The sequence below is a fragment of the Passer domesticus genome, chromosome 1, assembly GCF_036417665.1.
Source record: "Passer domesticus isolate bPasDom1 chromosome 1, bPasDom1.hap1, whole genome shotgun sequence".
NCBI classification, from domain to species: domain Eukaryota; kingdom Metazoa; phylum Chordata; class Aves; order Passeriformes; family Passeridae; genus Passer; species Passer domesticus.
The window spans coordinates 143,803,892-143,875,980 of NC_087474.1; the positions used below are offsets into that span (position 1 = coordinate 143,803,892).

Here is a 72,089-nt window from a genome sequence, read left to right on the forward strand (position 1 = left end):
TAGAAAACAGATTTAAGTAGATAAAAGATCACACTTAACCTAGAGATCTCTTTTGGTCAAGGTATAAAACAAGTTCTTGAAATCATGTGTCAAAATTATTATCATTGTCTGAAGAGCTGGAGTGATGGAGAAGGAAGACTTGCTCACCATATGATGATCGACAAGTCTCGTCTTTATTCCCGAATCACCGATTATTATACACCTTTTAATTAGCTCATGCATAGTGCAAAATCCCAGCTCACCATTGGCTAACTAGCTATCAGCTAACTACATGCTGTTTTTGGTATAACTATTATCATTTTCCCAGGCTGTCCCGCTCTACCACCTGCTCGGTGCATTACTTCATCCTTGGGCCAAGGACACAGTTTAATTGGAATGGCAACTCCCTCATTTTCTATCTTGGTCAAATTAATCTCACTGTGAGCTTTAGCTCGGAGCTAGCTTGTTACAAAGCTCTCAACACTGGAGGAAGTTTGGAGGCTGCAAAACCAATAGATGAATTTAACTAGTCATGCAAGACATGCTTGAGGCCTTAATAGCATCCCTTTTCCTTGTGACCGGGTACCTAAACAGGCTCATATTCTGCTAACAGAGCAAAGACCTCTTTTTCCTTGAAGAATTCTAAATTACTATAAGACAGGGAGAAAGCAAAATATGCTCAGAAATTATTGGGTAGTTTGGTGCACTAATGCAGTGAAAGTTCAAAGCATGCCTAAGAGAGAGGAATTAATCGAGCTGAAAGTTTGAATAGGTATGAAAAGTTCTCCTGCTGGTGGGTTTTTTTGGATGAATCTTTTTAATTGTGCTTTTAAATTCTTGTCAATGGCATTTAGAGCACTCACAGGATATCCTACAGCATGGATTTTTAAAATGGGAATAAGTAAACACTACCTTATTTGATGGATCAAAGTGATTTTTCAGTAAATGTGAAAAAGCAATGTAAGTAATCTCACAAAATGTCATGCTGACCTCTTATGCTAAGACCAGAAAAAATGTCCTGCAGAATATCCTTCTTAACTATTACCATCTTCTAATAGATGATAAATCCCAAATGAAAAAACAATCCATTTTTACCCAAAACATGGCAAAATCCTTGAGGACAGCATGTGATGTTGAGGTCAGCCAGAAGCCAGGTGTGAAGGTCTCCTTACATTATCAGTGTTGCAAAAGACTGGGAAAAGTCTTTTTGGAGAAGATGCCAAGAGCACGTTTAATTGGTGCAGAGGAATGTCCTTCCACGGATCTGCATGGCTTAGAGAAGCCCTGTGTGCTTCCAGGAAAAGAGAGAAGCCAGTGGATCTTTTGCAGTGGTGATCCAAAATCTGTGGCTTTGAAAACCCCACTGGGGCTTAACTGATGGCACAGAAGTTCACCCAGGGCAAAGTTAGACTTTGTTGACTGGAGACACCCCAATTGGGCAGATATGAGATGATGGGAGAAGGGGAGAATGGAGAAAGGGGAGAAGGAAGCAATCCATGTGATTGCTGAAGGGATCAATATGATGTAGATAGGAATGGTCTTTTCACCCTCACTGAGACCCTCATACTTTCCTCATTTCTGTTTGCATTTGACTTTAGGCCTGTGTCTGATATCAGTCCTGCTTTGCTTTTCTATTCCTCTAAATAAATAAATAACTAAATGTGAATGCGTATTTTAATGTTATTTGGTTGTTCCAATGCCACTACCAATTCAGATGCAGTACATCGGCTTTTGTAATTTTTATGCAATGCTATTGATGTGTGGATTTCTGGTTGTAATTTAATTAGTATAATGAAGGCAAATCAGGATAGAAAACCCAAACAAATGACTAACAGAAAATTCTAACGTCTGCATTGATATAAATTCAAATTATTTCACTGCAGCCATTGAGTTATATGCCTCTGTTTGTTAAATAACCAATGATTGAATGACATTTTGATTTTCATCTGCTTGTCCTCATCCTCATTAAGCCTTTATAATGCCATTTATGCTTATAACATGTAAGAGAATGTTATTCCACTGAAGAAGATATGTCATTACTACCGTTTAGTATTGCAATGGGTGGAGTTTTTCCAGTCCAGAAAATTTCATCTGACATTTTTTCAGGTAGCAAATTAATCAGATTTGAAGATAGAATGGAATTTTAAAAAACCCAAACCCAAACATCTGCTACTGTTGTTATTGCCAGCTTCTAATTCAGCATTGACAAGTGTATGTTTTTCACAGGGGAAGATTTTATTTTTCAGTTACTGGATGCTCTGAATGAGCTCAGAATGAAAACCTGAACGTGCATTGTTGACTTCCATTCTGAGCAATAGAAATGTTAAAATAGTGGTACTTCTACGCCTCTAATCCCCAAATCCACCCCATTGCCTGAACATTGCTCCACTGATAAGCTTGCTGATGCAAAGTGTATTCTTCCTCTCAGTCACAGGGTGACCTGCATTTGAAGTTTTTTAAGGATGTTGTCTGTGGTGTGAAGCAATCCCAAGGCATCACAGGAAAATAAGAGGTTGCTTTGACAAAGTGAAGAGGTTATTTGGTCGACCTGCGCATTTTTCAATTTCTGAAACACATTTGAGAATTAATAGCCTCCTCTAAAGCTTGCAGGGGTTTTTTTTCCACGGGAATTCTGAAAATGGGCTCTGTTCCTAAGACCTCTGTACAGTGACATCATAGACTGACTTTCTTCTAATGGTTTGAGGATCCCGAGCACACACAGGCTCAGGTTCTGTCTCTAAGCCTTTCCTGCCTGCCTGCAGGTACCTCCTCATTTTCAGATTCAATAAGTACTGGTGTTTTGGTAGGGTTTCAGCTGCCTTCATCTGGTCTGCACTGTCCCTGTTGTGCCTGGTGGCCCCCACTCTGTGTGCTTTAGCTTCTGCCAGGAGCACCCCGTGCTGTGCGCTGGGGAAGGGCTGCAGCACATGCAGCTGTACAGAGGAGCTGTGGTGCTGAGCAGGGACAATCTGAAGTGGAAAGGAAAGCCACAATATTGTTCAAGTTTATAAGGAGCACAAAATAATAGAACAGATGGAGATATAGGGCATTCTAGGTGACAGCAGCATTTTGAACACAATTATTTCTGCCCTTTTGAGTATGCTCATGCAAGCCTCAGAAGGGACATTGTTAAGAAATTCACTTACACTGGAGTGAGGTGATGCTATGGCGCTCCCGCACAGTGTCCCATGTAATCTTCACACCACTGTTCTGCAGGGACAGGGCTGCAGCAGCATCTGGTGTCCAGGGACTCAGTGCCAACTCTAGAGTAAGCAGCAAGTAAGGAAGCATCACCATTTATAGAAAGGTTTTTCTCTACAGACATTTGAGAGATACACACAGCATGTTGGACAGTACCAGCACATTTAGGCCTGAAGTTAATGTGTGCTGTCATGGCTCAACATCCCTGAAAAGCAGCAGGTTGAGTAAGCTACAGATGGGCTTTGGTACTAGCTGGTTTAAAAAAGCTGGCCTTGTTTGAAATAGCCTTTGTTACTTACTTGAGTGTTCAGGCAATGAAAATAATGGGAAATGCAGCAAATAAAGATAAATACTGAAAATACTACATGTATGAGTTAATATATTAAGTAAAAATAATAATCAGTTAGCATATTAATTAGCTAAAATTTACATTTCTTACTAACTACTATGTATTTTTTGTGTTTATTCTAGACAATACTAAATACCAGTCCTTCCACTGCCAAAGCAGTGAGCAGGCAAACCTAGGCAGGACTGTGCTTGGAATGGCAGTGGGAAGGTGGGGCTGCACAGTCCAAGAAGCCTCTGTGAGGAGAGCAGGATCCTGCACAGTACCATCCCAGGACTGTATCTGCAGGGAAGGACTTTCCCACCCTTTGTGTCCGGGAATCAGTCACTCCCAGCATCATCTCCTTAAATCACTGCTCCTCCTGCAGGCTGTGCCAACCCCAGCGTGCCATCAGGAGCCAGCCCTGTCCCACCATGGCAAACCTGCTCCCAGGGCTGGAGGAGTTCTCTCATCCCCAGCCCATCTCAAGGAACTCTGCCATTTCAAATTATTTGAAGCAGATGACAACCAGATGAAAACCAAGGGTGGGAGGCTTTTAACATTGCATGCTAAAATTGTGCAGTGACTTGTGTGAGCCAGTGCCTGGCCAAAGCCCCCACTGGCACTGCCTGGGGCTGGCAAGGGGCTGCAGAGACCTCCACAGTGGCCAGGGACCAGCACCAACTGCAGTGACATGGCTTCAGGGGTCAATGTCCAGGCTAAAATGGTAATACAGAACTATTTGGAAAAGTTCAATAAGAAGCATTGCCTGCTTCATGTGTTTAATCCATGAAGAAACTATCTGTGATTTATTTAAGATTTTGGTCTCCTTTTAATTATGTTTCAATTAGTTTGCTTCATGAGTACTTATAAATAGATTTTCCCTGAAAAATGTAATGACTTCAAGTGAGTAATAGGCAATTCACTGGAAAAAAATTAATGGTGCCTTAAAAGAATAAACTGGTAATTAAATTCTTTTATTAAAATCAGATATGAGGCATGATTTATTTGTATTGCCACCAATGCCAAAAGAATATGCTTTTCCTCTCTCCTGAACACCTTCAGACTTCTGACATGGTGTCCAAATGCAAACTTTACAGTTATTGCAAAAGGGAATTGATGGTAGTTCCAGATTTTTTGTTCTTTCCAGATAAAAATCTTCTTTTTCTTAAAAAAAAGGACTATACAGAATCATAGAATAGTTTGATAGTTTGAATTGGAAGGGGCTTTTAAAAGTCATCTAATTCTAACCCCCTGCAATGAAATCAAGATCTTAGTATAATCAGCTGAAATTATACAAATATATGTATATGTTTCCTTCAAGCAAAATCTACAGCTAAGTTAAAGATTTTTTGGGATGAGAAACATTTTTATCATAGAAAATTGTGAAATAACACTTGTGTTTTTGTAAAAAAAAGGCAGACAAAATTGTCACAGCTAACGATTAATTTCTGTAGCTAAGTTGTTTATTCATTTCTAAGTGACAACCTTGATGGTTGTCACTTAGATGGTTTTAGATTCTTCAGAGAACCTACCTGGTACTTAAACTCTCTCTTAAGGTAAATTTTTAACACTTTTTTTCATCGAGGTTCATACCTTCCAGCAACCAGAGATAGACATAAATAGGCAAGTCAAAAACCAAAACAACATCCAGCAATTGATAAAAGTTTACTAATTGCCTAAGTTACACAGATATTGAGTGACTGAGTTAACTGAGCACCACTGAAGTTAAAAACATAGTTCAGCTGAGGAGTTTATTGACAAGATCTCTCTGTGCTGCCAAAAACCTTGGAAGTCCTGGAATTGGTTGAATTGCATAAGGTACAGAGCACGTCTTAGCAGCAGCTTTTACTTTCAAAACCAATTGAGCAGGGGATACCAAGAGGCTTGTATTGGCCTTCAAATTATCTACTTGTCTTATTCAAACTCATTTCACATGCTGATTTTCTGGCATGGGCATGCTTAGACCCATCTGCTAGAGTGCCTTTGTGATTCTTCACATCATAAACTAATGCAGCAGTTGCAGATGAGCAAAGCACCAAGCCCACTTCAATGTATGTTCCGGGATAAATGTGCAAAACATACATATACAATCCTGTTAGGAACAGTGAGCTGCAAATTTCGTCTATGTGCTTCCTGAAAAAGGCCACAGCAGGAGCATTTGGCCTCATACCATTAGCAAACACTTTTATCCTTAGCTGCCGTAGGTGCACTTTTCTGGTTTGGGGTTTGCACAGAAAAGCAGCAGTTCTCTGAATGCACACAGTTATTTGGGAGCTCAGCCCTCTGCACAGCCACTCTCTGTGACAACTAGAAATAACTGAATTTTCAATGCTGTTTTCAATACAGTCTTTCTTTGTCACTCTGCAGGATCACTTAGAATAGCAAAGTTTTGACGTTTTTTGTCAAAATCAGAAAATATGACTATCACATGTTTAGGATGACTCATGCCCAAATCCATGACTTCCAGTCCCAGCTACAGCAGAAACTTCCTCCTTCTTTATTCTCTTTGTCCTGTCCTCCTAGAAGGAAGACAAATAGTACTATTCTTCCTGTCTTCCTCTCCATCTACCCAATATAAATTATTGTTTCACAAATGGAGCACATCTGCACCTGATCAATCTTTCACCAACACAAAAATAGGACTTCAAGAATTCTGAATAAACTAGCATAAAGACAAATGAATAAACAAATAAAACTAATTATCCTGAAATGCTCCATGCAAAAAATGAAAAAATAGGGAGATGGAAATATAATTCAAATGGCAAGGAGAAATGTCTATCTGCTAACCAGTTCAGAGGTTATTTCATCAAACTCCAAACCTGTATGGGAAAACTCATTCTGAAGCAGCTCTTAAGATGGACATTCAAGTATTGAAAAGGCTCTTTAGCCCCTTCAAGGCAAAGTACTTTCTATCTGATTCTAAAGGCAAAGATTGGCATCAGGGCCTGTCAATATGTACCCAGGATGACAGGTAAAAATGTGTGGGAAAAACCTTGTGACAGAAAGGAAGGCAGTGGATGGATCAGGGAAAGATGTTGATGTGTTTTTGCATCTAAAATCCCACTTTTGCTAACTAAAACAGTATAAAAGGGATAGAAAATGTGATCAGGCTCCAAATTTGTTTTCTGTGAGGGCTAGAGGGAATGATTCTGATAAGAGGGGAAAATATAAAGAATGTTTTTCTGAAGCATTTTTTATATTGAAATATGCACAGAAAAAAAACTAGTCCTAAAGAAATAAAGGGATTTTTTAAAATTTATTTCAGCATATTTCACCATCTGACTAAATTCATCAAACTTTCCAAAATACTCTTTCAGACCCATATAATTGGCAGTGGGGTTGCTTCAGATGTACCAATTGAAAGACAGTGAAGTTCAACATCTTCATTAGGAATCATTTGTCTACATAAAAAAAGAAAAGGGACATGGTATTTCACTTCATTTGCCTCTAAGAGAGATGGTCTGAGCCATGTACTGTAGTTTGGGCCCTGACATTGTTCACTGTCCATGCCTGTTCCAGTTGGAGTCCCAATGGCACAACAGACCAATTACTGTCATGTTAGTGGAAAAAGAGGTGAAGGCAGCACAGAATATAGGATTCAATCACCTTTGTGCTTGTGATGTGTGAATACAGTTCATTTCTTGCAGAAGTCATGCAGTGTTGTTCCAATGGCTGCCACATTCACTTTAAAGCACCAGCTCTTTCTAAGGCACGATGATTAGCGAAGGCTCATTAACTGAAGATATATCAATGTATTAATAGGTATTAATGACCACAGAAGAAGCTGTTGCTGTCTCAGGTTTTAGCCTGGGATGTGCCCCATTGGATTCTGACCTCTTTAGCTGAAATGAGCCATTTTGGGTGCTCAGGCTGGTTGGCATGCCTAAGCAGGAGGATGAAGGCCCACAATGAGAGATTAATAAACCCAGCATGGAGCATGAGGCCAGTGCTCTTCTCCTCCTGATCCCATCACCACATCCATGACCCAGCTCAAGGAGTACAACCTTTATGTAGTATGTGGAACTTGTAGTTGAAGTGACAACAGCCTCCAAAGCTGGACAATTAGAAAAGTTGCACGTGACAAGGCAGAAAAGTGCCCAGGCTTCTCATAAATTCTGCCAATTGCACAGACTGTCTGTCTAAGGAAGACTTTGAAATCCATACTAGGTTTTCATCCTGAGCAGAACAATACTTCTTTGCAGCATGTTCTGGCTCTGGGGCAAAATACATTTATATTTACTGAGCACTAAGAAGCATTCAGCTAGCTTAAATGATATGAAAGAGAAAGATGTATTTATGCCTCAAGGTTTTACTTCTCTAAATGTAAGACTTGTATTAAAAACACCCTCCACATTTAGAAACCTGACAGTTGCCTGCATTTTGGCCCAGGGATTCACAGCTTGGGGGTCTGTAATGAGCTGGGGAACAGGAGAAGATATGCAGCAAATCATGCCTTTCTTTCCTGATGATCAGCACTTGCACAGAGAGCAAGGAAGGCAGTTGTTTTGGGATTTTTTTTCCAAAAATTTTGTCTCCTTGCAATTTCCCAAGGCCCATAAAAATAATGATGAATAGATCAGCATTCCAATGGACTTAGGGGTTTTTTTTTCCAGTAAGGGAGCCTCTGGCCCTTTGTATTTTACAAAATAGAAGAGCAAAAATATTAAAAAGGCACAGTTAAAAATTAAAAGATGCAAAACAAAATAGAGTTTGTCATTTAACCCCTGGGGTTTATTATACTTAGTGTGATCTTGAACATATATCTTTTCTTCTCCCATGGCTCTCACTAGTATCCACATAATGGAGAGAAAAAAATAAATTATTCCTGCAACTTTAAAAGTGCCTCAAATTTGCATTGACTTTTGCAAAAATGAGGAGATTAATAACCATCAAACACATTAGCCCCATTTGTCTACTACTTCTGAAGAAGCTGTGCAGCAGGTGGTAACTTCAGCTAGTCTTTGTTAAGCTTGCTTTATTTATATCTAAATTAACGGTTTCTTTTCTTCTGTATTATTTTTTTACCATCTCTCCTCATATTTGGCAAGTGGAGAAATAAAAATGATGTTGCACTACAGATATTGCTACCATATAATGAAGCCTGCTGTGAACTCCACCTTCTTATTCCAGATCAGACATGGAAAAGTTAATTAATTATATCTTTTCCCTGTTCCCTGTAAGAGCGCTTGTCTATCTGTGAAGGATGATGCCTGCTCAGATATTTTAGTGGAACACCTGAAATCAAGAACAAAAATGATTTTAAGATAAAATATTAAGCAAAGATAATGGTGTAAAAAACATTTTCTGTTTAGAGAGACTGAGCCTGTCACTTCTGAATGTGAAAATGTTATCTTGCTCTGGCAATTTGTGCCCTTTTTTTTGGACTGATGCATGGGCCACATACTTATTCAGAGGTCTCTCTACAATGAAGTAAGATCAACTGCTGAGCTGATATCAAAACCTGAACTAATAAGGCACACAATGCGTCTAACAATCCTGTACCGTTACTTGGGGTTTGGTACCCTTAAAATGCCCCAGGAAGATTAAAAAAAAAAAAAAAAAAAAGGCAACAGAGTAGAAAAATTCTTCCTACCATGTACAGTAATGTCCAGAAAGTTTCATTCCCTCTGCCTAGGCCAGGTCATCTCTGGTATGGATTTGTCTTATGACTAAAGGGTTGTTACCATTATGTTGTCCCAAGGATTGTTCCCAGTTTGGGATTTCAGTGTCTTCGTGGGTCAGATATGACTGGGGATGTGCACCTTCTGTATTTGTATCAAGGCTACATCTTTTGCCTCTCTGCACCTCTCTGAATGTTTTGCCCTCTTTCCTTCTCTGCCATCTATTCCGATTGAAATTTTTAGGACAGCAGCTCTCATTTGAATATGCATAGATGAAATCCACAAAAAGGTTCTTTTTAGCAATAGAACACAAATGCATAAAAATGCTCCAGCATGAGATTACTGTTGTTTCATTTCTCACATTCCCACTGAGCCCTCTAACAATTTCTCGGAACAACCATTTGTTTTAACAGCTTCCTTATTGATGTCTTAACATTTTCACCTCTAATATTTGAGTATTAGAAATTCTCTCACAATTGTAGTTGATCATGGTTTTTTGAGCTCTCTCTCATCTTGCTGTTTTATCTGTTAATTATAGATATATATTGAAATTATAGGTTTCCATGTCAACAAGGTTTCTCTCTTTCCATCCAGCAAGTGAGCTTTTCTTGAAAGCTGGCCAGCTGGCTTTGAGATTTTTACCTTGGCCTGAGTTTGTGGTGAAAGTAGAAGGTTTGTGTTCCTTTTTAACTGTTTGTGTGAAGGTTGGCTGCATTGTGATAAGTGTAGGCATATTACTTTATATTAAATATTAGGACAAATATTCAAGGACAATAATCAAGGACAAAGGCAGCATTTTTCAGCCTTGGCTGTCCTTGGCTTCAAGTGTGTATTTTGCGTACCACTGTAGTAGAGAAAAGAGGAGCAATCTCACACTCAGGAGTGTGTGTGGGGAGCTGTAACTATGACTAGGTTCCTCATAAAAAGTGAGATGCATATAGAGAGAAGGTTCAACAAATCTGTCCTCCCTGGTTTATGTAATTCTAAAATTTTTTGAACCATCTGTCCCATAAGAAATGTTCTCCATTTCAGAGACAAATCTTTAAAAATACCAACAGAGTGGTGGAATAAAAAGAAAAATACACTTGGAAACAAAAAATACACTCAGAAACATTTCTTAGGCTATTTTCCTGAGTTTGGCAGCTCTTGAAAGGAACCTGTTTCCAGTCAGTGTCAGATCAGGGATTTCCAATCAGAACAGTGTTTGTTCTATTTGCACCCAAATGGTTTAAGATAGAAAGGTGGCTGGCAAGTTGGAGACCAAGGCTGAGGCCAGTCAGAGCTGGTGCCAAGGAAGTTTGGTGGTGCAGCAGATCATGCTGGGGATCCTCTTTGGCACCAGAGGTCATCTCCAGCTCCCACTGACCATGAAGTAGGAGGAGCACCTGGACACCGGAACCCAGAGGGAAGGGCAGTGGCCTAAGAGGGAAAGTGTGGGGGCAATGTGAAGGGTGACACTCAAAAAAAACCCAAAAAACCAAACAAACTTTTAATCATTCTGCAGTCTTCTTATTTGATTAATTTTGTTATATTTATAAAATGAAGTTTCTGTGTCTCACACTGCCTGTATGTATGTAGTTCTTGATACAGGTTTTTCCAAGTATCCAAGTGAAAGGCAATGAAAGTGTGGGGCTTTCAAAAGTATGCCTCCTTCTCTGGAGCATGCTCAGGGACAAATGTTTTCATTCCTGCCTAAAGGAATAAAGAGAGTTAATAGATTAGCACTCATAAATGCAGGATGAAGCCTATGAATAAACTCTATGCCAATGCATTTGTATGAACAACTAAGGTAGTTGAAAGCAAAATACATCACAAATTAGAAGTGCAGGGCTTACAAGGATATTTATTCATAAATGTAAATAGCTGTAGAAAAAAACTGAAATCTTTCAGAAACACAACTGAGGAAATGAAAAGATACAAGTAATTCAAACAAGCATCAAAGGCCTGAATTTCTGAGGAGTTGGTGCTAATGAAAAAACAATTGTCTTCACAGAGCAGCCATGCTAATGAACTGTGCTTTACAGATGATAATGAAGTATTTTTTATGAATGCCTAATAAAGACAAAACTGGTGAGACAATAAATAATTATGAAAACTGAAAATCTCTTAGAAATTAAAGGAATTGTGAACAACTACGCTTATGCTGTACTGAGAACAATATTAACTTATGTTCTCTTTGCATTTTCAAAAGCAAGAAATATAAAGTCCTAATTCTCTACAGTATTTAAAAATAAATTTAAAGCAGAGCAGCAGATTAAATTTGGGTGTTAGCAGGAAGAATGGCTTGGTATCCATGGAGAGTAACATATATCCATAGATAATCCAATGCAAGGTCTGATATGAATAAGCATGATGTATGGTTGCTATACTGGATTCCGTGGGAAGCCAGTGGGTAAATACAGTGTGCTGTATGGCTGGCACTGGGCAGGTCTGCCCCAGAAGATTGGTAATCACAACTGCTGCAGAGAGATGCTGCAGGCAAGGGTAGGAAATGGTTTGAAAACTCCCAAAATACAACATGGTGTTTCCAGTCAAGAGGTCTACAGCATTAAAATACCATGCCCTGAACACAGGAAGAATCATAGAAATTCCTGCTCACAGATTATAGATTTTATGGTCAAAAGCTCTGGGTTTAGGAAATATTAAAACTGCATAGGTGATATTTTAAAATTTTGTTAAATTAAAGTCTTTTGCAGTGCATTTAAAGATATTTTGTCATCATGTGTAAGCATGGGAGCTGTTACCTGGCATTTTTTTTTCCCAGAGTGACATTCAGCTGTATACTTAATCTCCTTGCACTGTTAAGGCTTCCGACTTTCAAAAATGTTGTTCCTTACATCAATGTTGGTTCCAAGCACTCCTCAAAAATAAAATAAAGCTCATCAAATCAAAAACCTCACAGAACATAAGGCTAGAGACTTGCTGAGCTACCGCCAGGTGTCAGAGTCTGCCAGTGATGGTTTCACAACAGCTGCCACAGCTGGAAATAAGGTGTGGGGGGAAAAGGGGAGGGAAGTGGGAGTGGTGGAGAGTTCAGGGGTGGAGGGAGCTGATGCATGAGAGGGGGCTTGTTTGCAGCCTTTTCTGTAAACCTAGTGTTTTCTAGACACAAGATTAGCATGTATACTGAGGCATTCAATATTCTTTCTTAAACACTGAGACCTCTTACATGGGCATAACCTTATATTAATTATTATGGCTACCAAGGTAAAAACAAAAATGTGTTTACCAGGTAAATGTAAAATAATATCTCATGTTAATGTAGAATTTAAAATGTCTTTACTGGGAAGCCATTAAGCTTTTTTCTCTTGGTGGTCAATCATAATCTTTTTTTCTAAAAATCTCTAAATCTCTGTTAGTTTCTGTATTTTTTTCCTCCTGTCATCTTGCAATATGGTTTGGAAAGTTTATTTGCTCACAGATTTTTACTCATCTATTGATATGTTTAAAAAATTTAAAGAATCTTCTACCTCTTCATCCTATGAACACCTTTTCTGCAGAGGAGAGCAGAAAATGGGCTCACTCTTTGGGCCTATTTATATTTTCTCCAGCACAGTATTTCTCCTGTGCTGAGGAACGTAAGACTCAGACTGTGAGCAGAGCTGTTGCAGCAGCAGGGTCCTCGGGCCTCAAGAGGAGATGTAGGTACTTCTGCTGGTTTAGAAGGAGAAATGTGTTCCACCCAGAGGATGTCATGCTCACCTTGCAAGAGAAGGATGAGGCACTAAAAGAGCACTTCTTTCCAGAACACCTGGAAAGCAACACCTGTTGACAGCATATCGACTGTTACTCTAAAATCACTTTTGTCACATCACTGAAATATTTGCTTATCCTATATGTTGCTCTCAGCTGTTTATGCTTTAAATTTGTCTTAAAAAAAAAAAAAAAGTGAATATCATTCTGAGCGTCTTCTCAGCCTTCCAGTTGGATGAGCAGCCACCCATTGTGTTCTCTGTGAAAATCATATTGGATTGTGACAGGGTGTGGGGGGTGTTCATTCTAATCTAATGAAAGCATCCTATTAGATACTCACTTTTCAGTCTGAGGGCAGCCTGGAAATGAATAGATGAGACTAATGGAATTCTAATGGCCTGTAAAAATGAACCTTCTATATTGTGGTATTTTAAAGGTCTACATGTGTTCTCTTGTTTCTCTTGCTGTCTGAGTGCAGAATATGGGCACAGTGCTTCAACATATGAGTGAATTTGGTTTTGTTCTCTCAGTATGCAGATGCCTTTAGTCAGACTGCATTCATATAAGTTGGTAAGCAAATAAATAGAAATATATTTAAGGCACATATTTACACTCTGAAGAGTTTTTATGGCAGTTGGGAGACTAGTAGAAACCAAGACTATAATTGCTAGTTACCTGTGTGTGTTTGTGCTTAGGATGAGTAGACAGGACTTGGCACATGCTCACTATATGCCTGAAAAAGGATTACATGTGACATTTAGATCTTGACAGCTTAAAAAATAGAGCAGGGTAGCCAAGAATTATAGTGTGACTTCAGTTATTTAATTTATTGACTTACTTGTCTAATGCCAAACTAAAGCAGTAAAGCACTTAGCTGAAGTGAGACAGATGGTCAGTGAATCAACATTTCTGTGGAGAGTGGTGCTTTTATCCATTTTTTCAGTTCCCTTAGTTTTATTATCACAGTATTGATCCAAACATTGGATTTTGTATCAATTTACATCACCTGATACGTGATCAGGATAAGAACAAATGTAATCTTTCTCCAAGAAAGATGCAATTTTAATAAGCCTTCTGGAGAAAACAGATACGACAATTTTCATGGAAAAATAGAGGTCAACCCACAGTTAAATACATATTTAAATCCCTTAAATGCATTATTCTGCATACACATTTCTGCTACATTACCTTTAGAAACATTTTGTTCCTTGTTGCTTAGGAAGATACCAGTGATCCATAATGCAGAACCTCCTGTTTTGAGTTCCACTGTACTAAATGGTACTAAACAGGTTGCTGCTAGCCCTGTTTTACAATTTTTCAACAACAATGTGGTTTAGAGTTTTGAGACTTTTGTCATCATCACAGTGAAACATTCATATTTTTGTGAATCTGGAGCTTTCAAGATGGAAAATGTTGCAACTATATTTTTATGACCAAGTTTATTGCTCAGGTGAGTCTTAGTCTCTGTCTTTTCCCGCTCTGGTTCTAATGAGTAAATAAGATCAAATGTTTTTTGTTTGTTTTTTTTTTTTTTTTTAATTGTCCTCTAAATCCTGTGTCTGTGCTCTGGAGCAGTAAAATGGGAGTTTTGGATGCCTATGGCAGCTGCTGGGAGTGCACCTGCACCAATGGCTCCCCTTGGCCATGCCTGGAGTGGGTGTTCCTCACAAGGCACAGACCCAGTCATGGTCTCTGAGACCAGCAAGGTGCAGCACACCATGACATTTATGCAGTGGGTTTGACTACAATTTTTATCTTATCTCTCTCCTCTACAGGCATGACAGTTCCCAGTGTGGGCTGGTCTATGAGGCAGCCCAGCCAGGGATCTTCAGTGACTTCAGTTTTCTCCCCCAACTTCCATTCTCTTACATAATACAATCTCGGTTTTTATTTGTTTTAATTGCTCCATATCTTTTTTGCACATTATTTTTGGTCAGAAAAGTGGAAAAAGGGGTGCTAGAGTACAGCATGGTACTTGCAGTGAATGACAATTCATCCCCAGGGCTTTCACTGGGATGTAAGGAGAGTGGGACTGAATTATATGGCACTGCAATGGTTTTGTGTCCACACCATTGTGTGCTCAACTACTTCCATTTGGTGTAGTCGTATTCCATAAAAAAAAAAAATTAAAGCCCCAACGTTTTTAAGAATAAGCAATTCTCCTTTACTTTGGATTTTTGATATCAAAGCTACTGTAGAATACAGATCTTTTGCTTTCAAGATATCCAAATAGTTTAACCTCTTCATTAAAATACAAAAAAGTTGCAGGAAAGGTAAGATTTTTTTTTGAGTATCCTGAAAGTAGATTTTTATGAGCAGTTCTTGCAGATGGTATGGGTTTATGTGGGTTAAATGTTGGTTTGACAAATTCATGGAAGTGAAATTTTGAAGTGAAAGTTTGCTCCTGTGTTCTAGCATCAAGAACTATCTGTAGAATCACACAAAAACAGAGGCAAGACTTTAGCCCAGAGCATGAAGCAGTGTCCTAAACCATCATAAGGGAGTGTGGTAGGAAGCAGTTTCATTTACTCAGATTTTTTTTTGTGTTGGAAGATATTTTAAAGGTCATCTAATTGCATGTAGGGACACCTTCCCTGCGACCATCTTGCTCTGGCCTTGAACATGTCCAGAGATAGGACATCTACACCTTCTCTGGGCAGCCTGGTCCAGTGCCTCACCACACTCACAACAGAGAATTTCTTTGTTATACCTAATCTAAACCTGCCCTCTTTCTATTTAAAATCATTACCCCCTGTCCTATCAATATACTCCCTGATGAAGAGCCTATCTCAGTCTTTCCCATAGGCTCCCTTTAAGTACTGAAAGGCTTTAAAACCATGTTTTAAGGATTCCCCAGAGCCATTTCTTCTCCAGGCTGAACAATCCCAGTCTCTCAGCCTGTCCTCACATGAGAGGTGCTGCACCCCTCTGATCTGCTTTGTGACCCTCCTCTGAACTGCCTCCAGCAGGACAACATCCTTGTGCTGAGGACCCCATAGCAGACACAGAACTCCAGGTGGGGTCTCAGAAGAGCAAAGGGACAGAATCCCCTCCCTCAGCCTCCTGCCCACACTGCTTTTGATGCAGCCCAGGACACGTTTGGCTTTCCTGGGCTGCAGCATGTTGATGGGTCATGCTGAGCTTCCCATCAATCAACTCCTAAGACTTTCTCCGCAGGGCTGCTCCCAATCACTGAGTCCCTTTGTTTGTACTGATACTGGGGACTGCCACCACCAAGTTGCCACACCTTCTCAGCCTTGTTGGACTTCATGAGGTTCACCCAGGCCTGCCTCTCAAGCCTGTCAAGGTTCTTCTGGATGGCATCCTCTCCCTCTGTTTTCAACGACACCTCTCAGTTTGGTGTCATCCACAACGTTGCTGAGTGTCCACTCAATCCCACAGTCCATGTTCCTGACAAAGAGGTTAAATAATACTGGTCCCCATAGCAGCCCCTGAGGGACACCACTCACCACTGGTCCCCACACAGACAGTGGGCCATTGACTGGCACTCTGTGACCACCAATTCCTTATCCACTGGGTGGTCCACCTGTCAATTCTATCTCCATTTTAGAGACTGTGCAGGACAGTATCAAATGCTTTGCACAAGTCCAGGTTTCCAGGCACTGTGTGGTTTGGCTCAGAATTAAGAAGTTGCTGTATTGTGTGGTGGTGGTGGTGTTCAACACCCTAAAAAGGAAAAAAAACCACCCCTGAAAACTCTTGATCAAATCCAAACCCAGGAGTGGTCTACTTAAGGAAAACAATTTTACACATTCCCAAGTTAAGGCATTTTCATGTAAAAGTAACATTTGTCTCTGTGCTGAGCTTCAGAAAACATGAACTAACAGATTCTGGTTGTGTAACTTAACAAGCTATCAAAAGCAACTTTTCTAAGTGTAAGAGTGATGAGATAGTGCTAGAACTGTTGTTTATGCAACAGACCATGTCTCTGCTTTGACTAGTTTCCTGAATTGAAACTCAAGTAAAACATTAGCAGTTATTTAAAAATTACTGTACTCTAGAAAGAGTTTCCTGAGAAACAATCCCAACTGTATTCACAAAGTAATGACAACAAAAATTCCTTCTTCTTATCCTAAATAATAAATTATTTTCCTTTTCTTTCCTCCCTGAAACAAAAAAAGGAATCCTAAAAGATTTTTTTTTCCTTCACTAATATCCATTATTAACATTTAGATAATTCATTTTTTCCTGGTATTTTTTCTTTGTTTATAATTTTTCATAGTAGGAAATTTTTGAGATTCAGAAAGCATTTGGTTATCATGTTCCTCCTCTGGCCAATAGATGGGACTCTTACCTCTGATATCCCTTGTCTCTTTGATCTGATTGCATCGATAATAATGCAAAAGCCATTCTTGAAATATGAAACATGAGAGATGTATTTAATCTCTGAAAAATGTATCAACAAGGGAGCTCTGCAGTTGTTGACATCTCAAATAAGCCAGATATGCAGGAGATAGCAGAACCTGAGGTTAGAGCAGGTTTATCTTTCAGACAAAATGTTTCATTTACAAATTAAAAACACTTATTGTCTGGAGGTTTTTTCCTCTCAGGAAGGATGCATATTGTAAGAGCCAGGTAACATAATAAATAAAAACCAAACCACCAAACAGGTCAAGTTAATTAGGGGAGTTAGTCATGACTGTGTTTCTGTTGTTTTTTACTCTCAGAAACGAGAATGACAAACAAATTCTTAAAGCATATTAGGAGCTGGCCTGCATTGGAATAGCAAAACTGGATTTTGTCGGAAAGCACTGCTTTGGGTGATATTTTCCAGATGAAATGGCTCACGGAAATAGCTCTTTTCTCTTATTTCTGATTAAAAGTAGGCAGGTTTTGACCTAACTGGAAATGCACTAGCTCCCATGGTAGACCTGATGACTTCTGTGTCCCAGCTTTCCTGGCTGAGAAGTTATTGGTGGAAATACTGGAATATTATCAGTGACATTTGGAGTTGGTGTCCTAAACTTGATGGCAGGGAGTCTTTGTGGTTGTTGTGGTGTGTGGATAGTTCTTTTGCAGACAGTCAGGGAGATGAATGCCTGGAAGACCTACTGCAGTTCACACTGTGTTCAGAGATTGGCCCTCCAGATTTAATTTCCATTGCTTTTCCTTTTTCCAGTGAAATGCTTTGATTAACTTGTCTTTCTAGGTTTTAGAATAGAAAGGGGAAGATGAAATCCTAAAGCAGATCTGCAGTGTCCCACAGGGGAATGCATTTTATTTTATAGCTCTCAAGATGGCTGTGAAATGGTGAGAGTTTTATCTTCAAGGGTGTGTTGCTGTCTGCTGCCCTTGTGGCAGCATTGTTCCTGCACATTTCCTTTTACAGAGTTCCTGTGTGTTTGGTTTCCCTGTGGATTGTGCCTTGTGCCTGTTGCCTGAGCACCTTGGGGGATGCTTAGCAATGGCCTGGAAAACACCACACATTAGGACCCAAATGTGAGCATATGCAGAGTGTGTGTGTTTAACAAACACAGCAGTGCCTCGAGGGCGTTTGCCCAAAATTGATCCCATGAATGGAGATGCCATCAGGCCCCATCTGATGGTGCTGATGTGTGAGATGGCCATCAGCCAGATTAAGCAGCGACCAGGGAATTGTGTATGACTTTTGACACAAAAGAGTCACACAGAAAAGAGATATGAAAAGCATGTAAAAAAGCTGAGACAGAGCTGGGTTTGACAGAGCCAGAAGCTGCCCCCACCATCACCACCACCTCTGCCCTGGGCAGGCAGAGCATCATTCCTGAGGGTACTGCAGGTGCCTGTGTCCAGCTGGACAGGACAGCAGCACTCTGGACAATGCATACCTGCAGCATGCAAGCCTGAAAACACAGAGTGCTGACAGTTTTGATTTATTAGCAGTTCATTATGTGCCTAGAATTGTGGATATTACTGATGTCATCCTAATTTTACAGGAGACTGTCAGGAGGCTTTGCCTCAGTGTGTGCCTGGCTGGACCCTGAGCTTTGAACGCCCACAGGCAGCTGGAGAGCAGTAGCTGCACTCCTGGAGTGTGTCTCAGCTTTCATTTCATCCAGATGGAATCAGTTTCACACAGAAAGAGCTCTGCCCTCCAAAACTGTTCCCAAAGCATAGAAAACAGGCAAATGGAAGTGCTGCTGACTCACCCAGCAGAGTGCTAGGGCAGTGTGCCCTCAGCTGAGCAGGATATGTTCCCATCACATGGATGTGTTGCCACCAGGTCAGAAGAATGAATGAGCTGCAGCAGAGTGGCACTGAAAACCCCAGTGCTGAGCTGAAAGCAGCACAGCTTTTCAGGTGGTGTGTCTGACTCTCACACCTATGTTTTGCTAGAAAAATGAATAACGATGTCATGTTTTCATTCTGTTCTGTAATAAGAATCCCAAATAAACTTGATTGGTATTCTAATATATTAGAATTTTATCTATTGTTTTTTAAGCTAAAAGCAGCCCTATTTTTAATTACAGACAATTCAAGTCTCAAGAAGCAGGGAGGAATGTCTTGGCTATAAAACATGGCAATCCTTACTCAGCCGTTGTCACTACTGTAGCCTCCCAAAAAATTTTTTTTTTTGTGATAATAAGGTATGTCAACTTATCCTATCTTTGTGCAATAAATGAGCTATTGCAGTTCTACACTACAGGCAAACCCGTCAGCTGGTAAAATGAAATATTTCTCTTTTTTTTGTTTTACAGTCTCAAGAGACTTTCCTTTGAAGCAAGCAAACTCCACCACCTGCAAGCTGTCAGGTGTGCCATTAGTCAAAGGGCTTTTGGAAAGTTGTGCAGCATCCCTCTCAAAGCACATGAAAAGGAGTGGAGGTTGATCATCTACTGGTTTAAAAAAGGGAAATAGGGGAAGGGAGAAAGGAATTTCTTGATCATGTTGAAGTTCTGCAAACAGAATGTGTCATTCTCTTTAACAAGGACTTTCATTTGTCCCCAGGCTGTCAGCAGGCCAGCCAGACTGCTGGGTCAGATCAAATGTCATCTCAAATGATCAGAAGTTGTGTTTGTTCACACTCTCTGCTCTCAGTTTCCCTTTGCAACAGTCTCTGTTGTTTGCACAAAACTTTGCTTGGGATTTGCTTCAGTGGGCAAATGTGAAAGTGAATGTTCTTTACAGGACAGCTCAATGTGCAGCACACAAGTACTGCACAGCAGTAAATTAGAATAGAATAAACACAGCATGTTCAGTCAACATGCATGTCTCTGTTGTCCCTGTTAGGTAGTACAGGTATCTCTGTTGTGGAGGAAATGTGCTTCTAGCTCACAGAAACACCTCCTCTTGTCACATTTCTCTAAATTATTTCATTCATTTTTTGAACCAAGCCAACAAGGTTACAGAATACTAAGTTTTCCTAAATCTTTAAGTTGTTGTTAAATATTTCTCATGTCCTAAGTGATGGATTTGTTTCTCACCTCCTACTTGCCTCCCCTGCGTTCCCCAAAACATGATGAAATTTGTGACCTGAACATTTAGAGAGATGAAGGGAAATATCTCCTTATGTTTGACATGATTGACCTCTATCTTCAGCAGCAGAAGAGAACATTACTTCAAGCACTACAGGTGTACTTTGAAAAGAGCAGAACTATTTAAATGCCTAGTAGCTTCGCAGCAAGTTCAATTTATTGAGAGTAGTCTGGCATTATACTTTTAAATGCTGCATGTGTGTATTGGAAGACAAGAAGCAATAGAGTTTCCTCTAGAGAGAGAACTGTCCAACATATCAGTTATTTTTCCATTATATTTTGTCCAAAGTATAATTGTCAGTGCTGATGGCTTGAAGCTCAGTTTATTGAAAGAATAATCTGAAATGTAAGGAAAACCAGTTGTGCTTTTCATGGCAACTTGAAACAATAATGAGATGCTTCTGACCTATGATTGCACCTGTGTGTGCCTTTTCTGGCCTCCATGCCTGAGAATGATGAGTAAGAGCTTCATTAAACTGCTGGGAATTTGTGGCTGTGTGCATGAGGGGTTACTTCTGTCCTGTAGCTGTGATGGGGGCTGGAGTCTGGCAGTTCAGAATTCAGGCAGGCTGCATTGCTTATCATGCCCTTGATTCTCTGTGCCCTTTGCCTCCCTCCAAGGGCTCCACAATAATCCCTGGTGTGCAGAATGTGAGGACATTTTTGTGTTCCTGTGGAAATGTGAGTGCTAGGTCAAATGATGCTTTCAGCTGCCTCTGGCTAGATATATTGATTTGAGTGTAGTCCATTAATATAATAATTATGAATTCATGACCCAGTGTTTTGCTCTCCTGTACAGAACAGTTACTGTTTCATAATGGCTTTTGTTGTTTTCCAAGTACACTTAAAATCATCTGCACTATTCTACTAGAATGGATGACTTTCCTTGGCTCCGAGTTCAGGTAAATTATATTTACCAAACATTTTTACCTCAATTCTTCAAAAATTATAAGAGCTGAATCAACCAAGCAATGACAATAGAAATGCCAAATAAACTAAGGACCCAGGATGACCTTACACAAAACTGAAGATGATTGGTTTAATCCAGAACAGCAAAAAACTTTGTCAACTTTATGGGAGCTAGAAGAGACTGCTGTTTCACCATGCTCTGATGGTGAGGTATGCAAGGATGTGTTTCTAAAAGAATGACCAAATTTGGTAGGAAAAGAGGGCTGAATTGTCCACCTCTACTGGCCACAGTAGCTAGTGATAACATATGCAAGAAAGAGGAAACTGAAAAAGATGAAAACATCTTTTCTGAAGATTAAGACCCACTGGTGGCAGAGTGTTAAATATGTCTGTAGGGATTTGGTCTTCACCAAGAGAAGGTCACCCACTCTCCCAGGTTCCCTCATCTTTAGCAATCTAGAGGGAAGGAGGAGCAGATGGAATTCCGCTTGCCCTGGCAGCCAGCAGGTTGGAGCACCCCCAGGTGGAGGCCACCTTATGTCTGCAGCTGGTAGATCCAGCACTGGGAGGCCCTTTGTGAGGCAGGATGGCAGCTGAGTGCTTTGCTTGCCACACCCTTGCAGTCCAAGAGGGAAAGCTGTGATGAAAAGTACAGGGTAAGAATCAGACTTGGTGTTCTTCTCCATGGAGAAGAACAATAGGGAAAGTGGTTTCCAAAACCGGCCAGCCAGCTTCTCTTCTGACAGTGGAAAGAGGAGATCACTTAACCTGCAGCCTGCTGTGCCCAGTGTGTGCCTGGTGTGCACCACACCTGCATTGCTGCTCCCTAAGGGGTCACTGGAATGAAGGTGAGACTCAGAAACACTAATAATTTTTTCAGACAAATGAACTAACAAGAAATTGCTCCGTCTGCAATGCAGAAATGTTTTTCTCCTTCCTTTTTCCACTGGCTCTACAAGCCACCAGTATAAAATTACTTTGGAAGAATATTATTATCAGTTCTGCACAGCTGTAGCTTAAAGGAGAGAAAACCTCCTGAAAACTCCCTGAAAACTCCCAGCTTTCAAAACTGGCAGTCCATGATATGGTGGAGGAACCCATTGCTGAAGTTGCACATCCTGGTGTGGGTCTCTACCCTGACCTCATGAAAAATCCTTTAATTGCAAGCAAATCCAAGAACTGGCAACAGTTTCACTGAGCTGGACTAGAAAGGACTGTCTGTATCACAATAGCTTCTATGCAAATTTTCTACATTGATAAGTGTCAGGTCTTTGGGATGGAAAGAATTGATTGCTTTTTCAAGAGAGGGGAACAGAACATCTTTATATTTTCACATTTTTGAGATAGAGGAAAAGATGTAGTCCTTTCTACTTTCCAAAACATAGTTAGTTTCATTAGCAAATTTCTTACACTTTTATTTTCCATTTATTAGACTAACTCTTAGAGCAATCCCTCTTAGTTCTTGGTGCTATACAAATATTCAATAAGGGTGAATACCTGAGAGTGAATACCTGGTCTAAAGAGGCAACAGAGACAAAAAGTAGGGCATAATATCCTCAGTTATAGCTGGGTACCAAGGCACAGAATAGCTAAGTCATTTACCCATGATTGGTGATTTAGTCATGATTGGTGTGGATTAATGTTTCCTGATCTGGTTCAATTCTTAGTCCAGAGCTTTATTCAATGGCATTATGTACAAATTGACAAAAATGCTCTTTTTAGATTAATTCAGTATGATAAACAAGTGAGATTTATTTATATGTAAGATTTAGGACCAGAAGTATCATTATTAGCAGATCATTTTTTTTCTATTGGCATGTTGTAATGGGACACAGTCCTGAGCAGTCATACATTTGTCAGATATTATCATAAAAGCTGCTTTTGTGATTAGCACCATTCTCCTTAAAGCAAGGAAAAGTATTTCAGCCACAGCTATTTTTTTCTAGGAAGCAGAACATTATAATGTATGTGTCTGTCTTATCCTCCTGTGAAAAATCAGTATTATATAAAACAGGGACATATCTGTTGAAAAAAAAAAAAAGGGAGTGCTTTTTAGAAAAAAGAAATTATTACTTAGGTGGATTTTCAAAAGCATCTTACTAAGGCAAAAGAAAATTAAAACAGCCAAAGCTATTTATATACTCAAAACCAGTGTTCACAGTCTCTTCTGAGTTATATAAGAAAGCACACTAAGACAATGAAAGCACAGTTTATCTGAGAAAACATTTTTTTCTCTTTGCCATTTTTTCTCCTACTTTTTTCTTCTTTTCAATGTCTTTTTCAGTACTTCCTCTGATACTGAGTTGAATGCTGACAAGTCAATACTTGAAATAAATATATATCACCACGATGAAATACTTGAAATTTGTCACCACCTCTGACTTTCCTGGCTGGAAGCTGAGAAATTTAGCAAGGTCTGTGGTTTTTTTTTGATGAATTATAAAAAATCAAGGTGTCACTGAATGGCAGCACAGCCTTCAGGTGTATCGGCCCCAGTTTCATAACATCAGCAAACTTGCTAAAAGTACATTCTATCTGTTTCTCTCTCTTGTGTTAAAAACGGTCTTGTCTCACAAGCTAAAAATAAAACCACCAAATCAGAAAAAAAAAATGTGTCTCTGAAGTCATGACATTGGCAGTGGAGACAGAAGCAGGTGAAATACCTTAAAAGAGTTCCAACTTATTTAATATCTCATGTTTTCTTTACTTCTATGTTAGATAATTAAATAAATTAAGAATATATGGGTGCAGACACGAACTTGTTTTCATGCATGGGTCATTAAATAATTGAGGTCTGCCATAAGAAAGCAAGAATGTGTTCTTTCAGCCTCTTTTCAATTATGCAGTTAGCAGGAAGGGAATCCAAGACTGAAGGTTCTAAACTGGCTGCTCATATTCACGAGGCAGATTTGGGAAGTATAACAGATCATTTTATGTTTTGTTTCAGTGGTCAGGAAGCGTTAACTAGATGAAAGAAGGATGTAAGATATAGGGAGCCATTAAATAGACTAATATATTTCAACAACTAAAAAAGCAGTTGAAGTGGGATGCTAAAAGTCTATCAGATGGCTAACAGAAGGCAAGAGAAAAAGGAAGAGTTGTTCAGTGTCTTTCCTGCAAAGAAAAAGATCAGATGAAACAAGAAGCTGGAAAATTGAAAACAAGAGTGTGGACATAATGCTTTTCATGATGGTCTGAACTAGTATGACTGTCTTATATTATAACCTATTTCAACATAGAACATCCAAGCCCAAAAGTTCAACTTTTAAAGTATATCAGGAGGAAATATTTTCCAATGAGGTAAAGATCCTGTAAATCACACAGAAAGTCAACCATGTCCTGGCTGCATCCACAGCAGTGCAGCCAGCAGGGTGAGGGAGGGGATTCTGCCCCTCTGCTCTGATATGTCCCCATCTGGAGTTCTGTGCCCAGCCCTGGGGTCCCCAGCATAAGAAGGACATGGACCTGTTGGCATTCAAAGGCACATGAAGATGGTCAGAGGGCTGGAGCACTTCTGCTGTGAGGAAAGGCTGAGAGTTGGTGTTGCTCAGCTTGGACAAGAGAAGCAACAACAACAAAATCCCACAACAAAAGAGGTGTAGTTCACAACATTCCAGTAAATTTCAAATCTTCCACAAGATATTTCCTCCATGAAGGAAATCAGAATGCAGAACCTACACGTAAAACTGTTTTGTTTTGGGGAAAGGATTGAGAAAGTCATTGCTTCCTTTCATCCACTGACACACCACATGGAAAAATCTCAACATTAACTTAAAATCATGTTATTCCTTATTCTCCTTAGAAGATTTTGTGTCATTCCCATTTTTCTTTGAGAGACATTTTACTTATCTGAGGTATTTGGATGCATAAACATCAAGTCTGATATTACTGCACTTTTAGCCCAAAGGACCTCTATTCAGTTTTAGGAAAATAACAAACTAAGAACGGCCATCACTGACTGTACTTAAAGATCTACTGATCCTTACAAGACCAGGATCAATGGATTTCATCAATAGTTGATGACAGCTGAATACCATTAGGTTTGGATATAGAAATTAAAGCTTCCACTAGAGCAAGAAGCAGCTATTTCACTTGGTTAAGATGTAATATGTGACAGAACTGCACAAAAAATATTGTTTAACTCCAGTTAAAAATTTAGACATTCCTCTTGTTACTTCCATTTTGCCTCATAAATAGACTGCTGACAGCAAAACCCACTTCTCCTCAAAGTCAAGTGGAGGAGGGACTAAAATCTTTGGATTTTAGGGAAAAGGCAGGACCTAGTGTTATAGTTAGTGAATTAAGAAGAGGCAGTAAGGACAAAACTGGTGGGTCTGTCTCCCTGGGGCTGTTTTTTACTATGAACTTCTGCAGCCCACATGAATAGACGGCACATGGAGAAATTCATATCTCTGTGAGGAGCCTCAGTCCAGCTTTCCAACATGAGCCCTGGCCACGCTTTTCCAGCACATTTTCAGGTTATGTTTTGTTAGGAATAAATAAGCTTTTTTTTTTTTTTTTGACTGATAGATGTGTCATTGAAGTGTTTCCAAACCCTTTAATACACAGCAAAAAAATCACAACAGCTACTGCTTGTATTTTGACAGGTTTCTTATTTTTCTGGCAGGCTGTGCTTCTCCCATAAAAGAAGAGGTATTTTAGAAGGACATCTCTTCGTTTGTGACTCATTCTGCACAGTAGTATCTTCATTGACTTGAGGCTGATAAAATATTCTGTTTCCCTTTCGTGGCTCCAGGGCTTTTTTCCTTTTCAGAACTGGTTTGAGTTTGGGTTGGGTTTTTTTTCTGTAATGCCATGAACTCTTGTTTTGTTGTTCGGGTAGGTTTTTTTAACCTTGATGTGGGAACTGCTGTCTGTTCAACCACTCTGCCTCTTTCTTCTCCTGCATTTTTGAGCTGGAATCTTTAGTGCAATGCCATGGATGATGTTTGGTGTAGAATCTTACTTTGTCTTTTGTCTTTTTCTTATTTGCATTGAGAGCATCAGAAGTACCTGCATTTCCTAGGTATGAGATGTTAATGCAGACTGGTGAGAGCAAATCTACAAATTATATTCTGGAGATTTCTCTGAAGTTACTGTCAATTGATTCTGATACCTCCTTTTTTTATTCAAACAAAGCACTATCCTGATCCACTTATTTTTCATGATAAGCATCATGAAATGGACTTTGCTGATGATTTTTAGTAGCCATTTAAATTCCTCTGAAACTATTTTATCACTTTGGTCTGAAATCACCCTTCTCAGCTAATTTATTCTGAGAAAGTAATGATATGTTTACCATAACTGGCTTGCTAAATAAGTCTTGAGTCCCCTCTGATTAATGTGCTTATTCTTGTCAGCAGAATGAAGCTGTAGCCTATGCAAAAGTGACAGACATGGCATGGAGCAATTTCTAGAGCCTTCTGGAAATCCCTTTGGTGCAGTCTTGACCTGCTCAGAGAACTTCATCTAGGTTTATCTCTTTTCCCATGCAAGCAATGATATTTGCAGTTCTAAGTTAGTGAATGTTGTGATTTAGGAATGTTTTCCAGTTTAGTACTCCTGCTAAAACACACTGCCACTCACAGCTGCCCTCCAATGGGAGGCACAAAAAGCAGAGATCAGAGGTAAATAGGAACTATTTACTGGAAGCTGCAGTGAGAGAAAAAAACAAACAATAACAGCAACAATATTAATAACAAAAGCGTACAAAAGAGTGAGTGATTCCCATGAAAAAATGCTCACTGTGAGCCCCAAGACAATGAATGAATGAATGGTGAACAATTTCCCACCTCTGACCACCTTTTTCTCTGTTTAAAGCCACACCTTTCTTCTCAGAAGCCTCAGTCCCTTAACTCCTGCCCTAGAAATGATGTGAGTGCTATGGAATAACCTCCTGGCCATGCACATGCAGGTCTGGGCTGCACCCCCCCATGACTACTCAGAATAAACACCTCCTTACTGGATGGAACCAGGACAGAGTACTGGCTTTGTTAGGCAATGTTTTGGATAATGGTGGGGGTTTTAGCAGTGGAGGGGCTATGAGAGTGGCTTCTGTGGGAAGTGTTGGAAACTTCCCCCATGTCTGACAGAGCCAATGCCAGCCAGCTCCAAGACAGAGCTGCTGCTGGCTGAGCACATGGTGTCCGTGGTAGCACCTCTGGGGAAACACATTTAATGGGGGAAAGAAAGTGGTGCAACAGTAACTGAAAGAGAGGAGTGATAATATGTGTGAGAGAAACCTGCAGGCAATGATTCAAGGAAGAAGAAGGTGGAGGAGGGACTCCAGGCACCAGAGCAGAGATTCCCCTGCAGCCTGTGGTGCAGACCATGGCGAGGCAGCTGTGCCCCTGCAGCCCAGAGATCCACCTGTGGTCCATGGAGGACCCCATGCTGGAGCAAGTGATGCCTGAAGGACACTGTGACCCTGTGAGAAGCTCATGCTGGTGCAGGCTCCTGCAAGGACCTGTGGCCCCATGGAAAGAGAAGCCCAGGCTGGAGCAGATTTGCTGGCAGGACTTGTGACCCTGTGGGTGACACATGGTGGAGCAGCCTGCTCCCCCCACAGAAGGGATCCATGCTGGAGAGGTTTGTGAAGAACTGTGGTCTGTGAGAAGGATTTATGTTGGAGAAGCTTGTGGTGGACCATTTCCTGTTGGAGAAACTTCATGCTGGGGCAGGGGAAGAGAGTGAGGAGTCCTGTGCCAGGATCAGGGGTCTCTTCAGGTTCCTTGTCTCTACTACCAAGAGGGTCTTGGGCCATTCAGCGTGGCTCTGGGACAAGGACTTCTGGAGGAGTACCTTTGCTGAAAGGGACCAGCACACACACTGCTTGCTAGAGCCTTCACAATGCCAGCCCTTCCTATTCACACAAGCTCATCATAATTTGGACCAAGCTTGTGTGGAGATGTGACAAGGGGAAAAAAGCCCAGGTGCTTTGCTTATTTTATCACTACAAACTCCCAGCAAAGGCAAAGGGTCACAGAAATTCAGATGTATGAAGGTTGCTGGCTCTGCTCCAGCTCTGAGCAGCTTTCAGACAGTCATGCCACAGCAGTGCTATGCCCAGTTACACATCCACAGGGCTCATCTTTATTTTGAATCTTTCTGGTAGCTGCCATGGATTTTAGCTACTGTTTGTCTGGTGTTCAAACAATGACTGAAAAATAATACCTCCAGTTCTTGCTATAACTTCAATCATAATAAAATCTTGATGTAAAGAAAAATGGTGTTTCTTTTGTCTGTGTGCTCAGAAAACTGAGTGACACTTCTGGAAAGAGAATGCCTTTTTCAAAACAGACTGGTTCACTGTGAATGAGGAGAGCTTCCCAGCACTGCAGGGCCAAGTAGGATGCCCTTGATCTGCATCACCATCAGAACAGAGAGGGCAATTCTGACAGAGAGCTGCTACACTTTTTTTTTAAAGATAAGAGATGTGGTGCCTAAAACTATTTTATCTCTGTTCACATCCACTTCTGCCTCAACCTTTAATATGCTGCCTCAAAGCCCTGGATTTTTCACTTCTGCTGTTGTGAAAATGTCTTGTGAAGCAAGACTAAAACTTCTGGAACCTGATGTCTTCAACCTATATAAATTGCAGAGTATGCAATTAGAGGCACTTAGAAAATCCACAGAGACTCCATGTGCCTTAGCTGTATGCATTTCAATATTTAACATAATTTCAGCTGTGATAAAATGATCTGGCCACTAATGCTGCGTTGTCAAGGAGATTATTTGACCTCTTTCAGAGGGAGTTCACTGTGTGGAAAGCAAAAAGTTCAGCATAAACAATTCATTTTAAAAGAGCACCCATGCATAATCATTGACGCTGTACAAAAAGCAGTACACATTAATTCCTTCTTTCTATCTCCATGAAAATAATTTATCCTAGTTGGAGTTTTACAGTGCCCAAACTGGATGGGATTTGATCTCCTAGAGAAGATATCTGACAAAGGCTTCTAGATTTTTCATGGCTGTCAGGGAGCAAAAGATGGGAAACAAATTGTCACTGCAAATTACTGCAGTAGCAACAGATAAGAATTTATGAGAATGATGTGTTGAAAGAGCAGTCCAGTTAGAAAGTTCTCATGCCTAAGAATAACAGGATAGAAAGTCTGTCTTTTTGCACAGTCAGGCTCTGCTTTGATGTCTTTGAGTCAATGAGGAAAGCTCCCTCGTGTTGGGTCCTGTAGAAACAGGATCATGACTAAAAAAAATAATAAAGAAGAGCCATCCAGAAGAAAAAATGTCTTTAAAATCTGTAAAAAGAACAGGCTGTACATGCTCTCAGCATAACTTGTTAAATTTGAGGTTTTATAACAAATTGTGGAAAGGACAGGTAAAGTGAGGCTGGAAGTATCCCATCTTTGCCCAACAATAACCACTGTTTTGACATGGTTAGCCACTTTGTGCTTCTCCTTTGATACATAAGGAAATGCAAAACCAGTCTGAGACACTGGTTTTCCCACAGAAATTGTGGACTGATATATCCAAATTGCAAACAGTTGTTTCAGGCAGGTGAAACAGGAAAACAAGGCTTAGCATTCAAGCATCAGGGTGAATCACTGAAGTAGTTTTCCACCCTTCTTTTGGCAAAGCAGTAAAATAAAAGCTTCTTTTAAAAAAAATCAGGTTTTGTTTTAAAGTGTTGATATTCTAGGATATTTGTAATTAATAATTTCCAATGTTTTGTTTGGGTTTTTTTCCCAACTAAAAATCCTTTGCACAGGATTTGGGCCTGTAATTGCCTCAGGCAAATGTGAGCACTAAAATGGATGTAAAATGAGATCGATTTGATGTGATTTAGTCTATGTTATATTATGCTTTTATGCAGTTTAAACACCTATTTGTAATGATAAGACATCAAATAATAGTGAATATTAAATGGCACCCAGTATGTGCTGACACAGACATGGAGATGTGAAGAAACACTTTGTTCAGTGTGTATTATGAATGCACATTCTTATTTTCTGTACTCATCATGTTGCCAGAGATCTTCTGATGCTTATGTAGCAGACAAATAGCTTATTTGCTTTGAAACAGTTCATAAAGTACTCAACATTCTTGCTACTGCTTCATCTCAGGGTTAGCTGTGCAAGCAATGACTGTTGGGGCCAAGAGTCACAAATTCTTACCTTCTCTTAGCAGTGCTTATTCTGAGACATATTTTGTCCTTCTTTAGTTTAAGTTCGGAGCTTCTGAACTGCTTGACTGCTTGTTTATATGAACTATATTTCACATTTTGTGGTTTGTGTTAGGTAAAGGTAGTTTTTCTTGTTGAATATAATTTTCCATGGTCCTTGCATCTTCTGTATGTGTGTGAACAGGGATGTCACTTAACTGACTTGCTAAGGTAGAATGTGGTTTTAAAAAATGACCAAGCCTTGTCACCAAGGTGTGACTTAACTGTTCTGTGGCAATTATAAGAAATAATAAGAGACTGACAAAACCCCAGAAGTTTATCCGTCCAGATTTATAAAAACCTATCCTTACCACACTACTTGTGCTGCTCTGCTATGTCAGATTTCCCACTATACATGTAATGGAGTCAGAGCTGCTCCAACCAGCTCTGCAGCCAACACAGGTCCTGGCACAGCCTCCCAGTCCCTGGGTGCCAGGAATACACCAGAGTCTTTTACAGCATCTCCCTTTAGAGCCATGGAAGCCATCTCTGGAGATCATCTAGTCCAACCTCTTGGACAAAACATTCACAGGTGGATCAGGCTGCTCGGGGCCTTGCCTAGGCAGTTCAGAAAACCTCCAGGTTTAGAGTCTCCAAATCAGTCATCCAAGGAGTTCTCCATGGAACCTGAAGTGCAGTGTTGCTGTGGCTAAACAGCCCAACCTCACTCAGTACCACTGACTCACTACTGGTTTTAAGGAGCAGAACTTCCCTCCCTTCATTTCAGGTGGAATGCTGAGGCTTGACCTCCATATGGCAGTGGGCTGTGATTCTCAAGGCTGATCAGGTTTCCAGATCTTTCTCCATCATCCTCTGTGCGGGGGCTGGGGCTGCAAATGTGGATGGGGTGAGTAGGGGGAAGGAATAGTCCCCAGCCCCAGGAGACCCGTGGGAGGTCTTGCTGGCTTTGTCCTGTACAGCAAAATCACCAAGAAGGAGCTCTCTCCTTCAGCTCACCCACAGCTTGGTCTCCTTCCAGTGCTGCTGTCAAGACCCAGTCCCTAGCCAAGTTAGTATTTTGTCCTTTTCTTGGTTTTTTTGGTTGTTTGTTTTCATTTTTTGGGGTTGGGGGGGGTTGTGTGTTTTTATGTGTGTGGGGCAAGGTGGTGGTGGGTTGGTTTTTTCTGTTTGTTTGTTTGTTTTTGTTTGTTTGTTTTTTCTTTTCCGAATTTATTTTTTTAATTATGTGGCTTTCTTAACCCTCTTATGTCTCTTGAAAAATAACCTTCAGCTATATTTCCTTCCCTGCTGCTTATCCCCCACATCTTTTCCTCTCAGCTTTCCTTAGCATCCCCTTCCCTTTTTTAGCATCTCCTCCTTCTGCAGGCTCAAAGCCTTCTGCAGAAGGCAGCGAGGATCCCCCGGGCCGGGCTGTTCCTTCAGGATGCCTCAGCCACTGCTGCCAGACTGACGGCGTCCGTGGGGGAGCCACGGAGCGGTGGCACCTCTGGGCTGCACCCGTGGGACAGCTGCGGGCTGTGTCCCTCCCTGTCCCTGGCTGTGTCACTCCCTGTCCCTGGCTGTGTCCCTCCCTGTCCCTGGCTGTGTCACACACTGTCCCTCGCTGTGTCCCTCCCTGTCCCTGGCTGTGTCCCTCCCTGTCCCTGGCTGTGTCACTCCCTGTCCCTGGCTGTGTCCCACACTGTCCCTGGCTGTGTCACACACTGTCCCTCTCTTTGTCCCTGGCTGTGTCCCGCCGTGTCCCTAGCTGTGTCACGCACTGCCAGCGTGCAGCCCGGAGCAGGCAGGCATGGGCAGGGTGTGGAGCAAAGCAACTCCTCATGCAGTCCTTTCCCGTTCGTCAAACGTTTCCAGATTCCTCCTGAAGTCCTTTCCCGTCTGTAAAACATTTCCAGATTTCCTCCTGCAGTCCTTTCCCTTCTGTAAAACATTTCCAGGTTTCCTCTCGGGCCATGGAGAGGAAAAGCAGGAGATGGTGGGCTGCTGGATTATATACAAACACAAGAGCACAGGACTCTGTGGCACGATGGGGAGATCAGGATCCTTCCCAGCCCTGCTCCAAGGGTTTCACGCGGGTCTCTACAGTAAAAGCCGGCGCTGATGCTCCGCAGCAATTTAGATGACAGTGATCAGCCAGGCACAGGATTAACATTCCTTTCGGACTGTTGCATCCATTTTCACTGCTACTTGTGTCCTCACTCACTGGTTTTTGTGTCCTTCCTCCTTTTTTTATTCCACTCCCATTTTTCTCTCTGTCCTCAGGAACAGTATTAACCCTTTCAGACTCCACACGTGAAGTAACAATCTGCAGTGTGAAGCATCCCTTCTGTGATATGTCATACCTTCTGAACCTGTTCTTAATGATTTCTTTTTCTCAGTAAAGCAATTTGTTCTCCTAAGATACTGGAAAATAGTGGGAAGTGCTGTTTCCATGCTCTCATGACCTCGTTGATCAAACGTGCACAGTGTGAAAGTACAAAGCAGCATCAGGGAAAGAGTCCGTGGTTCCCTGTTACCACCCTGTTTGTATTTATGGAGAATTGGTTTTAGTGTCTGGTTCTAACAAATTTTTCTGGTAACAGCTCATTACTAACACCAACAGCTGAGTCTGGCAGTTCACCTTGAAGTTAATACCAAAAAATAACAGGAGACGAATGAGGAGCAGCTCCACAGAACTCTTAAATTTCCATACATTGTAAAATTACTGGAATAGCTGCTAGGGATTGCACTGATGCTCATCCGTTTCAGTGACTGAGCTCTGGATCAGCTCTTCTTCACTTTCAGTCCCATTTGAAACGTTTTGCTGCCTTGTATTTACCTTCCGTGTTGGTGGGTTTAAGCTACACCTGAGCCACCAACACCCCACTGTGCACCTGATCACTTTGGAAATAAAAGGCAGAGCTCTGCAGTCAGCTAAGCCTCCCCAGGGGTGATACCAGGCCGAAATCACCTCTGCGGGTATTTTTGCCGGCTGTTTTCACCGTCTCCAGCTTTGCAGCCAAATAGGTGAGAGCCCCATGGGCCTGTTTCAGCTCTGACTGTGTCACATCAGGGGGCTGATGAGTGGGTGTGGGGTGACACCACGACAGACTTGTTCCTTTCTGCTCCAGCCTGCGGAGCTGGGAGCAGCTGCAGGATAGGGACAGATCTCCAGCTGTGAACCTGCCTCTGACAGCGCAGCCTCTGATCCTCCCTGCTGAGTATGAAACATGTTCACGAAATGTAACAGGGCTGTGGAGGTAAGAGCAAGGGGAGAAACGTTGTGGAATTGTGTGTTGTACCACACACGGTTATAAAGAGGATTATGGAGAAAGAAGGATGAGAGAAAGGAGGACCAGAGGGAAAGAGCTGTGTGTACTAGAAAATTGTCATTCAGACTATGCTGTCCATTAACAAAGACATGTTTTTACAGTCTGGTAAATTAATGCATCAACTCTTAATTATTCATTCCATAGTAATCTACAGAAATATATCCAATACATCCAAAAACTTTGGTCTTGCATTCTCCTAATGAAGATATTTCCTTTGCTTAAAGGACATTATTATAGCCGTGGTGTAACACAATGAATTAAAGCTGTTTTCATATGTTAGCTACATGTTCACTGCTCATTCCCAATACAATTACAGCAGAAGTGAATGAAGTCCAAAAGGACCAAACTTGCCATTTTTTGCAGTGCTGCATTATAAGCAGTAAAAGATTAAAAGATAACAAAATCAAATCTCCAGGAAGGAAACAGCATTTTTTTTTTGCTTTACCTCACAGAGTTACCTAAGCTTGAGTAAGTTTTGATTCAGACCTATTTGCTCATCTCTAATTAATAACTAGAGTAATTTTTTCCTCTGATCCTCTGATATCATTGTGGTGGTTTTAATTAGCTGTTTCACACATATAAGTCACTGCATTGCCCTTGAGATTGCACATCCCATCAAATTTATCAAACCTACACTTAGAAAATCAAGGGAGCAATTGTCAGAGCAACATAAAAAAGTAGCTGGCTCTTTGCAGAAATGCATCTTTTGGTTAAATTTTCTGGTGTCTAATGAAGCATGAATTCTGATCCAAGTTGCTCCTCTATTTTATGGTGTGTGTAATAGTTTTTCCCTGTATTTTTTCCTGGTGCCCTTGTTCTCAACTTACTCCATTCCAGACGCATATGTAACCTTCTATCCTTCATGTACATACTTGTAATATTTGCCAGGCTTAATTTATTTGAGATTAATAACCTGTCTGCCAAATGTATCAGTTCATTAAAGCCTCTGAGGATTACTGAGGTTGAACAAAGGAACAGAAGAGGCACAAGCCTCTTCCTCATACCAGAATGAAAATCATCTGGCCAGATTCTAGTTTGGTACAGGCCCAAGAGAAAGCATTCCTGCATCTTTTGCCATGGACTCATCCTAAATCTAACAACCACTCTCTGGCTCTACTGCATTTCTAATTCTGCTGTTTGTTCAACTTTTAAATCTAAATGGGTAAGTGATTTTGTGATTCACTGTTTGCATTAAAGAGCAAACATGCCCAGAAAGATTAATTGAAGTGAAATAAAACCAGCCATTTTCAAAACTTTTATGAAGCTCAGATGTTATGAGCAAATAGATTTACATTTTCAACTGTGGAACATGATTCTTTTCTGGATTACTAAAAATGTTTCAACATTTTGAAATGACAATATGCAACTGCTGGGGTTGTTTTTCTTCCAAACAAAAGTACTTTACTAGGATTGAAAAAAAAATTGGAAGTGCGGGAATCCATAAAATCAGAGGGTTTTGGGAAATCTGCAAAAGGCAGGCCTCAGAGACAGCCGAACTGTGATTAGAGCTAAGCAGCAGCCATAAGATTGGTCTGCAGAAAAATTATGTAAGAAGTAGAAAAGTAGGGACAAATAGAACAATGGTCTGTGTATTAATGCTTGGCTGGAATAATTCCCTAAGCTGCAGAAAAGTCTATCTAGTGAGATATTAGGGAATTCTAAGCCTAATAATGGAGCTCTGTGCATCGTGTTTTAAGGCTTACAAGCAGGTATTGTATTAGAAATAAGGAAACATTGTTTTAACCTAAGGTACGTGTGCTTATAGTGATTAATAGAATAGGATAGAACTACTGTCAATATGCTTTTGCTTTGTGTGATTGGCCAAAAAACTTATAAAGTAAGTTGTAACATTAAGTTCTTGGTCTGCTGCCTGGGATGTGAGCTGATGGCATCTTCCCATTGTCATAACCATGTAATGAGACTGATGCTGGAAAATAAAACAGCTCAAGACACGTTCCTAGCAGTCCCGTCCCCTTCGTGATTTGTACATAGCCCCCGGCCAGTGATAGGAAGCTGTTTCAGTCATCCTGGTTGTGTTTGTTTCTACACAAAATATTCCTAGAGATTACTTTAATCTGCTATAGTAGTAGTTCTGTGTCCTTCCAGCAATGTTCTCGTATACTGATGGAAGTGGTGTGTGCAAGAAATCAGGGTATAAACCAATTTTCCACTGCCTTTGCATAATAAATCACACAACATGGAGCTGAGGATGTACAACAGCATATTGTATTCTTATGTTTGAACAAACAGCTTTCAGTCTGCTCCGTGTTGTACTCAAACAACCAGCCACCATAAGCAACCATCTCAGACTGACCGAAGCCTTCCCTAAGGCTTTTTGCCATGCTCCAGTAAAGACACTGCTGGGATCACAACTCCCATCTTTCACATGGGGAGCTCATATCTCCTACCATGGTTACAGGGATCAACAGCACAGCTGAGCACACCTGGCTAGTCAAACACCAGATATTACATGCTGCTTGGTATTACTCAGTTTTTCATTGCTGGTTAGGAAGACGTTACCAAGCTGTACATCAATTAGGGTCCGGACCCAGAAGGCTCAAACAGGTCTGATGTTATCCCTCCATACTTGGAGAGTTATTGGACTGTGCTTGGTCAGGACTCATCCTGATAATGCATGAGCTAAGAGTTGCTTCCCTGACACACCTTTTCTATTACTTTTTCCTAAGATTTTGTTGAGTTATTAATTCATCAAGGAAAAAAAATTGCTTAGCTGTCAATTGCTTTGCAATACCAAGCAAGTCAACCTCCTTCCCAGCTCCCAGATTATCATACTGAGCCCACTGAAACTCTCATTACAGATATGCCAAACTGCCTGTTGGTGATCAAGGTACTCAGGTGAGATGAGTAATTGTCACAGCTAGGAAGAATTTTCATTAAACATTATCAAAAATATAGTATCTTAATGAGTGAATTAATATCCTTGTGTTCCTTTTCTTCTGAGCACAAAAAGCTGGTATTGTGCTGAATTACGACAAATCTTTCTACTACAAATTTAAATGAATATCCTGAAATTCTGTCTGATCATTCATTACTTTATCCCCTAGAATAATAGACAAGCAACTATATTCTTAATGAAAAAGCTCTATTCAGGGTCATGGTAGAATTAGGATTTATTCTCCTGTCTTGAGGCTTTCTAGAGACACAAACAGATGACAGAAAATTGGTTTTACATAGGCACTAGGAAGTTCTGTCCTTGAAGTAAAACTATGGGATCTGCGAGATCTAAAACTCACAACCACCAAAGACAAGAGCTCTGCTTTGATCTTTTATGCAGTTATGTTTTTCATTTGTTTCAGATCTTGGATCTCATGTATAGGCAATTGGTGTTGATGCCTACAACAATCTGCTCATAGAATCTGGACCTAAAAGAATGAGATTCCAGCATAATTTTAAAACACTTTTTTTTTATTAAGAATTTGGAATTATAATCTAAATGTTGTCCATAATTAAGAAGACTTTCTGTGGTGGTTTTTTTTTTAAACAGGGGCAACAATTTTAACCCAAAGTACATATATGAAATATATGCACAAAGCAGATTTTGACCATATACATTTTCTTCTCTGAAATTATGCATTATCAAATACCCTTAATAGTTGTGTTTAAAGGATGGAAAGTCATTATATAAGCTAGGAGAATGCCCAGCTTCTGCTGATACACTTTGGATGAAAGTTGGATTTCACATCAGCTTCTCATCAACCTTCTCATCAACATTTAACCATGTCAAGTGTAAATCTCCCAAATGCACTTGGAGCTGATCGTGCCATTAACTAGTTACAAACTTTAAAAGCCAGCCTCTGGATGGTAATAAAGCAACTACCAATGATGGCTTCTGTTCTCAAAAAATGCAGCCTTGGAAATACTTGTACAGCAGTAAGTGCTCTGTGCTCCATCAGAGGTGGACACAGAGTAAAGAATCCAACTTAGCTGTGATTTTTTATGAACCCTGAGTACAGGAGGTAATCGACTATGAAATTGCCTTTTTTTTAAATTTTTTTGTAGTTGTTTATCAAAACAGAAAAGGCCCACTTGGGAAGTGATCTGAGTTAGAGAAACAGAATTAAGAATAATTTATAGTGAGTGGAGTAAACTGTTTATAATGATTCACTGTTCCACCCCAGTGTGCACTTAATATTATCAGATAGTTCATTATGTGTTAGTTGTGGCTCAAGTGAGCAGAGACACGTTGTAATTGAGACAAATGGGAAAACAGTTTGGACAAGGATACTGTTGGCTAAGCGTACATAGACCAGGTGGTGTCAATATGCCTTCCCCTCTCCCTCCTGCCCAAACAGTTGCACTAAAAGAGATGCACTGGCAAAAGTGAGCACATTTCTAGGGCTTGTTTTTCTGCTTCTTCTTGTTGACTTGCAAACTGTGCCTGTCTTAATTTCTACATGCAATGTCAGATGATGCTGGACCAACAGGTACAGGCATAAAATGGTGTAACAAATATGCAGTAAAAGTTTCACAGCGGTCTCTGGGCCACCTTCTGTCAAAATTTCCCTGGCACAGCTGCCAGGCCTGCATGTATTTGTGCTGAGCTGCTTTTGAAACTAGCCATCATATTTTGAGAATTGCATTAACATAGCATCAGCTGGGAGAAAAGATTGGTCTTTTTCTGATTCCCAAATTCAGTATCTGATCTCTGACTGATAATCATGTTGAAAGGATAATTTGAATGTATCAGGCAAAGTACATTATATGATGTTTCAGTTAAATCCACAGCACCAGATGCTCTAATTACACAGAATATATACTTCCAGTCTTGAAATTCCTTCTGTAATTACTTCAGGTTTTATATAAACATTGTAAGTTGTGGAAGTACTTCATGAAAAGAAAAGGGAAATGTTTCCTTATGTTAATAATTTATGTTTATGTTAATGTTTCAGTATGCTAATACTGATAGTATTTTCATAAAATACTTGGATAAAATACTTTTTGATAAAATACTTAAAATTTTGCTTTTGATAAAATCCTCTGAATGCCTACTGTAGATTTACTTCCTTAGAGCCATACAGTGACAACTCTATACCTTTTTCACTACCAGAATGCAACACTTGATAAAAAGTCATAAAAAGTGACTGAAACAAGACAGTCTATCTCTGACACAGATCAATAGCAGATGCAGAAGATTGAGGCAAGCATCAGACAGTACATGTCTTGCACATCTTCCAGGGCTCCAGTATTTACTTCAAAATCCTGGCTTTTTAAATATTCTACCGCTTCTCTGTATGCCATGTCCTCAGCCATTAGTTCCTGCACTGCAGACACTTACATGCTCTCAGATGTGCTGATTCTCAGGCCAAATCAGAACATACAAGTTGCTTACATGAGCTCCCAGGATACACAGAAACAGGAGCAGCAAGACTTCACTGTGTGACAATGTGGCAGAAAGGCATCAGTCACCCCTTAAAGAGAAATCTGTCTATGGAGGTGCCAAAAACTTATAATTCAGCTGGGGATTGAGGAGTTTATCCACAGAGCCATCTCACTCCGTTTCCTGGTTTGAATCTTTGATTCAGTGCCCTGCTGGGTCCTGAGTGCTGACACTGCCTCTGTGATCTCTCAATCCTGAGCTTCCTCATGGTGCATTTTATGCCGTGGGTTTGAGCATCAGAGGCTGCCCCCACTATGGCCACACAGCTTTAAAAGCAGGGAGTCCTAAGGGTAAATCGGTCCATTTTGAAGGACAAAATTTGTGTAGAGGGGCTAGATTGAATACTTTTTATGACACCCAGGCATTACAGTAGTACTGATCTTCTTCCTCTTTCAGCTGTGTCCAAAATTACAGGATGTGCAGATGGTATGAAGGACAATCAAGATTATATGTTTCTGCTGATATACTGTTGGTCAAGTAATCAGCAACCTGCATTTTCCCACAGGCCACTGCAAGACCACTGGCAAAACAATCTAATTATTTTCACCCCTGTTTCTTAATCTATTAAACAGGAAAAATTATATTTGCTTCACTTCATTAAGTATTTTTGGATCTACAGATAAAAGTATGTGATCACAACAGGAATGTGAAAAGGCAAGTGGAAAAAAAAATGACTGGAAAACTTAACTGAGTGGCTTCAAACCTCTGGAATTGTTTGAGTTTGATTTTCAGCTCTGATTCGGGTGATACTCTCTTTTTGTCACCACCTGTTGTTTAAATCTGCTTAAAATCCTAGTTTCACAAACATGTGCAAGTGCTAAACACTACAGTCTGTTTCGAAATCCAAGATGCCTTTCCTCAGTTGTGCAACATTTTAGTTTGTTAAACCTTTCGTGAACAAATAGGAAAAACAATTCCCCTAAATGCAGAAAAATAAGGGATTTTAATGCAAATTTGCTCTTAACATTTTTAACACAATAGTATAAGGAGAAATGGTGAACTGAGGGACTGTGATTGGGAGTTGACAAGGGCACTTTCACAGAGCCTTACAGCAGGGTTTGCTATTGTTTCTCTCACTAAGGCATTTAGATAAGTGAGACAGGGAAGTGCAGTCTCCAGGTGCAGCTGGGCTACTGAATTGGTAGGGCTTCATCTGCACTGCTTGAAACAGTTATTTCCACCAGTGTTTGATTTGTCTGTGGTTTGACACAACCTGACTGACTGTGGAAGAGTTTATTTAACCAGAGGAGAATCTACGTTGAGGAAAGTGTGGTAGATTAGTGACACTGTGTGTGTTGTGTGCATGCATATGTGTGCATGTGTGACTGATCTCGTTAAGAAGTAATTTGTGTTGTGATCATTTCAATGTTGCTCTGCTGCAAAATTCAAAAGAGTTGAAAGTGATGACAGCTGTAGTGACAGAGGTTTTGAATGGCATTTTCTATTAAGTAAAAAGGACTGCTACTTTTTTTCCTGCTATTTTCAAAAGCTGGGATGCATTTGTTTCTGTAAAGCCCTGAAGGGGCTATTACAGCACCTTGCAAAGCAGGAGGCAAATGTAAATCGCCGTTACTTTCACAATGGCATGGTGGCAGTCAGAATTTTAAAAATCAGCGCAATTTTGTTGCCAGTCAGCTCTCCTTTGTTTGCCAGTGTGGATCAATATGATCGATGCTGCCATGATAGCTGTCTGAGAGCAGAGAGGGAGAGCGGCGTGAAGCAGAAAAACTTCGCGCATCCCTCTCGTTTCGCCTCCTGCCGCTGTCTCCACCCTCGGGGCGCGGTGGCTCCTCCTGGCCAGCGGCGCTGGGAGCTGGATCGGCTCAGCCCGGCGGTGAGCAGCAGCTGGCAGAGCCGGGGCTGCGCTCCCCCTGCGCTGCAGGCAGGAATCTCCCACCTCCACGGCCTGAGTTTTCATGAATGCCTCAAACCAGCTGTGAGAAAGCAGCCTTTTAGCCCGTGCAAGTGAGCTGGGGCCGTAGAGGGATTGACCCATCTCATAGCTGACTTTATAAAGACTGAAAGTCCAGGTGCTTTAGGGGGAGTGAAGGACGGTACAGGAATGGGACTGTGACTACATGGAGAACGTGTTCTGGGGCTGCAGCTCACCCATGCTCTGCTCCAGCCACCCTTTTGCAGGGGACCATGGAGGGCAGGTGCTGAGACCGAGGGCTTGGCAGGAGCAGCAGTGGGCTGGTGAAGATGGAGAATGGCACGGGAGACGAGCAGAACCAGACGGGGCTGCCACTATCAAGTGAGGAGATCATTACAGCTGAATACCAAGTGGTTACCATCCTCTTGGTCCTCCTCATCTGCGGGCTGGGCATCGTGGGCAACGTCATGGTGGTTTTGGTGGTCCTCAGAACCAAGCACATGAGAACTCCCACTAACTGCTATCTGGTGAGTCTGGCCGTGGCAGATCTCATGGTGCTTGTGGCTGCAGGACTACCCAATATCACAGAGAGCCTGTACAGATCCTGGGTGTATGGCTTCGTCGGGTGTCTCTGCATCACTTATCTCCAGTACCTGGGAATCAACGCTTCTTCTTTTTCCATCGCTGCCTTCACCATTGAGAGGTACATAGCCATCTGCCACCCAATCAAAGCTCAATTCCTATGCACTTTTTCAAGAGCCAAAAAGATCATTATTTTTGTTTGGGCTTTCACCTCCGTATACTGTATGCTCTGGTTTTTCTTGCTAGACCTGAATACAGTAGCCTACAAAGAGACTACTGTTGTGTCCTGTGGCTACAAGGTCTCCAGGAGCTATTACTCTCCTATCTACATGATGGACTTTGGTATATTTTATGTTGTGCCAATGGTATTGGCAACTGTCCTCTATGGCCTGATTGCTAGAATACTGTTCCTGAACCCCATCCCTTCAGACCCAAAGGAAAACTCTAAGACCTGGAGGAATGATGTGGCTCACCAAAGCAAGCCTGTGAATTCCAAGATGTCTAACAGGAGTTTCAATAGCACTATTGCTTCTCGAAGGCAGGTAGGAACAACTGTTTGAAATGGCTTTCTGAAACCTAAAAAACTTGTTTTAAAGCTCACTTGTGGGAAGCTGTGGAAAGAGGTAAAATGTATTCTTTCTTTTTTCTAAGTAGTCAAGTTTAAAATCAGTGATACACATATACCTAAAAATGCATGTTTTTTCTTGCCTGTACATTATTACCTACTGCAAGGACCAAAGAGAAAGAAACAGTATTTTATTTCCTATATCAGAAAGCAATTAGGAAGTGTTTGATATGATGGAAATATTTTTAACTATAATTTCTTTACATTACAGCTTGTTAGTAATCTTGCCAAATATAAAAGGTGACTCAACTTATTTTTGAGATTTGAAGGGAAGGAACTATCCTGGGAGTTTGGGACACTCGAGGCTGACTTCCAGCTAAAGGAACTATGTCACTCAGCAAATGCAGTCAACATGTAAATTTTCCTGTCTCTAACTCTCCTGTGAAAACTTTGTTTAAGGAAGTCTGTATATAAATTGCTTTGTAAATGCTAAATATCTTTGTTTCTCTGTCTCTCAGAAAATATTTTTTTGTACTGATGGCTCAAAACTGAGGCATGGGTTTGACTAGCTTCTTTTATATTATTGAAGATGTATGCTGATGTGTGTAATAATACCAGTGGAATATAGTTAGCAGGTTAATTGCTGGCTGTTTGTAGTAAACCACATGGTGTGCAGCAGGTAGCACAGCGGGTGCAGTGATGGAAAACAGAAGATGCATCTTTTGCAGATGGCTCTGGGGATATTCTTCTTATTCTTTATATTTTTCTTATTTTGCTTCAGTTGCTAAGGTTTATGAAAGGGACCATGTTCTCTTATCACAGAGATGGCAAAAACCTCAAAAGTTAACTGAGGTGCCTTCTAGGGCACTGAGCCCTCAGCGAGCAGTAGAGCTGTGCTTGGAAACACACAACGGAAACACGTGGGCTAGGTTAAATTTAATTATGTTGCCAATAGTTAATAGTCAGGAAGTGTTTAATGTTGTTTTTCTTTGTCCATTAATTAGTAGAAGAAGATAACCTGCTCTTCAAGTTAATATCACTTTATACTTGATTACTTGTGCTTAGTATCACTTGAAAAACAGACAAATCTTTTACATTGAACACTGAAAAAATCACCAAAAAGTGAAGATTATAATGTGATTTCTTTTATGTCTTGTAAAGACAGCAAGACTTTCTCTAAAAGCCTAAGCAACCTAATTGCTTAAAGCAGCTTCATTGTAAGTGAAGCTAGAATTTGCATATAGTATAACACAGGAAGAAAAGTAAGGATAGTGTGGCATAATTAGTAATATTTTTTGCATAATAGCAACCTGCAAAAGATAGGCAGTGGTTTAAAAAACAAGAAAAGCAAGAGAAAAAACGAAAAAACAAGTACATAATAAAAAAAAAGTCTAGAATCTCAACAGTTAGTAAGACACAAAAGGGAAAATTTCCTGCCATGCTGACACGGACACCTATAGCTGACAATACAGTCTGGCCTGACAGTGAGTCCTGCTGAAATGTGAAACTCTGCATCTTCCTGAACCTGAGTTTGCACAGATATTGATAAGTGTACAATATCATGCATGTGATTTGTAGAAAAGGTGTCTGAAAATGTGGTGTGAACTTCCTATTTCTGTAGCAGTTCTCATATTTATCCAAGAACATTTCTATGAAATTAAATGTATACATGTTTCTGTAGGGGGGTTGGCTCCATATGAGAATGGGAGAGAAAATGGGAAGTGCTCGTATTCTTCATGATCCAAGACAAGCACAGGCAGGCAATCTATCAGTTATTGTCATGGGCAGTGCAGACTCAGGCTGGGGAAAATTAAAACCGCCAATTCATTGCCCGTTGTTGTAGCCACAAGTTACACTCAGTCCCTTCCCTGCAGCAACCAGCAGTGTGGGGCCAGAGAGTGCTGCAGTCAGGTGCAGAGGTTGGTCATTTGTCACTGCTTCCTTCTCACCCTTTTCCTCTCTTTCAGTGTGGGTCCAGCAGCCCACAGATCACAGATATTTTTTCTTTTCCATTCATAGTACTGAACTGAATGTTTGCATGTAGGTTTCATACTTTCGTCAGATATCAAGGTGACTGAGAAAAATAAATGCAGCCTTACATGGCAAACAAGTTGGTTTATACTTGAGATGGAATCCAGCTCACTTGACAGTATGTGTATCTCACAAAGTTAGTTGATTAGTCCAGTCAAATCATCTAAGGTCATCATGGCTAGCATGGTCAGGAATAACAAATTGCCCTCTAGAGAAAGTCCTCTCTTGTACAGTGTGCAGTCATGACCTGTTCAGCAGAGAAATCCCTCTGTTCTCTCACAGCACAGCAAGCACAGATTCCAGCTTGCAGTGCAAGATAAGTTTTGCACGGTTCACGTGAAATCCTCAATCTTATCACTGAGTTTCACTTGTGGTGTTAGTATATCAAGACCTTAATCCTTTTATTTATTTAATTCTCCTCACTGCACAACTTCTTTTTGATTAGGAAATAATGGACTGGGATATACAATCTCTGTGTGTTGCAATGAACACAACCAGGCACAAGAAGGAAGATGTTATTACATGGCTTTAAAACACCAGAGTGACTGTTGCTTTTACCTATCAGTGTAAGAAAGACTAGCACTCAAAGGAGAAGGAAGCAATACTGTACCAAGATAGTGAAAATGTTTAATAAAAACCCTTCCTTAGAATAAGAAGCTTTTGGAGCAGGAAAGAAAAAGAGGATACTAGTTCAGAATTAAAATATTGGGACTCTGTTTAGTAAAATATATTTTAAATATTCTTTAGAACATGCTCAGAAATAAAAAGATAGGGCTTGAAGAATGTTTATATGCAAGCAAGACCATATTCAATTTCAAGCTCTTTGTTATCATTCAAACTACGCTTGAAATTTGGACTAAGCTGAAATTGCTCAGTCTTTTTACAATGTTTTCAATCTCCCTAACTAAGAATAATTTGTACCCTGAACATAGGACATACAGTGCACATCCACAAGAAAAGAGCAATCAGTGTATGCTCACCTTCATCCAAGCAGTGAATTGAGGATGTAGTGTTGCTGCTTTCAGGAAGCTTTGGTGTGTGCTTTTATTTGGTAATAAAAACATGTTATTTTAAAATTTGTCCTCTTAGCACTCCACTGATGTCAAATAATTAGCTTCTGTTCAATATATGGTTAGTTCTGTTTCATATGAAGTGATTTGAAAAAGGATATGGCATTTTGCTTAAACAAAGAGGACCAAACTTTCCTCTAAACAATTTATGTTCGGCAATAAAGACGTTTATTGTGGATAAGAATGAAGCTTTGGCCTCAGTCATGTATATAGATAATGGGTTCACCTATAAAGCAAATTGAGGTGAATTTGTGTCAGAAGTCCTGAGTGGGGCCTCACCCTGCATTGGGGTGACAACCCCCATGCAGGACTAAGTAAGCCTTGCCAGAGCACCTCCTCAGAAGTGCTTCCTTCTGCACACAGGTCATTGTCTGAGGTAGCTGAGCATGAAGAACCACTCCAGAGCCAGCCTAAGGAGGATTTACCAAAGAGCAAATTACCTGAACTCAGGGCCTCATCGTGTGTCTCAGAGACAACCACAGCTGGTCAGATGGATTGGGAAACTGAATTTCTGGCAGGCAATAGAGATCTTATGAGAAGTTTGTCATTTTTGGCAGCTTTGGAGGATATGTACTGCAGACAATTTAAATTATAGTGAATTCTCCTCATTGTCCTGAACCACCAAGAAATGCCACCAAAGAGATGCCACCCATGGGTTCTGCCTCTTGCACTGCATGTAGCTTCTGTGAAGGCATATGAGTACATGAGATGGCTTGTTGACCTGAGCAAAATGAAAACCAGCTCTATGGAGTGCTTCATTTCTAGCAGCAGAAGCTTATGGTGTTAGAAAGAAAATGTTCATCCAAATGCCAATATACACAAATTCAGCTAATCATTTGCACACTACATACATACATACAAACATGCATATATAATATACATACATATGTATTTGCGGTGTGTGGGATACAGGCACTTGAGCAGTAACAGTCTTTTTTCACTGCTGTACTGCAGTACAATGACTCTAAATTACCCCCTCCTTGACTGTAAGAATAATTTACTCCTAGTCCAGATTCAAGCTGATAGCTGCAACACTGCAAATGATCCTCTGAGCAATTTTTCCTGAAAGAAATGTAAATTGCCAATGACTGGTAGGTACCATAATGGAGTGACCTGCTGAGCTTCTGGTGGTAAATACTCTGATGCCTGTGTAGGCTGTTATGCCCTGAATGCCTGAGCTGATGGAATACATCTGTTGGTTTGGCTCTGTCCCGTTGTTCACAGACTCCACAAATGGTGGCTTTCTTCCTTTAAATGTGGATTGTTTTCTACAGTGAAATGATTGTTCTCCACTGAATGGATTTGCTCAGTTTGGAGGCACAGGCTGGAGCTGAACTGGAGGGATAAGAGCCAGAGTGGGTCAGTACTGGGTCAACTCTCTCCTTGCCACCATGTCCACAGGAATGGCCCTTTCAGAAGTGGAGACAAGGAGAGATCATCCTTTGAGTTACCTGGAACATTCACGTTACTGTTTTGCTCAAATACAATGACTGTGCATAGAAAATTAGAAAAGAAATTATGTAGAAGTCAATGAAATGTATCAGTCAAGTGACAAAAAAGGAGATAGCATTTCTCAGTCTTATTTTTTACTTCCACTAAACACAGCTTTAGAGAAAACAAAAATAAGGGTGAAGGAAGAACTATAAGATAAATTTGCAGCCTTTGAATATGCACATGCAAAGACCAATAAAAAGATAAAGATACATCAATTTGTAGAGTAACTTTGATTTTCATCACATTCTTTATTATACCTATAACAAACTATAACCTATACCTATACCTATAACAAACTAAACAAACTGGCTGAAAAGTGTGTCTTTCTAGAAAGATAGGAGAAAGGCAATGGGATTGTGACGGCAGGTTTCTATAAAATGAGCTTATCTGGTCAGAAGACAATAGAATTATATATTCACACCTTCAAACTAAAGCCCACTTCTAAAACCAGCATGTGTGAGTGAACTTAGTGGAGTTATCTCCTGCTGAAACTCTCATAAATCTACAATTAGAAGAAACAGTTGTAGCTCATCAAAATGTGGGACAATATTTTCTATTTCACACAGTTAACCAAGTCAGCTCCTGACTTCCATGAGGGTGTGCCAACATATCGTCCCATGTCACATTTCTGTGTGCTTTCTACTTTCTTTATTAATATCTTTCAAACTTTCTTTAACATAGAGACTGTTGAATACTGTCTATACCAGAAACAAATTATTTGCAAAAGAAAGACTCATTTTAAAGTGGGTTTAATGGTTTTTTTTTTTATTATTTCTCGTTCACTTCATTTCAGCTGTCCTGGGTATTCCCAAAAGTTGTTCTTTTATTTTTTCTAAAGAAAATTACATAATAGAATAAAGTTCTTAATAATAATCAAGTTTGATTGATAATCCTTTTTTCCCAGGCTCTGTAAACTTTGACTTTTCAGAACAAACATCAAATAATTAAAATCTAATTAAATATTGATGATTTGAGGAAAAAAAAATTAATTGAATTGTTCTCTTTTTTTCCTTATTTTTGGCTTTGGGAAATTTTTTTAGGCTGACTGTTAAACCAGATAACCTTAAAAGGCTTCATGTTCAAGTACTCTACAGGCTATACTAGTCTAAAGGTAGAGATCTAATGTGTTTGGAAAAAAAATACTCTTTGTCCTTTTTCCCCCATTTCAATCAACACCCCCTTCCAGGATAAGAAGTGGAAATGTCTAAGGTCTACAAGAGTTAGCTTATTGGGATATCATCTGGAAAGAGTAATTTAACAAAAACTAGGAAAATATTGAAGCCAAGGTTTTTATACTTCCTACTGTAGAAAACCTTTCTGAATCAACCATTCATCAGAAATTCCTACTGAAGGATCTGTTTGGTTTGGCCCTAGAGGTGTAAGAATGCACGTGTTCATTCCAAGGGAGTACTGACCTTCTGCCCCTCCTCTCTCTCTCTCTGTGTTCCCTCAGGTTACCAAGATGCTGGCCGTGGTTGTGATCCTATTTGCATTCCTATGGATGCCCTACCGCACTCTGGTTGTTGTCAATTCCTTTCTTTCCAGACCCTTCCAAGAAAACTGGTTCCTGCTATTTTGCAGAATCTGTATTTATTTAAATAGTGCCATCAATCCTGTAATTTACAATCTCATGTCCCAGAAATTCAGAGCAGCCTTCAGGAAACTGTGCAACTACCAGCAGAAACAGGAGAAGAAACCTGCCAATTACAGCATGGCCCTAAATTATAATGTCATCAAGGATTCTGATCATTTCAGCACTGAGCTAGAAGATATTAGCAATACCTACCTGTCCTCTGCAAAATTGTCCATTGGTGATACGTGTTTGTCATCCAAGGTAATAGTTAATACATTTCAGTGTCTGCTGTGGGTCCTCCAGAACCAGAGCACCTTGCTGGTGTGGGGCTGTGCTGGGGTAGCTTTCAGCCAGGGCAGCACTGCAGAGGGCTGGGAGAGGCTGGCAGGGACAGGCCATGCACCAAACAGGGCATGGCAGGGATGGACAACTGCCCAGCTCTGGGAAGCTGTGTTTTCAAAGTGCCTGGTGCCAAGTGTGGAGGGACTTGGAGGGATTTGGAGGGATTTGGAGGGACTTGGAGGATCTGAAGCAGGCGGAAGGATGGGGAGAAACAATCAGGTTAAGGCTTCTTTTCTGAGGAGCAGTGGGCTCTAGTGGAGCATCAGAAAGTGGTTCTCAGGTATGGTGCCTCAGGTACACATCTGGCAGGAGGGTGATGGTGTCTGAGCTCAGTGATTCCTCTGGGCGTGCTCTGGCTGGCTGCAGGGAGGGCAATGGGGCATTTTCTTGTGCATTCCCCCTTAACCACACAGCTGGTGCTAAGGAGAGGCTCTCCCACACACTTTCATTCTGGAGTGTGTAGCACATCTCTTTAACTCACTTCTGTTAATGATATACATTATTGTTTTCATGATTTTTTTTTACACAATACTACCCAAATGCTGTTCCTGAACCCATATATTTAGATCTTAAAAATATAAATTATCTACAAAGAGGTTTAGTTTTAATTTGTTTTTGCAGATTATATGAGTGTAAAATATTTTTTTCTGAGTTTGCTTCTTCTCTCCTCATTTTCAGGCCTGAGGCCCACCTTGTTCTGAGTGTGCAGCCATGTAAGACGTTTGGATGCTCTGTTCCCACCCACTCTATGAACTGTAAGGACATTTCTGCTCACAGAATTGCAGAAGCTACCATAAATCTTTTCATACTTGCCTGTGCCCTACAGGCAAATGCAGTGTCTTGGGGAGTGAAAAGAGTATATTATTGAGGCTAACAGAATGAAGTACTTAATACAACCTAACTTTAGGCAGGAGAGTTGGCTTCAGTAGAATACCAAAATAATTCTTCTCATTACCTGGCTGAAGAGTGATCTGTGATCTCAGAATGAGCAAGGCTTGCCAGGACACGTCCATGGACACAGAGCAGGACAAGGGATGATACTCCCTGTGAAGATGAGAGGTGAGGAGAGGATCTGCTCTAATGTGTACCTGCACTGGGCAGTACCTGGGGGACCTTCCAACAGCAGCCAAAATTGCTGCTAATAGCAGTAATTACCTTCCAGTGACTCCCTCATCCCACATCAGTGCAAATCTCATTGCAGCCATCACAGCACGCTTCAGTAAACAGGTATCTGATGGCAAAAAGCACAAAATCTTTCTTTTCTTTGGTTTATTTTTACCTTGAGCAGCATGAAATAGGAAGACTATTCAATGGTTTTGCAGCAGGGAAACAAACAAATTAAAAAGTCAGTAAGAAGCATTTAAAATATCTTATTTTTTCCAGCAGTCAGGCTTATACATGTACCACTTTAAATGTAAGTCTCACCTGTTACTGAATCCTGTTGGAAATTAACAGATATTGAAGAGTATGTAGCAGACTTTCAACAGCTCCTTTTATCTTGGTTCAATACCAATTGTATCTAAGAGTGCTAGGAGGGTTTTAGAGCTTTAATATTGATACTATCTAGGGAAAAGATGAAAATTCAGAATAAAATTACACTTTTAAAATGTTTAAATGCTTAATGTTTTTAAAGTTTATCTGTTAGGATACTTTAGGACATACAGTGTTGTTAGAGGAAAAGTCATCATGGCTTTTTACTTGCCAGCATAGCCCCTTTCCTGCTCCTCCCACACAGGCCCATGATAAGCAGGCTGGGGCCACAGTCTCCCTAATGTAGCTGCAGACAAAATATCATGTATTGCTTTGGCGTTGCTCTAGACCAGCTCTTGTTCTTGCTAGAAGTTCATTTTCTCACTTCTGAGCTGCAGAAGCCCAGGAAAGTGCCTGTGTATTCCTGAGTATCACAAACATTTTGCACAGCTTTTGTACATGACAAAAACCTGTAAAAAACCTGATTCACGGAATCACAGAATAGGCTGATTTGGAAGGGACCCCAAAGGTTCATCGAGTCCAGCTCCCAGCCCTGCACAGCCCCATCCCCAAGAGTCACAAACCTGCCCAGAGTGGGTAAAAGAGGCAGCCTCTACAGCATTGTAAGGCTTTCCTACCCAGTATTCTTTTGCCTACATAGCCACGTCCCTAATTCAAGCCACTTTCACTAATATTCAACTATATTTGCTAACTTAAAGAGAACTAAAAAAACCGTGATAGGCTCAGATTAAAGTGTTAAAACTGTGAACCTATGTCAGCTGCATCCAAAGGACTCTATTGGGCATTCTCTAAATGGCAAGGAGGAAGCAAATAGATTTCCCAGGGAGGTTGTGGAGTCTCCCTCACTGGACATATTCAAGAACCATCTGGACTCAGTCCTGTGCCATGTGCCCTGGGATGACCCTGCTTGAGCAGGGAGGTTGGACCAGATGACCAACTGTGGTCCCTTCCAACCTTACTCACTCTGTGATTCTGTGATTTTGCAAACAGTCTGTATCCTGCTCTGTCTGCATCCTTGCTTTAACTCCTGTTTCACCTTTGCAGAGCTCCACAGGCACTTTCCAGCTTGACAGAGTGATGGCAGGGCATGGAAGGGACCAACAGCAAGGAGCAGAGTAGGTGTGACAAAATTCCAGAAGCTGTCAGAGTTTTGTCTGGAGCAGAGCCAGAAGCAGGACATGCAGGCCATGTTGCAGTCTTTCCCAGATCCTCTGCATTTCCCAGCTCTCCAGGTTGTCTATCTGAGCAGCACAGGCCACCAGGCAGGCACATGCAGTGGAGTCTATTTCTGTGCAGATGTCTGAACCCCCACAGGACTGGAAGGGCAATGTCCAGACTGCTTTTGAAATAATAAGGAAGAACTAAAATGACAGAGTAAGTCACGTGTCAGCCAAGTAAGCAAAGCTGGCTAAGGCTCAAGAGTCAGAGAGAAGGATACCAGAGTATTCTCAAATCACTACCTAGCAATTAATCTCCTAAATACAATTCTGAAGCTTTGACACACACTTTGGGCAAACCTTTCCTTTGTAGAGCCTGATCTGAAAATACAGAGTTCTATAGCATTTTACTGCTTAGACTTGCTTAAAGCTACAGGTTGCCATAAGGGAAAGCCAAGGAGAGACACCACAACCTGTTTAACATTTCCTCTAAAGAACCTGTCACAGAGAAATTAGATTATCTGTGAGCCTTACACAGTAATTTATGGTTGCTTAGCCAGGAGACATTCAAAGTGAAGGCAAGCTCCTGTGTCTGACTTTGCAAACTCTTGTGATGAAGCCAGGACTGCTCACAGCTGCTGGGAGCTGATTCCCAGTCTGAACTGGAGGCAGCCACTGGTGGAGCTGGTGCCTGGAAATCCTTTTGCCCTTCACATGCTGTTTTCAGCCAGGCATCCATTCAGTGCTTTCAGAGGAGGCCCTACTCTCCAGAATTTCTCAAGGGGCACTAGAACTAATTGCTTTTCTTACTTAAAAAGCAAGATGTGCAGGACTAGCAGCAGGCAAAGAGGGTACTCCATGGAAACCTGGCTGTCTGGTGAGGAGCACACCTGGCTGGGTAAAAACTGAGCTCAGTATTTGTGTAATAACAGTAAAATTTATGCTTTTATCTCAGTGCTTTCAGAGCACAGACTGAATGACAGCTTTTATAGACCAACAGAACCAGCAGTGAATTCTCTCCTTTGTTTGCCTTTTTGCTCAAACAGTAACTGTCTGCTTTCTCAGCCTCTGCTCCACCAGATGCTCAAGTGAGGTATTTAAGCCCATATTGTTTGTGATGCTTCATGAAGGGCTAAAATCAATGTAGGTGACGTTGTATCCATCATCACTGGGAATAACAAAAATGAAATTATTTCTTTCTGATATTTATTTGTGCTAACAGTAATTATTATTATTGCAAAATTGTGTGCAAAACCACTGTATTTATAATTGCATATTTAAGCTAAGGTGTGATTTTAACTGATAATGTGATGTGACTGTATCTTTATAAATGTTAGTTGTGAAATCCATTTTAATTTTATACTGATATACAGCTAACACTACAAAACTTTGTCAGATATTATCCTGATGTGACTGTTTCTGTGTTTTTGTCCTTCTGTTTAGAACAGCAATCAACCTTTTTTCTTGTTGTAAATTATATGTGTGAGAATGTATTTTTTTAATTATGTGGTTTTAAATTTATTTATAATTATATAATTTTTTTGCTAGAAGTGAAAGTGGCTGGTTGTCAACTACTGACTTCAGTAATATAACTATCTTTGTATATTTATTTTGTGGATAGCAAAGTCCTTTGCAACATTTAGTCAGAAAGAACTGTCTGATTGGTAGCGATATTGAAATCTATGCCTATGTCCTTATTTAACATCTTTCGTGTAAGGGATTGCATTTTTATTGAGATTGGACTTTCATTGAGAAGTTTATTCAGAATGTAGCAGAAGAGGTGCTGTTTTCCCGTCTGGCTAGGGGAGTTATGCTGCTTCCTTTCTGAAATGCTGAGATTTCAGAACCTTCAGTGAAAGTAAATTCTGCAGCTGAGAAAGGTCAGGTGTATTTGTAACACACTTTAGTTCAAATTATCGCCTGACCTCCCTGAGTTCAGAGTAAAGGATATATCAAAGAAGCTCCAATGTGCTGTAAAAGGGTTTATGATGCTTCTGTGGAAACGGATGGCACAACTCAAATGATGAAGATCTTACTTGCATCACTTCAGAAAAGTTACCAAAAAGTGGACTGAAGGACTGATTCTACTTCAGGAGCTGCTGCAGTACCTCCCCAGCTACACAGTGAAGGTTTGGATCAGTCACTTTGGAAGTTGACAATTTTGTTTGTTTTTAAAGAGTTATTCTATAAATTAATTAATTAATCACACAGACACACCCCCAGTTCTGTGCACTGTCACCATGTCAGACAGAATTGTTTCTTTGCTCTTTTGTTATTTTCAGAAAGAGTTTATTTTCTCATGATTCTTTCATTACTACTGGGATACAGTGATACAGCTAATGCCAGTGAATTGGCTCAGTCAAAGTGATTTGGACTCCTGAATTAATTAATTTGGGAACTGAATCTTGGAAATTTGAATTCTAACAAACTATGTAAGAAAACTGGTTTGGAGGGAATTTTTTCTTCACCTACCCAGAGTAATTCTGGTTTCATTCTGTCACTTCACGTGGTTTATTTATTTGTTTATTATAAATAGTGTGAAATTGTTCAGAGAAATGTACTACTGATAAATGTAGAACAATTTTTGTTAAAAAGAAGCATTTTGTAATTCTTGGATGCATGCTACTCTGGGGATTAATTTGTAATGGATTTTGGTTGCTACTCTAATAAAATGTTGAGCAAGATAATTATACTGCAATTTAAATTTTTTAACAAGTACTTGAATACAACCTTTTGTCTTGCTGTCCTTGGCAATGGACAGACAATGTAACAACATCCTTTTTCATCTGTAGGAGAATGAGATCCTGAAAAATGCAGTCTATTTTTCCTGAAGGGAAAGAAGTGTGCCAGTAATCTAGCAGTAGTTATAGTGCTTAAATGGGAGGGGGATTCATATAAATCCTTGTCCCTGTTACAAGGATTATTTATATATTTTAGGTTGGACAGCATTAAACAAAATGAACAAACAAAAAAAAAGGAGAAAAACCCCACATCTTGGGAGTAGGGGTAGAGCCCAGAAGCCACTTTGGTCACTACAATCAGCATAGCTGCTTCCTGTACTCCATGGGTCCTGCTTGGCTTTCCTGGTGATGTCAGCCACTTGTGCTCAAACCCAGCCTCAAGAGGATCCATGGAATTACTTCATCTGCTGATTTTCCTCAAGGTAATGCACAGAAAACTCAGTCTCCTGAGGATCAGGATATACAGAGGCCAAACTCCCTAGAGCTAGGCTAAAGGCCAATTCATGCCTCTCATTTCTCAGGTAAATGCTCTACCATTAGTCCTAAAGACAGAGGGCTTCCTTTCCAGTCAGGTCTTGCTGGAGAATCCCAGGTAGTAGTTTTCTTAATGTTTTCACTTGTACCCAGCTCAAGTTGTCTACATGGGGCTGGATAACCCCCTGCACTGGTAGGTGGTGGGAGCTGACCTCAGAGCAGCTCTGGGGACATGAGGCACTGTGGATCCTGTGAACAGAGTGACCGCAAAGCAGCAGAAGCCACCTGCAGCAAAGATAGCCAGGAACCTCCTGAGCCACACGAGACAGAGCAGTGTCAGCAGGCCAAGGAAGGTGATCCTTCCCCTCTGCTCAACCCTGGTGAAATACATCTGGGATACTGTGCCTGAGAGACATGAACATGCTGGGGTGAGTCCAGTGCAGGTCCACAGAGGGATGAAGGAACTGAAGCATCTGATATATGAAAAGCAGCTCTGAGAGTTGGGATTTTTCAACCTGGAGAAGTGCAGGCTCAGGGAATCTTAGCAGCATGTACAAATACCTGATAGAGAGAAGCTCCAAGGCTCTTTTCAGTGATGCTCAGCGACAGGGCAAGAGGCAATGGACACGGTTTGAAATACAACAAATTTCACTTAAACAATAAGAAAAAGCCTTTTATTGTGAATGTGGTCAAACACTGGAGTAGATGTCCCAGAGATGTTATCAAGTCAAGCTTAAGTTCCTCCCTACAAGCTTCACTCCTTCAGCTTTCCCTAACAGCTGTAGATTGTATGAACTGTATTATTTTCTACCACTAAAATGAACTATTTTTTTGGTAAAGATGCATAATTGCCCTATTCCTTCTGCATTTCTCTCTTACTGCAAGTGAAAAGGTTATTTTTTTCTGCTTGTTTTGAGAGTTTTTATGGAAGTTTATATTATGTGTGCTTTTATTGATGGTTTGATGTATAGACTTAAGCAGGGCACTGCAGAGGGCACATCCTGGTCTCAGCTGAGGGTGCTGGGCTGCTGGTGGGGAAAAAATGCTGATGGGCAGAGCACTGGTGTCTGACAGAGCATCAGCCCAAAGCAGGGCCCAGGGAGGCTCAGCAGCCTTCAGCCACGTGGAGCTCCAATCTTACTACAGCTCACTGAGCTCCCCTCCTGAAATTCCTGTGCTAACAGCTACCACTGGATGCTGCTTCCAAAAGCAATACTGTGGTCTAATACAGCACCCAAGACTCTACAGAAACAGACCAGGGCAGCACTGACAAACACCTCTCACACCTGCCAGGTGGATCAGAACTCTTTCATCAGAACTCCTCAGGTGTCTTCAGGCTTGTGCTGGCATTTGGAGCCACTCTCAGCACTTTATTTCTGCGGGGAAAAATTAAGGGAAAACAAAGTTGCGTCTGTGCTGAGAGGGCTGTAGCCTGAGTGCAGGGTGTTCCATCAGAGGTATTTTTGCCCTGCACACATTTTTGATCCAAACAGGTAGAAGAGAAAAGATCTTGATCTGTCAAGGCCAAAGCGGGGACAAAAAACAAAATACAAGAAACCATTACAAATAGGAACCAGGAAAATATTAACAATCTCATATGATAAATTTCTATTTTGTGTAGAGGAGAGAAATGTTCCTTCTCATTGTTAACAACCATTTATATCCCATACCTTGGATATATACAAATATGGAATAATGAAAATAAGATTTTAGTAGTAGACTTTCACCCAAAATCTTCGCTTAACTCATAGCCTCTGATAAAATAAAGCACAAAAAACAGGTAATGTCTAAAATAAGTGTCACCCATCCAACAAGTACAATTTTTGAGATGAGCTCTATCTGTGATGGGCATACCTTGAGCTTATATTAATTTCAGAATGTAATTATGCAAATCTACTGCCAGCTCCACAGCAGAAAGAGGCCCTGTAACAATGGATCAAATCCCTGTTGATTACAAACAGGTTTTTCTTTCAAGTTCTAGACAGTAACTGTATGAAAGAAAACAAAAAACACAGTGCAGCATCCCAGTGTCTGAGGAAAGTACAGACAGCAAATTGGAATAATAGATTTGTCTCATATGCCACTGATTTATATCTGAAGGGTATCTTGAAAAGCAGGCTTTATTATGTTCAGGCGTATGTTATTGTAATTCAGGAGAACAATGAGCAGAAATTACAATGGGTTAAGAAGTTATTTAGTATATAGGACACACATTTAGGAAGGAAATAGCAAATAGCAGCTCTGAAGGGAGGAAGTATCTTCAAAAATTGACTCTCTATCATGTAAACATGACATTTTAAAATGTTATATTGTATCCTACTCTGTTTATGCAGAACAATTAGAAGAGTGAACAAGGCTGTGAGAGGATACAGTGGATGTGTGGGTGAGACAGATGGCCATGTCTACTGCAGTGAGAACAGGTTAGTCTAATTTTTTAGAGATCATGTCTAGTAACAAGTTACACATCAAAGAAGCTTCACAAGCTGTTGCTGTTACACTAAAATAGCATGTGACAAGATTGAAAAGAGACTGTTGTGTCTGATGTACTAGAAAACATAAGGGATGGAGCTCACATAATAAGACTTCATTTTTCTAAATTACAAACTCGAATTTCTTTTTCCCAGTGCTATGACATTCTGGACTGTCAGGCTGAAGTTCAACAGGCTACTTCTATTATGACTTCTAAAAATAAATGTTTTGGTGCTAAGGAATACTATTCTGCAGGTGACAATTCCCTGTAGTGAATGAAGCAGCAGCTGAGGCTGGGCACTGTCCTGCTGCCACCAGCATGTCAAGCTGTTGCTCAGTCCCTGGAGCACATCTAGCCCCCAGCAAAGTGGCACTCTCACAGGGTGATAGCCTGGCCTTGCAATATTCCAAATAAGCACTTTTGGGTGTTGCCACCCTCTTTGTGAGGGTAAAGGAATTTATGTGATACAGACACAGACCATGTGGTGCCTGTTGGGTCTGGAGCTGGCAAACAGATGGTGAGCTAGTTTGGTGTTAGCATAGGCACAGCCACTCTACCTCATAGGAACTAAATTACTTTACTATCCTTTATTTATGACTCCTCTTCTCCAAAGGTTTCCACCACAAAATTAAACTCAGAGTAGTTGTTTTGTTCTCTGCCAGCAGTGTCATCCTTTACATTCAGATCTGAAACTGACTTGTGCTCTGGAAAGAGTGTCTCCTGCCTGGAATGTTAGGATAGGAGATAAAAGACACTACTTCTCCCTAAAAGTATTATTCTACTGTTATAAACAAGAATAAGAAAATATATTTTAATATGGGATTATGTTTTTCACAGAAAAATTGGTTTATGGTGTTTGCAGATTGTGTTGTGGTTCACCAGAGGCTAATGAAAGGATAGTAAAAACTAGTATTACAAGGCAAAGAAATACTAACTGGACATGGCTAAAAAGCAGTATAGAAGGGGTAAATACCATCTGATAACAGGACTAAATTATTACAGTTTTGTAAGTGCCTGTCTTAAAGATTGTGACTTTATGCTGAAGTGCTATTAAAATTCTCTACCACAAAATTCATCAAACACAAATACACTCTTGGTGACCTCTGTGTGCTTGAAAGCTTTGCAGAACAGCATTGGCTAATTAATTACAAATTTATTTTTAAATAAGAAGACACTGGAATGGATTTTCTTTTCCCACTTAATGAGAGCTGTCGAAAGCCAGATTTTTCTGATTATGGTTTCAGCAAAGTAGCTGGACTTCTGTCAGTATTTCAGAAATCTAATCTCTAAGACTGTGCCAGAAGCAGCAAGTCTACATGAGCATATTAAACGCACAGTGGGGAATAAAAGACTGCATCAAAAAATACCTCAAATGTGAAACACATTATTTTAATTCTTTCTCCTTCAGTACTCAAAAGACAATCTTTGAAGGGATATCCCTCAGTAAACCCAAGTGAACACCGTGGGTATGTAGGACAGCTGCCATCAGCAAAGAAGCTAAATGTAAATTTAGAATGTATATCTCATAAGGCTAAAGCCTGTGTTTATTAACAGTGGGTGTAATCCACATACATTGACATCAGTAAGAAAAATGAAAAACAGGTAATCTCTGAGCTCTGCAGCAGGGATTCAATCTCCAGACTTTTGGGTGAAGATATTTCTCTCTCTAGTCTGTTCAGAAGGATTTATTTTTCCACCAAAACATACTATCTCATGTATTCTTTCCCTTTTTTTCTAGGACATTGATTATCCCCAATTGTGCTGTCTATGTTGCAAATCTCATTTGATGGTTTTTGGGTGGGAGAAAGTCAAAGTTTGATTTCTGACTTCAGTTGGTTTTTTTTGTTCATTAAGACAAAATATTGAAACTCTTGGGACACATTAAAATTAGCACAAGTCCCCACATCAAAGTGTCCTTTCTGCCCTCCAAAATATCTGCTTTGTGGAGCTGCTATTTTAAGAGACTCACTTCATACAAGGCTTACACTAGACAGGTACATGTCTCTGGTAAATCTTATGCCTCAATTTCATGAAAGATGCTACCCTCTTAATTCTGGCATCAGTGAGGACATCACAGGGGTGTTATCCTGCAGTCAGTGCACTCCACCATAATGGTTGTAAGAATCAGTGAGTCTTTATGGGGATGCCCATGCAAAAATGTCTTTGGGCATTTATTTCCATGAGTGCTGCTGTGTTGTTTTGTAACCTGGTTATCCCAGTTTCTGGGAAGCTCATGGTCTTGGCTGCGCTTATTGCCACTGCACAGGCCGAGAGGGGCTGAGACTGTACCCATTATGAAGGCACAATACATTTATAAACACAGAATCACAGAATAAGCTGAGTTGGAAGGAACCCACAAGAATCATTGAGTCAAATTTCTGGATCTGCCAGGACCATCCCCAAAAGTCACACCATGTGCCTGAGAGTGTTGTCCAAAACTTCTTAAGCTCTGTCAGGCTGGTGCTGTGACCACTTTCTCTGGGGAGCCTGCTCCAGTGCCCAACCACCCTCTGGGTGAAGAACCTTTTCCTAATATCCTACCTAAACCTTGCCTGACACCGCTTCAGATGATTCCCTCAGCTTCTGTTGCTGCTCACCACAGAGAAGAGATCACTGTCTGCCCCTCTTCTTTCCCTCACAAGAAGCTGTAACTGTAATGTCCCCTCAGTCTCCTCTCCTCCAGGCTGTACAGACCAAGTGACCTCAGCTGCTTCTCATACAGTTTCCCCTCAAGGCCCTTCACCACCTTTGTTGCCCTCCTTTGGGCACTCTCTGATAGTTTTCTATCTGTCTTTTCTTGTGGCAGCCAAAACTGCCCCCAGCACTCAAGGTGAGGCCACCCCAGAGCAGAGCAGAGCAGAGCAGAGCAGGACAATCCCCTGCCTTGCCCAGCTGGTGATGCTGTGCCTGATGCCCCAGGACACTCTTGGACTCCTGGCTGCCAGGCACAGACCCAAAAACCTCAGGGCAGCTGCAGTGGCCAGGCTGCCCTTGTCCCTCAGCCCTGCGCTGCTGGGGCATTGACACAGGTCTGCGGGGTGGGGTAAGTGAGGGGAGCCCTGTTGTGCAAAGATACTGAGGAAACAAACTTCTTGGAGAATTTTCCTGATGCTGGATGAAGCAGTTGCATTGGAACAGAAATTATTCTTGCAGTTAAAATTTGCTGTCTTCTTAAAGTCTTTGGATTGCTTCCAAAAGACAATTTCTCCCAGTTCATTTATTCATTTTCAGGAAAGTTTCCACTACTTAGAAAAGCTGTATAGAACATTTCTTTATGTCCTATGTTCTATTTAACTTATTTTTTTCAGTTGATCAATTGTTGTTTCCCCGGTAATGTGGCTGGAATTGGCTAATGTATGAAATGCAAAATATGTGGCTCAGCAATGGGTTCTTTGCATTACCAGGGACTGTGTCTTTATGAGGTTTGAGTACTTAAAGATTGCAAGGTTCATTTGGTAAAGGATTAATAGAAATGTTCAGATCCACCTGCTTATTTTCCTCAGGTAACTCTGCAAAACAGAAACAAGTTATGAGGGGAAAAGGGGAAATTTTCTCTTTAATTAAATTATGATCCACTGTAAAGGTTGAAGTGGTGTGTTACTGTGGCATCTTTTACAGAATGACTAAAGGGTTGAAAACCTAATTTTTGTGACACGAAGAGAGAATGTCACATGAATCATTCCTTGTCAGCATGACTAGGAGCTGTACCAAACGAATCCATCATTTCTCCAATCTTCAGAATGTAATTTTTCATAGTCCTTCATTTGAGAAAATTAATTGGAAATTAATTAGAATTAATTGAAAATTGCTGTCATGTTTTACTGATCAGGAATGGAAGGACAAGGCAAAAACACCTTCTGCTTCTTCATCTGTTACCATCAATCCCAGCAATAAATAGAAATAGGTTAAAAATTGGTTTGGTGTTTTTTCAAGTTGATTGAAAGATAGAATATTAATTACTTATGCATAGAGTAATTACTCTGACTGTTAATTCAGCTGGTAATAGAAATGAAAGAGTGCAGTGAATTGCTTGTGTAGCACAGAATTTGCCTTTCAGGATGAGTAGTTTCAGAATTGCAGTGCTGGACCATGGAAAGCCACAAGATTGCATGACACTCTATCTCCTTTAATAATGCCACATGAAATTGGAGGATAAAAATTAGTAAGAAATTTTTTGTATCAAGAACACTTGAAAATTGAGGAGACAAGTATGTGAACCAGAGATAAAGATACCAGATAAGATTAAAGATGCCAGAGTCCATCACATGTCCCACATCCAGCTCCATTTCCCTCCCTTCAGCTGCCACTGCTTCTTGAATAAATCACATGAGGACTGATCAAGGAACATCCTTGATTTTACATAGGTTAGTTGTTTTCAAAGAAAATATTTGCTAAGATTCCTGCAAATCTAATCTTTCCGTATTAAAAGTAAACTATTCCTAACTGGATGAATAATCAAAGCTGCAAAGTGCTTATGTTTGGGTAGCTAATCAGAGCTTCAAACTGCCTCATTGCTTACAGCTAGACACACTTTCATGTTAAGCTGAATAATTAAAATGGAATGTTTTTCTGTGCAAAATGAGCTACTCAAGGCCTAATTTGCAAAATATTTTAGTGTTAGCAGCTTGAATCCTCTGTGAAGCTAGAGAGGAAGAACTAAAGAGCCCTGTAAGCATCTAGGCTTTGAATTAGGATTTGTTTTCTGCCAGTGGAAGTTCAGCTTTTCAAAGTAATCAAAACTGGGGGAAGATATCTCTTAAACAGTGGCTGTCTCAGAGATTCCATCTGTTTCAGCTAGGAAAGATTAAAAATAAATCTACACAATTAGGTGCACCTGCTTTAGTCAAAGTAAATATTAGAGTAATGGAGGACTTGGTAATTTTTGTCACCAGTGCTGGTACTTGTGGGAGTGCTTTTCAATTCACTTCAGACACAAATCAGGGTCAGCAGACAGCGTGAGTGTGTGTGGGGAAGGGGACCTTCAAAGCAGTTCAATGCTTCACCCAAGACCTGTAGGAGAAAGCATGCAACATCCAGATATGAAGTGACAGAAAACAGATATGAGCAGCATGGAAGGACAAAAACCCAACAAACCATCAACAGGCATCTGGGTCAGGACTTGAAAAGGCAGAAGTTTAATTAATTTCAAACCCAGATAATTAGCTAGATTTTTTAGCCATGATAATTTGGAGTGTAATTTGTGATGTCTTCCTATCATCACTGCTGAAAGTGAGTTTGAACAAACCCACTTTCTCTCTAAGAAAAAAAAGGCAATCCATCTAATTGAGCAAAGAGTACTTGGGTGCTGCAGCTCCTCTTCACTACGTTTAGCCAAGTACTAACTAAAGCAAAGGTACTCTTGTTTTCCAGTCCTAATCTCATCTGAAAATCCCCTTGCATTTCAGATGTGCCAGCACAGATGCAGGGGGGACAGAATTCCGTCTGCATGATGGTGCTTCTGCCCGTGGAAACAATTCCCCTGCCTGTGCTCAGTGTTACAGAGCCCGTGCAGGTCCCTGCCTGGCTGCACTCGCTCCCAGCAGTGCCAACAACCAGCGGTGCATGTCATGCAGGGAGGTCCAGCTCCTGGGCAAGACTGAGCCTAGGGATATCATACCAAGGGTTAAGTTTCTAAAATTTCCACAGACAGCCTGATTGCCAAGGCTGGTTATAGCCAATCTTCACTGTCATGCTGTTTAAAAGTCTCCTCCAGGTCCATGCTGGTGTCCTTCCCATCCTCAGGCACTTCCATGCTGTCTCTGCTATTCAGTCAGACTCCAGACTGGACACAGATTACACCCGTGTGTATTTAAGTGTTTACTTAATGATATGCACACTCTTTGGAACAAATTGTTCCACACTTATTAAGAAGAGAGAAGTCAATCTTGTTTCATAGAAATTTCTTTGAGGGACTTCTGACACTGGTGTGAAAGAAAAGGAGCTCTGACTAAAGATGTCAGAGCTTTGCCTCAGCTGTGGCATTACTAGGGTTTCTTTCCTCCTCTCAGTATCTTATTTTGGTAAAATTTATAGAAAACATACTTTGTAGAGTTCTTCATGTCACTGGCTGGAAATCAATCAATGTAGATAACCAAGAAAAAGCTAAACTAATTTTTCATTTAGTAAGAATATATGGTTTTTGATTTAGTTGAGAGCACAATCAAGCTGAGAGAATTCTTTATACTGTCTGAAAAACTATATATCTTCCAAATAGTCAGTGAATAACAATTCTAAATAGCACTTAAATGCCATGGCATATCAAAGGATTAAAGATTTATCTCGCAGAGAATGAATGGCTGGTGTGCAACATGATAGACATGGTCTTTTGTGGTGTCACTGAGCATACCACAGAAAAAACATCAATTCCCTTTTGCAAATAAAAAGCTGAAAAAAAAGAATGTGGGTAAACCAGGCTGCCAAGATCCATCTTTTTTGATGTAGTGAAAACAAACTCCTGTCAACTAGAGCTTCCCCAGGTGTCACAATAAGGAAGGTAATAGGTTTATTCCTACAGAGGTGATACTTCTAGGACATAAAAGATCTCTCTTTTGTGCTTCTTCTCAGGTTCAGCCTGTTTTTTTTTGTTTGTTTGTGTTTTTTGGGGTTTTTTTGGTTTTTTTTTTCCCTTCTCTCCTCAAATCTTTGTAGTAGCCCACTGCTTGTACAAACCTCCACAGGCAGACAAAAAGCAATCTCTCATGGGCTGGTTTCCTGACTCTCAAGGCACATGAAAACCACAAAAATATATCTCAGTTTTGACTGTCTTCAATATTTTCTTCTGTTCTGGCAGCAGAAAAGGAAAATTCTCTCTTACCAGAGAATTATTCCTTGGAATGAATGCACACCTGGTGGTCTCTGAGTGAGGGTCTCAGAGGGCAGGGCAGAGCTGGGAGGAACTTCCCTGGCCCCACAGCAAACAGCAGCAGGGACAGGTCAGAATCCATGCAGGGAGAACAACACACTATAAAGGAGAGATTTCCAGAATAAATGCATTTTCAGATTTCAGATAAAACACTAAAACACCCCAAAGGTTCAAAATGTGCTGTTTAACTCCTCTCACAACAAAAGTTTTCTGTGAGCTTCCAGGCTTTCTAGGAGAATACCACCATCTCTTTTCAGCTACTTAACTGAGGAACAATCATAAAGAAAAACCTAAACCCCATCAGGAGAACCAGGTGGGATGAAAGTTCCCCTACTTTCACCCATTAGTTCTCCTAGTTTCACCATAAATTTTAGCACATCTTCATTTATGGTGGAGTTGGATATTCTCCACAAGAGTAACTGCTTCACTAAGAAATGTTTAATATAGTAAGTCAAAAACCTTTCTAAATGTAATTTATTGAGAAAGCAGAAAGCTTTATCTCTCTTGGCTTTTTTCAAACAGTCCTTCCTCTTGTTTTCATACACAGCTACAGAGATTCACTCCAGAACTCATCTGTTAACAGTGTTGACCTATACCCAGTTCCTTGGTGCTACTTTGGCCTCATCCTAGAAAGGCTAAGTGTGTCTGTGAGAAAGTCTGAATCCTTTCCAGGAAGGACAAACTCTAGTAAGTGCTAAAAATCTCTAGATTTCACTCTAGAAAGTGCTGTAATCTGGGATATAACCCTGTGTTAGGTATGCCTGAGCCAGCATATGCCAGGGAAAAGGCAACCCATGCATCCATTTCTTCCACTGACTAACAAGCACTTACACACTGCTTATCTCAGACAATGCCAGAGCAGACTGAAAAAATCAAGGTTTAGCATTTTCCTTTGGGATCACTTTTTAACCCTGCATCAATAGAATTTGAGCCCAAGGGAAAATCCAGCAAAATACAATTTAGCATGAGAGCTGTGGCCAAACAGGTGCCACCTGAACCACCTCTGCCAGCAGAGGAAAACATCTCATGGTTTCACATACCTGTGTTTAAAACATTAAAATGAGAAGAAATAAACAAGCTCTGCCAAGCAAGACACCAATCTCGTATTTATCAGCAAGCACGTTAAATAAATGGCTCTACATAAATAGGAATCACTAAATCCTCCAGTTTAGGCAGCCAATTGAAAAGCAGTGTGAAGATACAATTCATCCTCAATAAGTGGTAGCTAAATAATTTCTATTTGTATATAGAGCTAGGTGTACAGAGTACTTTACAAATACATGGATCCCAAACAGCTGATGATGTGAAAGGCTGAACTTGCCAATATTTACTTTCTGGCATGCAAATGAAAGTCAGACAAAATCCCTAGCAGCAACAAGAAGTGAGATCCATATGGAGAATATGAATTGAACCAAGTAATTGATGGTTTATGTCATATCTTTACAAGCAAGAGCTTTCTGTGCATATTGAATCTTGACCTATGTTTGCACACTCTTAACCTGAAGATTTCTAATAGATTTTAAGTCTTTAGTTTGTTGAGGAAATCACTGGGTTCATAAGTTCCTGGGATTCAGTGTCAACAAAACAGCTCAAAAAATTAATCTGTCTAATAATATCATGGGCAAAAAAACCCAAGCAAACCAAACCAAACCAAACCCAGCATCCAACGAAACCAAAATAAAACAAAATAAACCAACAAAAAAAACAACCAAAAAAAACAGAAACCCACAAGCCACCCCACAACCCCCAAAGCCCCCCGCAAAAACCAGACCAAACAAAACAAGAAAAACAGGAGGTGGCATCTGTACAGGATGGCCACAGAGTATGTCTTTGCAAACAGAACAACTCGGAATTTGATGTAAAAGAATACAAGTAGAAAGAGAAATCAGAATGGATATGCACAATTATTTCATTTAAAGATAAATGCATCCCCTATCCTCTCCCCAGTAAAAACAAAAACATTAAAAGGCCAGATATGTACATGTATGAAAGAATGCTTGTGAAGACAAGTTATTGACAGTCACATCAACAATGGGTTTGAGCAATGTGTTGAGACTAGAGCACATTCTTCACGTTCACCATTAGACTCAAGTCTATCCAGGCTGAATTGGAGCTGGCAGAAATGCTCAGCAAGAGCATCAACACTCCATCATTTAACAGCAATCCTGACTAATCCAGGGCGTCCCAGCTCACTAGAGATCAGCAAGTGTGACAGCCAGGGGCACAAAGGCTGGGAAAGAGGATCCAGGGAACTACAGACCTGGCAGCCTGAGCTCAGTGCCAGAAAAAGTCATGGAGCACATCATCTTGAGTGGCATCGCATGGCACAACAACCAGGGGATCACTCTCAGCCAGCGTGGGTTTGGGAGAGGCAGGTCCTGCTTGGCTAACCTGATCTCCTATGACAAGGTGACCTGCTTGCTGGATGAGGGAAAGACTATGGATTTTGTCTGCCTGGACTTCAGAGAGACCTTTGATGCCAGTTCCAATAGCACTTCCTTGGAAAAGCTGGCTGCTCATGGCTTGGACTCTTCAGGTTACTGGGCATGTTGAATGCTGTTGGTTGTATCAGATAATACCTGATTACATCTCCTTATAAATTCAGCAGTGCCACTCTCCAGTCTCACATGAATATGATGTGATTTTTAACATTCCTTCAGAGAATAAAATTAAAATCTACACAAACAGTGTGATGCACTAGTACTGTTTACCATGCCTGTTCCTTTTCTTTCCTAGGAAATACAACATTAAGAAGTCCCAGTCATGTGGGTTAGGGCATATAGGCCTTGCAAAGTCTCAGCCTAAGTGCAAAGAAACCACTACTGAGAACCTTTGCTGGGCTGTTTATGTTCTGCTGTGGAGAATTTACCTTTGTGCAGTTTCCAGTGCATTTCTTTCCTGATAAATGTTTGGTCTTCTGACAAAGACACAGAGAAAAGGAAGGAATCTTGTATATACATTTTTTTTTTTTTAATGGAGATGAAAAGCCAGTATTTTGTGATTGGTGTCTCTAAAGGATTCTTTTAATTACTCTAATTCAGTAATTAAAGAAGTTAATATTGATGTTAATATAATATTTTTAGAGGCTAAGACAAAAAAGATGTAAACAGCAGGAAACATACTTAGTGTTTACAGTAGCTACAGAACAGCAGAATATATAAAAATAAACAAACTCATTTTAATCTTGCATGAATTTTGGTCTTAACAGAAGCCCCAATCTTTTTTCTACCTTTTTAAAGGTATCTTCTCTGAATTTTTAAGCTGGATGCTGGCCAAGTGTTTTGTCTTTCAAATGTTTGTTTATTCATTCAGCTGGTTTCTTAAAGCACCAGCATGAGAACATCTGAACCCCAGCAGGCTCATATATATCAAAGCTTAGAGTTATTAATTTCCCTGAGCAGTAGAGCCATTTGTAACCCACTGCCATATGGCTCTCTTCTCTTCTCTCCTCATCTTCTGTGCACATTTGCATGCAAATAAACACATATGATACTCAATTTATTTAAAATGCACCCTTGTCTTCCTCTGAATAATTTTCTCAGTTGGCAGTTATCATATACCCTGTTGCCACTCAATTTTAATGGGAAAAATTTAAAACAGCTTTAAAGAGAATGTATCTTCCTTGGCCTGGCTTTTGAAAAATTTCCCTGAATCTGGGTTCTGTGCTGTCACCACAGGAATTGTAACCCACACCAGAGCTAAAGGCACAAAAGTTTCCACTATTAAAACAGAGGAGGAAGTGAAAGCTGGCTCAAAAGGGACATTAAAGCAACACAGCTAAGCTCAAAAAACTGCACTGTCTCTCACAGAAACCCTTTGGACCAGACCTGCTCACACCTATCATGCTGCCTTTAAACTCATCCTCTTACAACTCTTCAAACCCATTCCCAACATCTTTTAGCCTCCACTCCTCTGCCCCTGGAAACATGTTTAAAGTTTACCTGTGCACATAGATGAGGAAATCCTCCAGCCACCCCCCAGTGTGCAATTCAGCAGTTCGCTCTGGGCTGTTCAAGCACACTGCCTTTGCCTGGGTGTGCCTGGGATGCACAAACACATTGCCTGAAGCCCAGGAGGGCTCAGTTTTGCCATTGTCCTGGTTTGGGCTGGAATAGAGTTAATTTTCTTCCTGGTTGTTTGTGCTGCGGTTTGGATTTAGGATGAGAATAATTTTAATAACACACTGATTTAGTTGCAGATGAGCAAGGCTGACACTAAGGCAAGAACTTTCCAGCTTCTCACCCTACTCTGACATTAAGGAGGCTGGGGGTGCACAAAAATCTGTGAGGGGACACAACTGGGACAGCTGACCCCAAATGGCCAAAAGAATATTTTATATCACATGGTGTCATGCTCAGCATATAAATCAGGGAGAAATCTGGCAGAGGACTACTGCTCAGGAACTGGTTGTACACTGGTCAGTGAGTAGTGAGCAATTGCATTTTCCATCACTTATTCTGTACAACAACAACAAAAACAAAACAACATGTTGTTGTTGTTGTTGTTGTTATTATTATCATTATTATTATTATTATTATTATTTTGTATTCAGTTTCTGTATTATTAATGCATTTAAATCTTAACCCACAAATTTTACTTCTTTTCCCCTAATTCTCTCCCCCATCCCACTGGCAGCGGGGAGTGAGGGAGTGGCTGTGTGGTGTTCAGCTCCCTGCTCTGTTAAACCACGACAGCCACAACCACACAAGGCAAACCCTGGCTGTGGTGTGTGGCTGTAACTCCCAGCAGATGACACTTTCCTCTAATTGAATGGCAGAGACACCAAGAGCTGGGCACAACCTGGCAGGTGACAAAGATGGAACTGTGCCATTTGGTACCAGCACCTCAGCTGGCTACAAAGCCAGCAGCCCACAGCTGAAGGGCACAGGGCTGCAGAGAGCACAGCACTGGCTGCCTGTCTGCTCATAAAAAAGCATGAGGAAATGTGCACCCAAAAGCAGGTGCTTAAGGGAAATGAGAGATGGACAGATTGAGCTTTGGCCTGACCACTTCATTATATGATTTATATCTCACATCCAACCACACGCATTTCAGAGGAATGTGCTGTGGGTATGGACAACAGCTGGACATCACTGGTACAAATACATTATTGTTTTAATTCACACATTCAGAATCTCTGCAGAGCTGTAAAGCAGGAGGGGCTGGGTTCTGCAGCATGCTTCTTCCCAGGCTATAATCTTGCTTTGGAACAATGAGGGCTGCTAAACTCAGGAAGTATCCAGAAGTGGTGGGATTTGAGCATCTGCACTCAATTTCCATTGGTAGGTTGCTTTTAACAGGATGCTTTTAAAGCACTATGAAGTTCTCCCTAGTCCTCTCTGCCCTGTGGACTTTGACCCCTGCCAGTACATAGGAGGCAAACTCCACTTTCTTAGTCAGTATCACTTAAGATTGCAAAGTGAACTAGTTCTTATAGGTTTCAAGAATTTAGTTCATATAATGAAGGCAGAATAACCAACTGAAAACTAAATGAGAAGTGCTAATTATCTCCAGTTCTGAATTAATGTTCTCATATGTTTGCTTACAAATCTGTGAATAATTCCACCAGAAAATGTGAGTTGTGGGAATTCATTAACTGTAAACATTAATCAACTTGTAGTCAAAACCATGTAACTGATTTGTCATGGTATAAATCATATTAGATATAGAACTGTATCAAGAATCTACTGTGTGCTCTTTCCTTCCACAGCAGACACTGCAGTCAGCAACTTAACTTATTTCTGTTATCACAGAAAACAGACAATGGAAAATAATTTGAGATGGCAGGTAACTGAGTAAGAGCACCAGACTGTGTAGATACATCAGATGGATTCACACAGAGAAATGTGCTCACAGCTCCCTGTTTGAGCACCTGAACCTCCCAGTATGTTGAATTATATGGAACTCAGAGAGTGCAGCCATGCAAACAGACACAGTGATCCTATTAAAATACCCTGACTTCACTTTTCCCCACGTCCTAAGGGAACACCTGGCTGTCTAACCACGTTGCACACTGATTTGTCCCTGAAACCCAACTGAATCAGTGACAGATACCCTGCTGTCCCCATGGCATTAAGAAACATGAGGCTTAAACTTTGAGGATATTGCATATTTCTTTATAGCACAGGAAAACGTTTCTAAAAGCAGAAAGAAAAACATTATTGGTGTACTTCCCGCCCCCCCCCCAACAAAAAAATAGTGAAAAATTAAAGCAGTCTGAGTTTGAGGTATTTTTTCGGGGGGGGGGGGGGGTGTATGTGTTTCTTTGTTTGGCTGGGCTTTTTGATCTGGGTTGTTTTTGTTTGTTTGGATTTTTTTGTCCTCTTTTTTGTTTTGGGTTTTTGTTTTTTTTTTTTTTTTAAAGGTAGATTTTATCAGATATCACACTGGATGTAAAGATGCTCAGAATGTGTTGCTAACACCAGCCAATTCTTACAGCTTATAACTATTAATTATATATTATGTAACTATAATTATATACATATACGACTATTAACTGATTTTTTCAGACAGCAGCAACCACCTGGAGCTACATCAGGTAAGAAAAAGGACAAAAAGAGTGACTCCAATAACACCAGCATCCAGGCAGTTTTACTGATGACTTACCCTTGCCACATGCAAAGAAAATTACAACAGAGGAGGTCTTGGTAACAAACAAGTTCTTCTGACTGATCCAGCTGCTTTGAATAGATTATTGCGTATATCCCTAGATTTTAAAAGGGAACCTGTGTATGTTTTATCTTGCCTAAGCAAGTTTATTCTCCTGTGAAGACAGGCAGAGAGTGTTCAGCCCAGAGAAGAGATGGCTCCAGGGAGACCTTAGAACACCTTCCAGTACCTAAAGGAAGCCTATGAGAGAGCTGGAGAGGCACTTTGGACAAGGACATGCAGTGACTAGGACAAGGATAAGGATATTAAACTGAAAGAGGCAGGTTTAGATTAGATATTAAGAAGAAATTATTTACTGTGAGGATGGTGAGGCACTGGAACAGATTGCCCCGAGAAGCTGTGGATGTTCCATCCCTGGAATTGTTCAAGGCAGGTTGGATAGAGCTCTGAGCAACCTGGTCTAGTGAAAGGTGCCCCTGCTCATGGCAGGAGTGTTGTAACTAGGTGATCATTACGGCCCTTTCTAACCGAAAACATTCTAGGATTCTATAATGATTCTGCACAGATTCTCATATTTTTACTCTTTTTAGAATCTGAAATTGCAACTCATGAAAATGTCTTTAAAGCATCCATTTTTACTTCTGCTCAGATGGTCACCAACCCTTGATCAAATCAAGAGCCTGAGTCTCTGGTCTCTTCATGACTGGGTACATCCATCTTGTACCTCATGCTCATATTTTAGATACCGCATATGCAAGCGTAATTCAGTTATTCAGAAATTCCCACAAATTGCTCAACCTTAAATTACCATAAGTTACTCTATACTTAATACGGGGGACACATGCGACAGAAAGAATGAGTAACTTCACAGAGAAAAATCATTAAAGGCCAATCAGCTGTAATTTCAGTGCTGAAAGTGACTGAATTAGCATTCAGTGTGTCTTATTTCTTTTCCCTCTAAACATCACTTATTTTTATTGATGCATTTCACTTATCACATCTGCATCAATTCTGTCAACTTGAGGCATCTACTCAATATTAGGCCTCTGAGCTGTTTAAGTTTGGGTAAAATGAAATACTGAAATATCTCATATTTAATCCTCAGCAGAGGAAACCACCACAGGATTAATGACTGATGTTTTCACATGAAGCAGTTATCATGACATTACAACACATGTATGGCAGACTCAGGTTAATAAAGAATCCACACTGCTGTCAGTAAAGTCAGAAGATTCTCCTCTCCGAAAGCCTCCTCACCTTGCCCCGTACCTTAAGGCATTATGAATTCATACAGGTGTGTGCATTTACAGATGAAAATACAAATGTACACACACACAAGTCCTGCACATTCAGAATGCAACTAATACATTATTGACATACACTATTAGAAAGTGTATATTCACCAAAGCACAATGAAAGTCATGTTCTAAAATGATTAATTTTTTTTTAATTTGCTTTCCTGTGTATTTTATTGAGAATTCCTTGCAACTGACATTAGATTGCAAAAATGCACTGGAATGGTTTATAAAGGATATTTTGCATAGAGCATTAGATTGGTAAAGACTATGACAAATATTTTCCAGGTTTATATCTGAAACTGTTCATTAGATCTATTTTAATTGATATCCAGCTACCACTTTATGACAAAGATCTTTGTGTAAATAAAGTTTTTCAGAAGGACCTTAAACCTTTTATAAA

The 72,089-nt window shown here is 40.5% G+C and overlaps 1 protein-coding gene and 1 long non-coding RNA gene across 4 annotated transcripts in view; both read left to right on the plus strand.

Annotated features, from left to right (window-relative positions):
- LOC135289808 (uncharacterized) overlaps positions 1-4,048 on the plus strand; it is a 6,868-nt gene extending 2,820 nt beyond the window's left edge. For all 3 annotated transcript variants that reach the window (XR_010352560.1, XR_010352556.1, XR_010352552.1), the window contains exon 4: positions 3,652-4,048. This is a non-coding gene — a long non-coding RNA (uncharacterized LOC135289808). The remainder of the gene's footprint in view (positions 1-3,651) is intronic.
- A 36,822-nt stretch (positions 4,049-40,870) lies between these two features.
- Positions 40,871-53,922, plus strand: TRHR (thyrotropin releasing hormone receptor). The gene is made up of 3 exons (XM_064394797.1): positions 40,871-42,054; positions 48,126-48,506; positions 49,266-53,922. Exons 1-3 carry the CDS (start codon positions 41,260-41,262, stop codon positions 49,269-49,271), a joined length of 1,182 nt encoding a protein of 393 aa, XP_064250867.1. The 5' UTR covers positions 40,871-41,259; the 3' UTR covers positions 49,272-53,922.
- Positions 53,923-72,089: the final 18,167 nt, after the last annotated feature.

Excerpts from the sequence above, each read along its gene's own strand:
- TRHR (XM_064394797.1), top strand. The coding sequence starts at position 41,260 with ATGGAGAATGGCACGGGAGACGAGCAGAACCAGACGGGGCTGCCACTA. Across the intron at positions 42,055-48,125 it reads CTATTGCTTCTCGAAGGCAG|GTTACCAAGATGCTGGCCGT; the intron begins GTAGGAACAACT and ends GTGTTCCCTCAG.